This window comes from Hordeum vulgare, chromosome 1H (assembly GCF_904849725.1).
Source record: "Hordeum vulgare subsp. vulgare chromosome 1H, MorexV3_pseudomolecules_assembly, whole genome shotgun sequence".
In the NCBI taxonomy this organism is placed as follows: domain Eukaryota; kingdom Viridiplantae; phylum Streptophyta; class Magnoliopsida; order Poales; family Poaceae; genus Hordeum; species Hordeum vulgare.
Genome location: NC_058518.1, coordinates 42,926,940 through 42,999,028, shown reverse-complemented (window position 1 = coordinate 42,999,028; position 72,089 = coordinate 42,926,940).

The following is a 72,089-nucleotide window of genomic DNA, read 5'->3' as shown; positions in this document are numbered from 1 at the left end:
AAGGACACCTACTAGCACCTCAATTTTATGAGCCCATTACTAGACATACTTGGCGTGCGAAGGTGTAACATCTCAAATGGCAATGTGCTTGATATTAATGAAGGATCTTTCTACCATTTTAACATGCATATGAACAAGAAGCGATATCAATCACATATAAACATAAATATGAGAAATAGTATGGATCCTTCATGGGCGTTCTTTTAGGCCAGCTCCAACTCTAGTGACGAGGGCGGAGCTCCATCTTGTTCGTCACGCTGAGACGTCAAAGCCTTGAACTTGACCTATGTCCTCCAACTAATACAATTTGTAATGAATTTACATAGAAGCACAAGTCAACAAGCACGTCGTTATACATTATAATGACAACACTTCTGGCCCTGTCAGTTGACAATCATGACACGCAGGTCATGTTAAACTACACACATGCATAACATACATATGAACGTACTATTCACATCAAACGTGCAAAACAAAGTTATCACATTCTACCGGTTTGTGTGATCGTGTACTAAATATATGACACCACGTTTTCAGAAATCACAAATCGAATATGTACTCCTATCATGCCGTATTTTATGATCTGACAGATATCATCGATCATCGTTAATCTGATTCAGGTTTGCGTTTCACTGTTAACTACGGTGTCTGAAACCGACTGGTAGGGATAGGTTGTGTCACGACCTCATCAATCCCGATTGACAGAAAACATAGCATCAATGATCCCCATGTGTAGTTGATCTCCTTAACCATGCATGTAGCCAATCTAATAAACGACGAGAGATCTCATCTTCCGCCTCCACATATCAAATATGCATCCGATCTGAAACCAAATCCTATACGAGAGGCTCTAATACGACGGTTAGATTCTACCATAGGTGCATCCCATGCAAAAAAATCCTACATAGAGAAAAACTAGGAACATGCTATGGAGATGGATCAAGGATTGTTACCACTAGAAGCGTAGTGTCGTGCAACGGAAGTAGAGTTGGGGCGGCGCGTCCATGGGTTCGGGCTCCTCCTCGTCCAATCTCCCTCGAATAGTCGGTTGCCGGATCCCATGTACAGTTTCTCCAGAGCGGCGAAAGTGCACCACCTCTAACTGTATCCGAGCGTGCAAGAGGAACACCGTGCGGTGGACTCCTAGGTCCGATCACACAACCGGCAGTGAGTGGAGGTGGCTAGTTGCAACGCATGCAAATCCCTAGTGACGGTGTCGAAGTGATCAACCGAATGAGTGTGTTGCACATCCACTATATATAGCATCTGTCGCGGGCTCAACTCTTGGGCCTCACACGGATCCTTATAGCCCATCAGTTCCTTCCCTTAAGCGCACGACCCCTTAGGTTCTCATTCACTTGGTCATGAGTCACATCACATATGACTTGGCTAGTTGGTGGTGGCCTCTAGCAAAGCGTGCTGACTCCAAGTGTTCGATGAAGTTGGTTATGCGAACATGTACTTCACACTTTTGTTCCCTTTGCCATAGGATATATGTTGTCATGCTCAAGGTGACATGGTCATCCTTGTTGCAGCACGACCTCTTTCTCGTTCTAGTGAATCCGACCAACACTTGGGATTATCTCATAACCCTCATCACATGGCCATCCTTATCCAGGGAGGGCCACCCGAGAGGCCCGGAGTATATATGTCCAAATCAGACGGGCAAATCCCATCTTGCTCGACCATGTCTCGCAGCATGGGTCTCGACAAGCCCAAAACCTACCTTTGTAACTACCCAGTCACGGAGTAACGCTTGGTCAGCCCAAAGCAGGTATGTCACCATCACGAGTACATATGCCATCTCACGTCTTAGGACATAGAACGTATGTTGTACTAGAGACTCACATATGACCTATCGCTGCATCTCATAGTTGGGTGTGTCTAACTCGGACCTTATCTCAATTCAAATTCAACTACACCAAATCCGACAAGATCTTTTCGAGTCCATATTATCTGGCTAGCATCCAATATAATGTTACATGTCTAATGAGACCGGACCATGCACAGTGTCATATGCTAGTCTAATTGGTTGCACGTCCACACAACCCTTTCGACTGAGCACCTTTTAGGATAGTCATCATACAATGCATAGTCTCACAAACAAGTCATGTGCTTGTTAATACACATCATTGATAATGTCCAAGGACTATATTTATTCATAAACATATAGGAAATATCATCATACATGATTGCCTCTAGGGCATATCTCCAACAGTGGTAGCCTACCGATTGGGATGCGATAGCTTGTCAGAGGAGCCTAGCAACTAATGCATGGTGGCATGCTGATTGGCTCCAGTGACTCGCACCATTTGATCTCCATATTTCTCTCTGTGTAGATTTACGGTGGCAAATCGGCCAATCTGACTTGCCGTTTTAGCATTTTAGTTAGATAGTAATCAGTCAACTCGGCTGGTGGTCCATCAACTAGGGAATGGTGGCTACTAAACGAGAACCCGCCAAATGGTGTCCCAACACACCGTAGTTGCCAAGTCAAGCACAATAGTTGGCCTGTCGATTGGAACATGAAGAATGTCGAGTCGATAAGCTACTTGCCGATAGGGACATGGTAACTTGTAGCACCTTGGGAGAGCTATGGGTGGTCCCTACAAGACCCCATGTGTGCTTTTCTCCCAAGGGCCTCCTATACTCCTCTTGGCTGCTTCTCCACGTCTTGGATGCCTTACCTAGTGCACCTCATCGAGGTCGCCTATTGTGGCAAGAATGACTTGTTTGGCAGAAGGTTTGACAAAAAAGAGTACGAAGACTAGTGGTCATAACTCCTCTAGTATGAGGGAGGGGTAAGGGGATCGTTTGACAAGGTATTTCTTTCAGATCGGAATATTATTTTGGTATGATCAATTCTTCAAGATGTATGACATGCCTCTACAAGGGCATTACTTTGCACCATTCAATAAAATTGGAAATTGGTTCCTTTTAATAGAAGCGGTCGCACACCTTGCTCCTACAACTTGCTGTAAGGATTCACTGATAAAAGCAAGTATGACAACGAGACATGTCATTTGGATGATAACACTATTTCCACTATTTTAAATTAACTTTTAGAAACACCAACACAAGAACACATACAAGCATACATTTTTGTAGTGCACGCAGAAAGATAGTCATGGGTTATGTACGACTCTATAAGATCATAAGCGTCCACCTGCTCAGCATTACCATAGAGCTAGAAAAGGAGTATTTCTAGAGGACCAAATCACATATCAAACAACAACTACCAAGCAAGATAGAAGGACATCACGTCATAAAATATGAACACACATATTCATCTATAATATTCCTTATCCTTTTAGCAGTAAGCATGCTTTTAGCATCCCTTTTCATTGTCGTGGACACCACGGTCAAAGGCTCACCACGTATGCTAAAGCACACAAACGGAATGAAGACAACCATGATTTGGGGAAAATTAACTACCATATATATCACAAAAGCAGCACAAACATCTCAAGTAACCCAAGCTCACTTGCATGGTATGTCTTGTCAATGATTATCAGTTATGTCCTTAAAGGAGCGGAACCTCTAAGCATGCAATGGGAAACCATGTGGAACAAGATCTATCCTCCTAACGGTGATCCTTGCCATGAACCTCAACTCAAACCTATGATAGGTAGTTTGAGACAACCTCATGGAGCAACCTTAAGTATTACAACTAATGCACATACCCAGTCGCTAAAACCTTGGTATATGTCCCTTGTGAATAAGACCATGAATAAAATTATTTTAGCATCGATAGCATACAAATAAAAATGTATATTCAATCACAAGCAACCATAAGCAAAGACATATATTCAATGTGAATTCATAACCACTCACTTTAACCCACCATAACCAAATCTTGATGAAGAAGCTCATTACTCTTGCTATCATCATGATTCTTCCACAAGCGACCAACCCTCACATGAATGCACCAATCATGTGAACCATTATTCATGTCCTACAAAAGTGGATAAGCCAATGTAGCAACTGCATAAAAGAAGGTTATTGCCCTTGCTATCATCACAGTAGTGTTATTTGACATTTTCACACCTAAGCATCATAATGTTTTTATCATGTGAATATCACATAGTTGCGCAAATATAATAAATGACCTAGTGCTTAGACATATCGTAAGGTTAACCAAGATGGATAAAAGAAGGCCAAATATATCTCCCTTCTCACAGAGATTCAGAAAAGAACATATAAAAGGGAACCAAGCAGAGATTGATCTCCCTTCTTATAGCTTATGATTTCTACAACAATTAGTTTGTCATAAATAGGAGCACCAATCCATAAAAGCGTGTTGGTAAGTAGTGTTATGCCATGCGTGGCGACTTATCTAATTACTATATGGAGGAGGATTTGTAGCACACACGGGCAAGTGCATGCAAATTGTGGCCCATAGGATTCTCTCAAGATTTGAACACTTATCTGTGCGTTTAGTGCTTAACCCCCTCTGCATGTGGCAAGTTTTACGCAGTCCACCGATCCCACCTCAATGGTTTTACTTTTTACTTTCAAATTTGAATCTATTGGAACTTTTGAACCGAAAGTAAAACTCATATTTTGTTTGCATTATTCATGTTGCTTGCAATAAGGCCTTCAAAACAAGACAACTCTTGAATACACTTTGATGACTTTTTAAAACTTCACCAAGTTTCAATTATAGGAACCAAAGGCGAAGCTTAGCTGAAATAAAATATTGCCATGTTCCATCCAACCCATGAGCAAAACACCGAATAACGAAGGAAAAAAAGTTGGGTCGTAAGATAGGAGTGAATGATAAATTTATCAAGCTTCAGAAACTAAAACTCAAAGCCCAAAACACTAAAAGCAAATGAACTTGGTAAAAGTTGATAGTAACTTAATATTAGAACTATCAAGATTTAATATTTAAAATGCAGTAAAAATTAATAGTTGCCAAATGTATTCAAGAGTAGTCTCGTTTGAAAGTTCTGATTGTAACAAAAATATGCAAAACTAATTTAATTTGGCTGGAAAGTTCAAAAGATATAATAGGTCAAATTTAGAGATGAAATGAATAAGTATGCAATGTATGGGGAGTGAAGCATTCAACTGTGCCCAAAACTATTAAAATTGCATGTATGGAATCAAACAAGTTTAGGAATATTGAAGCAATCATGCACCTTTGCACCTGCAAATTTTCGATTGCAACATTATTATCTTTTACATAGGGTGACATCCGAAAAATAAGTACATAAATAAAACTTCTCACTCAAACCACGCAAGGTGAGAAATTGAATAATTTACCTTACTTTACTTCTAAGAGCATCTACAATCGGACCTTCCAAATCCGGCCGTTCGTGGGCACGTTCGCACACACTCACTGGTCATGCCTCAAATAATTAATTTACAACCACACATCTCATATTAGGATCCTCAAATCCATACAAAAGCATGCAAGATATGAAACCTATGCACTACATAGAATCTATCTACTCCTCATCGGAGATGTCGGCGATCTCTGTGCCCTCCGGCGGATAAATGGCCGCCTGCCGCAGCTCCGCCCCCTCCGGCGCCGTCGACTTCTTCGTTGCGGCCTCCTCGCCTCGATCTCCGCCTCCAGCTCATTAAAGAGGGTGTCAGCCTTCACCTGCCTTTGCCGGATGAGCCGGTGGTTGGCCTCCACCTCGGCCTCATTCCGGATGGAATCCAGGATGGCCTTCTGCTCTGCCATCTCCTCTGGTTGGGCAACGGCGAACTCCACCTCTTCCTTTTAGGCCATGCTCAAGCTGGGAGCCTCCTGCTCCAGGTCGTCCTCCTCCATGGCCTCCGGCTTCTCCTCCTCCTTCTACTGCTCCTCCTCCTTCTACTGCTCTCCATCTCCAGCAAGTCCGGAGGGAGACCCGCAATGATGCGGGCGGCGAGGCGAGCCTGGATCTCCGTCTCGATTTGCACGCACCGCTCCAAATTGAACCGCGCGTAAGTGGTACTGAGCCGTCGGACCATCCTCGCGGAGAGGGAACTGCGAAAGGAGGCGGACAGGCTTGGATGGCGGCGAAGAGAAGGAGGAGGCAGATGAGCTAGGGTTGGGGGCGTCGGTCGGCTTAAATAACCGACCCCGGCCTCGAGCGAGGAGCCGGACCGGTGCCACGTGGCGTTCACACCGCGCAGACGGTCCAGGCGCTCGTCGGACCGTTGGCTTTTCCGGCGAGTCCGCATGGGGCCAAGCCGTTAGGCCGACGTGGCGGGCGTGCCCCACGTGCCCGGGCTCCCCATATCCGTCCCATATTTGGGCTGGAAATGAAGGATGCCGGTCAGCCCGGACGTTTGAGGACAGTTTGAAAGACATGTCTGGCTCGTATTTTCGTGACCGAACACTGATCGGACAGTCTGTCAAGACGTTTAAGACGGGTTTAAGGGGTCCGGTTGTAGATGCTTTAGCTTTGATAATTTGCTTTCCCTGAAATTAACGGGTGAGATCGGGACCACTAACCATTGAGTCGACTCTGAGGCAAATCATCAAACCCCGTATAAAATGGGACAAATTGTCCAAATCCCCGGCCTCTCTCTCATCGCTCTTTTGAGTTCCTACGAGCTATCGCAAACGCAATGCAAAGACTCCTCAGGTGCCGGTCTGGCTTCTAGCTACTACTCCGTCACGTATGTCGCACAGACCACAGTGCGCTCAAAGGGAATAGAAAAAAAAGTAGTGTTGCACAGCATCAAACTGCTGTCCAATCTGAAATTTTTGGAATCAAACTGCTGTCAAATCTCGCCGAAATCCACGGCCTGGGAAGGAAACAAAAAACTCGTGATGATGGCGCGTTTTAGGGGGTGACAAGGACCTGACACACGCATTGACCAATGACCACTGCCGCTGCCGCTGGCGCTGGCTATTTGTTTGGCACGGATCAATGGATTCTTTCTCCACGGGCCTTTTTTATTTCCTCTATGTTTTTGGCGTCTTTTTTCTTTCGCTGTGCAGCCTACATTGCCTGAAATAGGGGCCTCACGACTTTTGCAGGGCTGTCCTGGCCCATGTTGGACATTTCAACACTAGCATTTTTTGTTCTTTTTAAGCCAATATATTGTTGGATTATGTCCTAGAGGCAATAATAAATATAGTTATTATTATAATTCCTGTATCAAGATAATCGTTTATTATCCATGTTATAATTGTATTGAATGAAGACTCATTTACATGTGTGGATACATAGACAAAACACTGTCCCTAACAAGCCTCTAGTTGGCTAGCCAGTTGATCAAAGATAGTTAGTGTCTTCTGATTATGAACAACGTGTTGTTGCTTGATAACTGGATCACGTCATTAGGAGAATCACGTGATGGACTAGACCCAAACTAATAGACGTAGCATGTTGATCGTGTCATTTTGTTGCTACTGTTTTTCTGCGTGTCAAGTATTTGTTCATATGACCATGAGATCATATAACTCACTAACACCGGAGGAATACTTTGTGTGTATCAAACGTCGCAACGTAACTGGGTGACTATAAAGATGCTCTACAGGTATCTCCAAAGGTGTTCGTTGAGTTAGTATGGATCAAGACTGGGATTTTGTCACTCCGTGTGACGGAGAGGTATCTCGGGGCCCACTCGGTAATACAACATCACACACAAGCCTTGCAAGCAATGTGACTTAGTGTAAGTTGCGGGATCTTGTATTACGGAACGAGTAAAGAGACTTGCCGGTAAACGAGATTGAAATAGGTATGCGGATACTAACGATCGAATCTCGGGCAAGTAACATACCGAAGGACAAAGGGAATGACATACGGGATTATATGAATCCTTGGCACTTAGGTTCAAACGATAAGATCTTCGTAGAATATGTAGGATCCAATATGGGCATCCAGGTCCCGCTATTGGATATTGACCGAGGAGTCTCTCGGGTCATGTCTACATAGTTCTCGAACCCGCAGGGTCTGCACACTTAAGGTTCGACGTTGTTTTATGCGTATTTGAGTTATATGGTTGGTTACCGAATGTTGTTCGGAGTCCCGGATGAGATAACGGACGTCACGAGGGTTTCCGGAATGGTCCAGAAACGAATATTGATATATAGGATGACCTCATTTGATTACCGGAAGATTTTCGGAGTTACCGGGAATGTATCGGGAATGACGAATGGGTTCCGGGAGTTCACCGGGGGGGCAACCCACCCCGGGGAAGCCCATAGGCCTTGGGTGTGGCACACCAGCCCTTAGTGGGCTGGTGGGACAGCCCAAGAAGGCCCTATGCGCCATAGCAAGAAAAATCAAAGAGAAAAGAAAAAAAAGAGGAGGTGGGAAAAAGGGGAAGGACTCCTCCTTCCAAACCAAGTTGGATTCGGTTTGGAAGGGGAGACCTTCCCCCCTTGGCTCGGCCGAAACCCTCAGGGGTCCTTGGACCCCAAAGCAAGGCTCCCCCTCTTCCCCCTATATATACGGAGGTTTTAGGGCTGATTTGAGACGACTTTTCCACGGCAGCCCGACCACATACCTCCACGGTTTTTCCTCTAGATCGCGTTTCTGCGGAGCTCGGGCGGAGCCCTGCTGAGACAAGATCATCACCAACCTCCGAAGCGCCGTCACGCTGCCGGAGAACTCTTCTACCTCTCTGTCTCTCTTGCTGGATCAAGAAGGCCGAGATCATCGTTGAGCTGTACGTGTGCTGAACGCGGAGGTGCCGTTCGTTCGGCACTAGATCGTGGGACTGATCGCGGGACGGTTCGCGGGGCGGATCGAGGGACGTGAGGACGTTCCACTACATCAACCGCATTCACTAACGCTTCTGCTGTACGGTCTACAAGGGTACGTTGATCACACATCCCCTCTCGTAGATGGACATCACCATGATAGGTCTTCGTGCGCGTAGGAAATTTTTGTTTCCCATGCGACGTTCCCCAACAGTGGCATCATGAGCTAGGTTCATGCGTAGATGTCTTCTCGAGTAGAACACAAAAGTTTTTGTGGGCGGTGATGTGCGTTTTGCTGCCCTCCTTAGTCTTTTCTTGATTCCGCGGTATTGTTGGATCGAAGCGGCTCGGACCGACATTACTCGTACGCTTACGAGAGACTGGTTTCATCGCTAGGAGTAACTCCGATGCTCAAAGATGACTGGCGGGTGTCAGTTTCTCCAACTTTAGTTGAATTGGATTTGACCGAGGAGCTCCTTGGATGAGGTTAAATAGCAACTCATATATCTCCGTTGTGGTGTTTGCGTAAGTAAGATGCGATCCTACTAGATACCCATGGTCACCACGTAAAACATGCAACAACAATATTAGAGGACGTCTAACTTGTTTTTGCAGGGTATGCTTGTGATGTGATATGGCCAACGATGTGATGTGATATATTGGATGTATGAGATGATCATGTTGTAATAGATAATATCGACTTGCACGTCGATGGTACGGCAACCGGCAGGATCCATAGTGTTGTCTTTATACTAATGTGTGTGCTTGCAGATGCGTTTACTATTTTGCTAGGATGTAGCTTTAGTAGTAATAGCATGAGTAGCATGACAACCCCGATGGCGACACGTTGATGGAGATCATGGTGTGGCGCGCGTGACAAGAAGATCATGCCGGTGCTTTGGTGATGGAGATCAAGGAGCACGTGATGATGGCCATATCATGTCACTTATGAATTGCATGTGATGTTAATCCTTTTATGCACCTTATTTTGCCTAGAACGACGGTAGCATTATGAGGTGATCTCTCACTAAAATTTCAAGACGAACTTGTGTTCTCCCCGACTGTGCACCGTTGCTACAGTTCGTTGTTTCGAGACACCACGTGATGATCGGGTGTGATAGACTCAACGTTCACATACAACGGGTGCAAAACAGTTGCGCACGCGGAACACTCGGGTTAAGCTTGACGAGCCTAGCATGTGCAGACATGGCCTCGGAACACATGAGACCGAAAGGTCGATCATGAATCATATAGATGATATGATTAGCATAGGGATGCTTACCACTGAAACTATACTCAACTCACGTGATGATCGGACTTGGGATAGTGTAAGTGGATCATGAACCACTCAAATGACTAGAGAGATGTACTTTTTGAGTGGGAGTTTAGCGAATAATTTGATTAAGTTAAATTCTAATTATCTTGAACATAGTCTAAGTCCACTTTGAATATATTTGTGTTGTAGATCATGGCTCACGCGATAGTCACCCTGAATTTTAATACGTTCCTAGAGAAATCTAAGTTGAAAGATGATGGAAGCAACTTTGTAGATTGGGCTCGTAATCTTAAGCTAATCTTACAAGCTGGGAAGAAGGATTATGTCCTTAATGCTGCGCTAGGAGATGAACCACCCGCTACGGCTGATCAGGATGTTAAGAACGCTTGGTTAGCACGTAAGGAGGACTACTCAGTAGTTCAATGTGCAGTCTTGTATGGCTTAGAACCGGGACTTCAACGTCGCTTTGAGCGTCATGGAGCATTTCAGATGTTCCAGGAGTTGAAGTTTATCTTTCAGAAGAACGCCCGCATCGAGAGGTATGAGACCTCCGATAAATTCTATGCTTGCAAGATGGAGGAGAACTCGTCTGTCAGTGAACATGTGCTCAAAATGTCTGGGTACTCAAACCGTCTAGCTGAGCTGGGGATTGAACTCCCGCAAGAGGCTATCACTGACAGAATCCTTCAATCACTGCCGCCAAGCTATAAAGGCTTTGTGTTGAACTACGACATGCAAGGGATGAACAAGTCACCCAGCGAGTTGTTTGCGATGCTGAAAGTCGCAGAGTCTGAACTCCGTAAAGAACATCAAGTGTTGATGGTGAATAAGACCACTAGTTTCAAGAGAAACGGCAAAGGCAAGAAGGGTAAATCAAAGAAGAGCGGCAAGCCTGTTGCCAATCCAATGAAGAAACCCAAAGCTGGACCTAAGCCTGAAACAGAGTGTTACTATTGCAAGGGTATGGGTCACTGGAAGCGCAATTGCCCCAAGTATCTGGCTGATAAGAAGGCGGCCAAAGAAAAATTAGGTATATTCGATATACATGTTACTGATGTGTACTTAACCGGCTCTCGTAGTAGTGCCTGGGTATTCGATACCGGTTCTGTTGCTCATATTTGCAACTCGAAACAGGAACTGCGGAATAGACGAAGGCTGGCGAAAGATGAAGTAAAGATGCGCGTAGGAAATGGTTCCAAGGTTGATGCAATCGCCGTCGGCACAGTTTCACTTCAGTTACCATCAGGATTAGTTATGAACTTGAATCATTGTTATTTAGTGCCTGCGTTGAGCATGAACATTATATCTGGATCTTGTTTATTGCGAGACGGTTACTCTTTTAAGTCAGAGAATAATGGTTGTTCTATTTCTATGAGTGACAACTTTTATGGTCATGCACCCAATGTGAGAGGATTGTTCATATTGAACCTTGATAGCGATACACACATACATAACATTGAGACCAAAAGAGTTAGAGTTAACAATGATAGCGCCATATTTTTGTGGCACTGCCGCTTAGGTCATATTGGTGTAAAGCGCATGAAGAAACTCCATGCCGATGGACTTTTGGAGTCACTTGACTTTGATTCACTTGACACATGCGAACCATGCCTCATGGGCAAGATGACTAAAACTCCGTTCTCCGGAACAATGGAGCGTGCAAGTGACTTGTTGGAAATCATACATACCGATGTGTGTGGTCCGATGAGCGTAGAGGCACGCGGCGGATATCGTTATTTTCTCAGCTTCACTGACGATTTGAGTAGATATGGTTATGTCTACTTAATGAAGCACAAGTCTGAAACATTTGAAAAGTTCAAGCAATTTCAGAGTGAAGTTGAAAATCATCGTAACAAGAAGATCAATTTCCTACGGTCTGATCGTGGGGGTGAATATCTGAGTTTCGAGTTTGGTGCTCACTTAAGACAATGTGGAATTGTTTCACAGTTGACACCGCCTGGAACACCACAGCGTAATGGTGTGTTCGAACGTCGTAATCGTACTTTATTAGAGATCGTGCGATCTATGATGTCTCTTACCAATTTGCCGTTATCGTTTTGGGGTTATACATTAGAAATAGCTGCATTCACTTTAAATAGGGCACCATCAAAATCCGTTGAGACGACACCATACGAACGGTGGTATGGCAAAAGGCCAAAGTTGTCGTTTCTTAAAGTTTGGGGATGTGATGCTTATGTCAAAAAGCTTCAGCCTGAAAAGCTGGAACCCAAAGCGGAAAAGTGCATCTTCATAGGTTACCCAAAAGAGACAGTTGGGTACACCTTCTATCTCAAATCCGAGGGCAAAGTGTTTGTTGCTAAAAACGGAGCTTTTCTCGAGAAGGAGTTTCTCTCGAGAGAATTGAGTGGGAGGAAGATAGAACTTGACGAGGTTGTCGAACCTCTCATCCCTCTGGATGGTGGCGCAGGGCAAGGGGAAACCTTTGTCGTTGCGACGCCGGTTGAGGAGGAAGTTAATGATGATGATCATGAAACTCCGGTTTAAGTTTCTGTCGAACCACGCAGGTCGACGAGACCACGTGCTGCTCCAGAGTGGTACAGTAATCCCGTCTTATCAATCATGTTGTTGGACAACAATGAACCTGCAAATTATGAAGAAGCAATGGTGGGCCCAAATTCCAACAAATGGCTAGAAGCCATGAAGTCCGAGATAGGATCCATGTATGAGAACAACGTGTGGACTTTGGAAGTACTACCTGAGGGCCGCAAGGCTATTCAGAACAAATGGACCTTTAAGAGGAAGACGGACGCTGACGGCAATGTAACCGTTTATAAAGCTCGACTTGTGGCAAAGGGTTTTTCACAAGTTCAAGGAGTTGACTACGATGAGACATTCTCACCCGTAGCGATGCTTAAGTCCGTCAGAATCATGTTAGCAATAGCTGCATTTTTCGATTATGAAATCTGGCAGATGGATGCCAAAACGGCGTTCCTTAACGGTTTCCTTAAGGAAGAGTTGTATATGATGCAACCCGAAGGTTTTGTCGATCCTAAGAATGCTAACAAGGTGTGCAAGCTCCAGCGATCCATTTATGGACTGGTGCAAGCATCTCGGAGTTGGAACAAACGCTTTGATGAGGTGATCAAAGCATTTGGGTTTATACAAGTGGTTGGAGAATCTTGTATTTACAAGAAAGTGAGTGGGAGCTCTGTGGCGTTTCTAATATTATATGTGGATGACATATTGCTGATTGGAAACAACGTAGAGTTTTTGGAGAGCATACAGGATTACTTGAATAAAAGTTTCTCTATGAAGGACCTAGGAGAAGCTGCTTACATTCTAGGCATTAAGATCTACAGGGATAGATCAAAAACGCCTGATAGGACTTTCACAAAGCACATACCTTGATAAAGTTTTGAAGAGGTTTAAAATGGAACAGTCCAAGAAAGGGTTCTTGCCAGTTTTACAAGGTACGAGATTGAGTAAGACTCAGTGCCCAGCAACTGATGAGGATAGAGAGCATATACGCACCGTCCCCTATGCTTCAGCCATAGGTTCTATTATGTATGCAATGCTATGCACTAGACCGGACGTTAGCCTGGCCATGAGTATGGCAGGTAGGTTCCAGAGTAATCCAGGAGTGGATCACTGGACGGCGGTCAAGAATATCCTGAAGTACCTGAAAAGGACTAAGGAGATGTTTCTCGTGTATGGAGGTGAGGAAGAGCTCGCCGTAAAAGGTTACGTCGATGCAAGCTTTGACACAAATCCGGACGACTCTAAGTCGCAAACCGGATACGTATTTATTCTTAATGGGGGTGCGGTAAGCTGGTGCAGTTCCAAGCAAAGCGTCGTAGCAGATTCTACATGTGAAGCAGAGTACATGGCTGCCTCGGAGGCGGTTAAAGAGGGTGTCTGGATGAAGCAGTTCATGACGGATCTTGGAGTGGTGCCAAGTGCACTGAATCCAATAACCTTGTTCTGTGACAACGCGGGTGCCATTGCCTTAGCAAAGGAACCACGGTTTCACAAGAAGTCCAGACACATCAAATGACGCTTCAACCTCATTCGCGACTACGTCGAAGGGGAGGACGTAAATATATGCAAAGTGCACACGGATCTGAATGTAGCAGACCCGCTGACTAAACCTCTTCCACGGGCAAAGCATGATCAACACCAGAACTGTATGGGTGTTAGATTTATTACAATGTAATTCGTATGATGATGTGAGGGCTAGATTATTGACTCTAGTGCAAGTGGGAGACTGTTGGAATTATGCCCTAGAGGCAATAATAAATATAGTTATTATTATAATTCTTGTATCAAGATAATCGTTTATTATACATGCTATAATTGTATTGAATGAAGACTCATTTACACGTGTGGATACATAGACAAAACATTGTCCCTAGCAAGCCTCTAGTTGGCTAGCCAGTTGATCAAAGATAGTTAGTGTCTTCTGATTATGAACAAGGTGTTGTTGCTTGATAACTGGATCACGTCATTAGGAGAATCACGTGATGGACTAGACCCAAACTAATAGACATAGCATGTTGATCGTGTCATTTTGTTGCTACTGTTTTTCTGCGTGTCAAGTATTTGTTCCTATGACCACGAGATCATATAACTCACTAACACCGGAGGAATACTTTGTGTGTATCAAACGTCGCAACGTAACTGGGTGACTATAAAGATGCTCTACAGGTATCTCCGAAGGTGTTCATTGAGTTAGTATGGATCAAGACTGGGACTTGTCACTCTGTGTGACGGAGAGGTATCTCGGGGCCCACTCGGTAATACAACATCACATACAAGCCTTGAAAGCAATGTGACTTAGTGTAAGTTGCGGGATCTTGTATTACAGAACGAGTAAAGAGACTTGTCGGTAAACGAGATTGAAATAGGTATGCGGATACTGACGATCGAATCTCGGGCAAGTAACATACCGAAGGACAAAGGGAATGACATACGGGATTATATGAATCCTTGGCACTGAGGATCAAACGATAAGATCTTCGTAGAATATGTAGGATCCAATATGGGCATCCAGGTCCCGCTATTGGTATTGACCGAGAAGTCTCTCGGGTCATGTCTACATAGTTCTCGAACCCGGAGGATCTGCACACTTAAGGTTCGACATTGTTTTATGCGTATTTGAGTTATATGGTTGGTTACCGAATGTTGTTCGGAGTCCCGGATGAGATCACGGACGTCACGAGGGTTTCTGGAATGGTCCGGAAATGAAGATTGATATATAGGATGACCTCATTTGATTACCGGAAGGTTTTCGGAGTTACCGGGAATGTACCGGGAATGACGAATGGGTTCCGGGAGTTCAACGGGGGGGGCAACCCACCCCGGGGAAGCCCATAGGCCTTGGGGTGGCACACCAGCCCTTAGTGGGCTGGTGGGACAGCCCAAGAAGGCCCTATGCGCCATAGGAAGAAAAATCAAAGAGAACAGAAAAAAAAAGAGGAGGTGGGAAAAAGGGGAAGGACTCCTCCTTCCAAACTAAGTTGGATTCGGTTTGGAAGGGGAGACCTTCCCCCCTTGGCTCGGCCGAAACCCTTAGGGGTCCTTGGACCCCAAGGCAAGGCTCCCCCTCTTCCCCCTATATATACGGAGGTTTTAGGGCTGATTTGAGACGACTTTTCCACGGCAGCCCGACCACATACTGTTGGGGAACGTCGCATGGGAAACAAAAAATTTCCTACGCGCACGAAGACCTATCATGGTGATGTCCATCTACGAGAGGGGATGAGTGATCTACGTACCCTTGTAGACCATACAGCAGAAGCGTTAGACAACGCGGTTGATGTAGTGGAACGTCCTCACGTCCCTCGATCCGCCCCGCGAAGAATCCCGCGATCAGTCCCACGATCTAGTACCGAACGGACGGCACCTCCGCGTTCAGCACACGTACAGCTCGACGATGATCTCGGTCTTCTTGATCCAACAAGAGAGACGGAGAGGTAGAAGAGTTCTCCGGCAGCGTGACGGTGCTCCGGAGGTTGGTGATGACCTTGTCTCAGCAGGGCTCCGGCCGAGCTCCGCAGAAACGCGATCTAGAGGAAAAACTGTGGAGGTATGTGGTCGGGCTGCCGTGGAAAAGTCGTCTCAAATCAGCCCTAAAACTTCCGTATATATAGGTGGGAGGGAGGGGACCTTGCCTTGGGGCTCAAGGAGCCCCAAGGGGGTCGTCCAAGTCCAAGGGGGAGGACTCTCCCCCCCCCCCAAACCGAGTTGGACTAGGTTTGGTGGGAGGGAGTCCCCCTTCCTTCCCACCTCCTCCTTTTTTTTTCTCTCTTGATTTTATTCTCCTTGGCGCATAGAGCCTTTTGGGCTGTCCCACCAGCCCACTAAGGGCTGGTGTGCCGCCCTCAAGGCCTATGGGCTTCCCCGGGGTGGGTTCCCCCCCCCCCCCCGGTGAACTCCCGGAACCCATTCGTCATTCCCGGTACATTCCCGGTAACTCCGAAAACCTTCCGGTAATCAAATGAGGTCATCCTATATATCAATCTTCGTTTCCGGACCATTCCGGAAACTCTCGTGACGTCCGTGATCTCATCCGGGACTCCGAACAACATTCGGTAACCAACCATATAACTCAAATACGCATAAAACAACGTCGAACCTTAAGTGTGCAGACCCTGCGGGTTCGAGAAATATGTAGACATGACCCGAGAGACTTCTTGGTCAATATCCAATAGAGGGACCTGGATGCCCATATTGGATCCTACATATTCTACGAAGATCTTATCGTTTGAACCTCAGTGCCAAGGATTCATTTAATCCCGTATGTCATTCCCTTTGTCCTTCGGTATGTTACTTGCCCGAGATTCGATCGTCAGTATCCGTATACCTATTTCAATCTCGTTTACCGGCAAGTCTCTTTACTCGTTCCGTAATACAAGATCCCGCAACTTACACTAAGTCACATTGCTTGCAAGGCTTGTGTGTGATGTTGTATTACCGAGTGGGCCCTGAGATACGTCTCCGTCACACGGAGTGACAAATCCCAGTCTCGATCCATACTAACTCAACGAACACCTTCGGAGATACCTGTAGAGCATATTTATAGTCACCCAGTTACATTGCGACGTTTGATACACACAAAGCACTCCTCCGGTGTCCGTGAGTTATATGATCTCATGGTCATAGGAACAAATACTTGACACGCAGAAAACAGTAGCTACAAAATGACACGATCAACATGCTACGTCTATTAGTTTGGGTCTAGTCCATCACATGATTCTCCTAATGATGTGATCCTGTTATCAAGTGACAACACTTGCCTATGGCCAGGAAACCTTGACCATCTTTGATCAACGAGCTAGTCAACTAGAGGCTTACTAGGGACAGTGTTTTGTCTATGTATCCACACAAGTATTGTGTTTCCAATCAATACAGTTATAGCATGGATAATAAACGATTATCATGAACTAAGAAATATAATAATAACTAATTTATTATTGCCTCTAGGGCATATTTCCAACGTCTCCGACTTGCACTAGAGTCAATAATCTAGTTCACATCACCATGTGATTCCAACGAATCCAACACCCATATAGTTATGGGGTCTGATCACGTCTTGCTCGTGAGAGAGGTTTTAGTCAACGGTTCTGAAACTTTCAGATCCGTGCGTTCTTTACAAATCTTTATGTCATCTTATAGATGCTGCTACTACGTGCTATTCGGAAATGCTCCAAATATCTACTCTACTATATGAATCCGTTTCACTACTCATAGTTATTCGGATTAGTGTTAAAGCTTGCATCGACGTAACCCTTTACGAGGAACTCTTTAACCACCTCCATAATCGAGAAAAATTCCTTAGTCCATTTGTTACTAAGGATAAATTTTGACCGCTGCTAGTGATTCAATCATGAATCACTCTTTGTACCTCTCAACAGACTTTGAGTCAAGGCACTCATCCGGTGCGGTACACAGCATGGCATACTTTAGATTCTACGGCTAAGGCATAGAAGACGACCTTCGTCTATTCTCTTTATTCTGCCGTGGTAGGGTTTTGAGTCTTACTCAAATTCACACCTTACGACGCAACCAAGAACTTCTTCTTTGCTGATCTACTTTGAACTCCTTCAAAAACTTGTCAAGGCATGCATCTTGTTGAAACTTCCATTAAGCGCTTTCGATCTATCTTCATAGATCTTTGATGCTCAACGTTCAAGTAGCTCAATCCAGGTATTCCTTTGAAAAACCCTTTCAAACAACCTTGTATGCTTTACAGAAATTCTACATTACTTCTGATCCACAATATGTCAACCACATATACATATCAGAAATTCTATAGTGCTCCCACTCCCTTCTTTGGAAATACAAGTTTCTCATAAACCTTGTACAAACCCAAAATCTTTGATCAAAGTATATATATTCCAACTCCGAGATGCTTGCACCAGTCCATCGAAGGATCGCTGGAGCTTGCATACTTGCTAGTATCTTTAGGATCGACAAAACCTCCTGGTTGTATCACATACAATGTTTGCTCAAGGAAACCGTCGAGGAAACAATGTTTTGACATCCTACGTGCAATATTTCATAAATAATGCATCAACAACTAACATAATTCTAACAGACCTTTAGCATCGCTACGAGTGAGAAAGTCTCATCATAGTCAACTGTTTGATCTTGTCGAAAACATCTTTGCGACAAGTCGAGCTTTTCTTAATAGTGACTTAACACCATCAACGTCTGTTTTCTTTTAAAGATCCATCTTTACTCAATAGTCCTATGACCATCAAGTAATTCTTACAAAGTCTACACTTTGTTTTCATCCATGGATCCTCTCTCGGATTTCATGGCTTCTAGCCATTTGTCGGAATCTGGGCACACCATCGCTTTCTCCATAACTCGTAGGTTCACTGTTGCTCAACAACATGACCTCCAAGACAGGGTTACCGTACTACTCTGCAGCAGTACGCGACCTTGTCGACCTACGAGGTTTGTAGTAACTTGATTCGAAGCTCAATGATCACCATCATCAGCTTCCACTTCAATTGGTGTAGGCGCCACAGGAACAACTTCCTGCGCCCTGCTACACACTGGTTGAAGTGATGGTTCAATAACCTCATCAAGTTCTACTACCCTCCCACTCAATTCTTTCGAGAGAAACCTTTCCTCGAGAAAGGATCCGTTTCTAGAAACAAACACTTTGCTTTCGGATCTGAGATAGGAGATGTACCCAACTGTTTTGGATACCCTATGAAGAAGCATTTATCCGCTTTGGGTTCGAGCTTATCAGACTGAAACTTTTTCACATAAATGTCGAAGCCCCAAACTTTCAAGAAACGACAGTTTAAATTTCTCTAAACCTCAGTCTATACTGTGTCATCTCAACGGAAATACGCGGTGCCCTATTTAAAATGAGTGCGGTTGTCTCTAATGCATAACCCATAAACGATAGTGGTAATTCGATAAGAGACATCATAGTATGCACCATACCAAATAGTGCGTGGCTATGACATTCAGACACATCATCACACTATGATGTTCCAGGTGGCATGAACCGTGAAACAATTTCCACATTGTCTTAACTGCGTACCAAAACTCGTAACTCAGATATTCATTTCTATGATCATATCGTAGACAGTTTATCCTCTTGTTACGACGAACTTCACTCTGAAACGGATTTGAACTTTTCAACATTTCAGACTTGTGATTCATTAAGTAAATACTCCTGTATCTACTCAAATCGTCGGTGAAGTAAGAACATAATGATATCCACTGCGTGCCTCAGTACCCATTGGACTGCATACATCAAAATGTATCACTTCCAACAAGTTACTATCTTATTTCATCTCAATGAAAACAAGGCCTTGCTCATGTGGTATGGTTTGCATGTCACTAGTGATTCGAAATCAGGTGAGTACAAAGATCCATCAGCATGGAGCCTCTTCATGCAATTTATACTAACATGACTCAAGCGGCAGTGCCATAAGTAAGTGGTACTATCATCATTAACTCGTATCTTTTGGCACCAATATCATGAACATGTGTAATACTACGATCGAGATTCAATAAACCATTGAAGGTGATTATTCAAGCAAATAGAGTAACCATTATTCTCTTTAAATGAATAATCGTATTGCAATAAACACGATCCAATCATGTTCATGCTTAACGCAAGCACCAAATAACGATTATTTAGGTTTAACACCAATCCCGATGGTAGAGGGAGCGTGCGACGTTTGATCATATCAACCTTGGAAATACTTCCAACACGTATCGTCACCTCGCCTTTAGCTAGTCTCCCTTTATGCCGTAGCTTTCATTTCGTGTTACTAATCACTTAGCAACCGAACCGGTATCCAATACCCTTATGCTACTAGGAGTACTAGTAAAGTACACATCAACATCATGTATATCAAATATACTTCTTTCGACTTTTGCCAGCCCACTTATCTACCAAGTATCTAGAGTTGCTCCGCTTTAGTGACTGTTCCCCTCATTACAGAAGCACTTACTCTCGGGTTTGGGTTTAATCTTGGGTCTCTTCATTAGCGCAGCAACTATTTTGCCGTTTTCACGAAGTATCCCTTCTAGCCCTCGCCTTTCTTGAAACTTAGTGGTTTTACTAACCATCAACTATTGATGCTCCTTCTTGATTTCTACTTTCGCAGTGTCAAACATCGCGAATCGCTCAAGGATCATTGTGTCTATCCTTGATATGTTATAGTTCATCACAAAGCTCTCACAGCTTGGTGGCAGTGACTTTGGAGAACCATCATTATCTCATCTGGAAGATTAACTCCCACTCGATTCAAGTGATTGTCGTACTCAAACAATCTGAGCACACGCTCAACGATTGAGCCTTTCTCCTTTACTTTGTGGACAAAGAATCTTGTCGGAGGTCTTGTACCTCTTAACAAGGGCACAAGCATGAAATCACAATTTCATCTCTTTAGAACATTACTTATGTTCCGCGACGTTTCAAAACGTTTTCGGCGCCTTGCTTCTAAGCCATTAAGTTTTTTGCACTGAACTATCGTGTAGTCATCAGAAACGTATATGTCGGATGTTCACAGCATCCACAGATGACGCTCGAGGTGCAGCACACCGAGTGGTGCATTAAGGACATAAGCCTTCTGCGCAGCAACGAGGACAATCCTCGGTTTTACAGACTTAGTCTGCAAAGTTTGCTACTATCAATTTTCAACTAAATTTTCTCTAGGAACATATAAAAATAGTAGAGAAATAGCGCAAGCTACATCGTAATTCGCAAAGACCATTAGACTATGTTCATGATAATTAGTTCAATTAATCATATTACTTAAGAACTCCCACTCAAAAAGTACATCTATCTAGTCATTTGAGTGGTACATGATCCAAATCCACTATCTCAAGTCCGATCATCACGTGAGTCGAGAATAGTTTCAGTGGTAAGCATCTCTATGCTAATCATATCAACTATATGATTCATGCTCGACCTTTCGGTCTCATGTGTTCCGAGGCCATGTCTGCACATGCTAGGCTCGTCAAGCTTAACCCGAGTGTTCCGCGTGCGCAACTGTTTTGCACCCGTTGTATGTGAGCGTTGACTCTATCACACCCGATCATCACGTGGTGTCTCGAAACGACGAACTGTAGCAACGGTGCACAGTCGGGGAGAACACAATTTCGTCTTGAAATTTTAGTGAGAGATCACCTCATAATGCTACCGTCGTTCTAAGCAAAATAAGGTGCATAAAAGGATTAACATCACATGCAATTTCATAAGTGACATGATATGGCCATCATCATGCGCTTCTTGATCTCCATCACCAAAGCACCGGCACGATCTTCTTGTCACCGGCGTCACACCATGATCTCCATCATCATGATCTCCATCAACGTGTCGCCATCGGGGTTGTCGTGCTACTCATGCTATTACTACTAAAGCTACATCCTAGCAAAATAGTAAACGCATCTGCAAGCACAAACGTTAGTATAAAGACAACCCTATGGCTCCTATCGGTTGCCGTACCATCGACGTGCAAGTCGATATTTCTATTACAACATGATCATCTCATACATCCAATATATCACATCACATCGTTGGCCATATCACATCACAAGCATACCCTGCAAAAACAAGTTAGACGTCCTCTAATTTTGTTGTTGCATGTTTTACGTGGTGACCAAGGGTATCTAGTAGGATCGCATCTTACTTACGCAAACACCACAACGGAGATATATGAGTTGCTATTTAACCTCATCCAAGGACCTCCTCGCTCAAATCCGATTCAACTAAAGTTGGAGAAACCGACACTTGCCAGTCATCTTTGAGCAAAGGGGGTTACTCGTAACGATGAAACCAGTCTCTCATAAGCGTACGAGTAATGTCGGTCCAAGCCGCTTCAATCCAACAGTACCGCGGAATCAAGAAAAGACTAAGGAGGGCAGCAAAGCGCACATCACCGCCCACAAAAACTTTTGTGTTCTACTCGAGAAGACATCTACGCATGAACCTAGCTCATGATGCCACTGTTGGGGAACGTCGCATGGGAAACAAAAAATTTCCTACGCGCACGAAGACCTATCATGGTGATGTCCATCTACGAGAGGGGATGAGTGATCTACGTACCCTTGTAGACCGTACAGCAGAAGCGTTAGAGAACGCGGTTGATGTAGTGGAACGTCCTCACGTCCCTCGATCCGCCCCGCGAACAATCCCGCGATCAGTCCCACGATCTAGTACCGAACGGACGGCACCTCCGCGTTCAGCACACGTACAGCTCGACAATGATCTCGGCCTTCTTGATCCAGCAAGAGAGACGGAGAGGTAGAAGAGTTCTCCGGCAGTGTGACGGTGCTCCGGAGGTTCGTGATGACCTTGTCTCAGCAGGGCTCCGGCCGAGCTCCGCAGAAACGCGATCTAGAGGAAAAACTTTGGAGGTATGTGGTCGGGCTGCCGTGGAAAAGTCGTCTCAAATCAGCCCTAAAACCTCCGTATATATAGGTGGGAGGGAGGGGACCTTGCCTTGGGGCTCAAGGAACCCCAAGGGGGTCGGCCGAGTCCAAGGGGGAGGACTCTCCCCCCCCAAACCGAGTTGGACTAGGTTTGGTGGGAGGGAGTCCCCCTTCCTTCCCACCTCCTCCTTTTTTTTTCTTTCTCTCTTGATTTTCTTCTCCTTGGCGCATAGAGCCTTTTGGCCTGTCCCACCAGCCCACTAAGGGCTGGTGTGCCACCCTCAAGGCCTATGGGCTTCCCCGGGGTGGGTTGCCCCCCCCCCCCCCGGTGAACTCCCGGAACCCATTCGTCATTCCCGGTACATTCCCGGTAACTCCGAAAACCTTCCGGTAATCAAATGAGGTCATCCTATATATCAATCTTCGTTTCCGGACCATTCCGGAAACCCTCGTGACGTCCGTGATCTCATCCGGGACTCCGAACAACATTCGGTAACCAACCATATAACTCAAATACGCATAAAACAACGTCGAACCTTAAGTGTGCAGACCCTGCGGGTTCGAGAAATATGTAGACATGACCCGAGAGACTTCTCGGTCAATATCCAATAGCGGGACCTGGATGCCCATATTAGATCCTACATATTCTACGAAGATCTTATCGTTTGAACCTCAGTGCCAAGGATTCATTTAATCCCGTATGTCATTCCCTTTGTCCTTCGGTATGTTACTTGCCCGAGATTCGATCGTCAGTATCCGTATACCTATTTCAATCTCGTTTACCGGCAAGTCTCTTTACTCGTTCCGTAATACAAGATCCCGCAACTTACACTAAGTCACATTGCTTGCAAGGCTTGTGTGTGATGTTGTATTACCGAGTGGGCCCCGAGATACCTCTCCGTCACACGGAGTGACAAATCCCAGTCTCGATCCATACTAACTCAACGAACACCTTCGGAGATACCTGTAGAGCATCATTATAGTCACCCAGTTACGTTGCGACGTTTGATACACACAAAGCACTCCTCCGGTGTCCGTGAGTTATATGATCTCATGGTCATAGGAACAAATACTTGACACGCAGAAAACAGTAGCAACAAAATGACACGATCATCATGCTACGTCTATTAGTTTGGGTCTAGTCCATCACATGGTTCTCCTAATGATGTGATCCCGTTATCAAGTGACAACACTTGCCTATGGCCAGGAAACCTTGACCATCTTTGATCAACGAGCTAGTCAACTAGAGGCTTACTAGGGACAGTGTTTTGTCTATGTATCCACACAAGTATTGTGTTTCCAATCAATACAGTTATAGCATGGATAATAAACGATTATCATGAACTAAGAAATATAATAATAACTAAGTTATTATTGCCTCTAGGGCATATTTCCAACACATACCTCCACGGTTATTCCTCTAGATCGCGTTTCTGCGGAGCTCAGGCGGAGCCCTGCTGAGACAAGATCATCACCAACCTCCGGAGCGCCGTCACGCTGTCGGAGAACTCTTCTACCTCTCTGTCTCTCTTGCTGGATCAAGAAGGCCGAGATCATCGTCGAGTTGTACGTGTGCTGAACGCGGAGGTGCCGTCCGTTCGGCACTAGATCGTGGGACTGATCGCGGGACGGTTCGCGGGGCGGATCGAGGGACGTGAGGACGTTCCACTACATCAACCGCGTTCACTAACGCTTCTGCTGTACGGTCTACAAGGGTACGTAGATCACACATCCCCTCTCGTAGATGGACATCACCATGATAGGTCTTCGTGCGCGTAGGAAAATTTTTGTTTCCCATGCGACGTTCCCCAACATATATAGTGAGTCTTTGGTGGCCATTTTCAAGCATCTACACCCGGACCCCTCAAAACCGTCACAAACGATAGGGCAATCCGTACGATCACTGACCGGTCACAAAAAGTTGATCCAGTCGGACCATTCATATCCATCTCAAACGTTTGGACTGACCGGCACCCCGCATATCCATCTCAAATATGAGGACGATATGAGGGCTCGCGGACGTAACCGGCCACGCTCGGTCAGTCCGTCACGTAGGACGTGGTTCCACCTTGGATCATCTTTTCTCTTTCTTTATTCATTATTTTCTTCCTCTCTCTTCTTCTCACCAATCGCGTGCAAGTGATCGGACATATAAAGAAAAATATAAGAGGTTCGGCTACGCGGATGAAAAAATAAGGATTCACAACGAACATACCCGGTCATTGATCGGTTATGTCCACGAACGTTTGAGGGACCGGATTGATAAATTCCGACCGTAGATGCTCTTATCTAACAGTCAAGTGATGGTCCCTTCGTGTCCCTACGTGGCCGATTTAGGTGTGTCTTGACGTTTTTACAAAAGTTAAGCCATATCTAGTCCTTCAAAAAATGAGATCTAACTCTTTCCCTACCGTCGAGGTATATGACGGTAGAGTAAACCGAAGCAATATGGATGCATGTTCTACAGTAAAGAAAAATTATAAGTATCAAATACATTGTTTGTATGCATCTACTGTGGGGCACCTCAATGATAGTGTTGCGCATGCTACCGTCAACCTGTTTATCGGTAGGGTTGCATTACACTGACATGTATAGATTGCCTACCGATAAGGACATCAACTTAGGCTGGTTTATCCTACCACCATCGATCTCGACGGTAAGAAAAGGCAGATTCCGAAAAAAATAAAAGCAGGATCTGATTCTGCTTATAACTTTTCAAAAAGGATAAAAACACCAAAATCGGCTTCCCCTAGATTCAAAAGGAGTAGCAGCGAAGATAGCACACCTGCCCCATATGCATTGATCAGTCCATGTCACACGTCGATCGACGGTGGCAAAAGCACAAAATCGACGGTCGGAAAACTGAGATTCACCGATCTGCACCTGAGGAGTCTAGCTAGCTAGCTAGTAGCAACCAAAAGACCGTAGAGTTTGGTAACCTTTGTTCTGTTGCTGCAGATAGACATGTGCGCAAAAAGGAAAAGGAAAAAAAGGTGTTTCTTCCGTCTGCGTCCGGCCTCGCATCTTTGAACTTTCCACGATCGAGGCCGAGCGCCCCACGGGCTAGTTTTGCACAGGAGAATCCCTGATCTTGTCGCAAAAGTGGTCTGGTACATGTCGCTGAATTTTCTCCGCCTTGCCGTAGATGGAAATCGACACATCTCCGTGCACGGACGGACGGTGAGGCTGCCGTTTGAGGCGCCGTCTTTACTGCCCCGTCCGGTTGTTGTGTGGGTCTGTTGCGCTGCTGCTGTGGCCCGGTTGCTGATCGACGGTAGAGACGTTCGCTGGCTTTCTGGCGGATGAGTCATTGGCGTGTGACAGTTTTCAGGCCCGAGTTAAATTTGCCTTTCTCGTGTAGAGTATTCTCGCGCTCAATTTCAGGCATGTGTGACGGCCGGCTGTCATCATCGGATGACGACCGGCGACTTTGCTTCGCTTTACTTTGTGAATGATGAGGTCGGTGTCATATTTGCGTGTCCATGCGTGGATGTTCTTTCTAGAAGAAACTACAACCTAGTCGTAATCGATTCTGATAGTGCAAAGAACACCAGAGTTAACAACAATTGCAATCGAGTTCATTGACCAAGTAGCGACAATTACAAGTTCCATAGCAAGGAGAAGGCGCACCGTTGTCATCGTCTATTCCTCATCGGTGTTCGGCAAAATATTTCTGACATCATCGTCCATTCCCGACATCTCACTGATGACGGTGTTGTGAAGATCCTTGTGCCCCAGTTTTTTTGAAAAGACCATCATGGCTAGCTTTATTAAATTCAAACAATAGTTACATCGTTCACCAATTGACTAACTAAGAACTCAGGAGGTTCGTTAGTCCAACTGTCATCATGTTTATTAAAAAAACAAAATTTTGCTAGCTCATGAGCAACTTAATTTGCTTCACGAAAATAATGAGAAAAGATGACATTTCCTATCGACGTAGACAAATCTATGCACTCGGCGAAGACCGCTGCAGCTGCATCCCACCATTGATCTTGTCCTCGACAGCAACTGATGACGCTCAACGAGTCTGATTCCGCTTCTACTCTGTTGAAACCCAAGGAGTTTGCTAGAAATATCCATCTCGCATTGCCATTGCTTCAATAGTCACAACAACTGCTGTCAATGGTATAAATTTACAAAACCTTGCAATGAAATTTCCTCTCTCATCTCGCAGTACACCTGCAACAGAACATGCCCCCTCATCCGCATGGAATGAGGCATTAACATTGAGCTTTATAAATCTTGACTCCGGTCTCTTCCACCTATGCTCCAACGGTGCTCTTTTCTGCATCACAGAATTTGTATAATTTTTCACTATTGCCAGGATAGATGTATGCCACCTGAAGTTAGGAGGAACAGAGTCATGATCAGTGTGTCAACGACGCAGCCACCAGAGATACCTTGTGCCCCAGTTGGTTCCGTCCCTGGTGGCATCTTCATTGGTTCTCCGTTGGTGTCTTGGATCAGGATTGAATTGTGATTTAAGTTTGTCGTTTGGGGTGTTTTTAATAATATGTAGGGTCAGGTTTGTAGTTTTCAATTTTTATTGTGTCCTTGCGGGATGGGTGAATGTACTATTTCTGGATAAATCTAGTGCAATGTGGATCCTTTTGAACCCCTTTCCCAAAAGAAATTACGCACAAATTTCATTGAATTTCACAGGTTGGAGAGAAAGAGTACACATGGAGGGTTTGACCTGTCATTACAATCGTATTTTTGGGCCTCAAGATGTAACCAAAATGTTGGTTTAGTTCTGGGTACGCGGCAGTTTGCATTGCATCCACCGCAAATATATTTATCGCTTTATACACGTCAATACATATTACTTGATAAAATAATATGTAATTGAATGATAAAAAGGACAGTGGTATCTCCATTCTATTAGGATTTAAATCCGGACGCTAGCATTATTATTTATTTTAGCATTTTTTATGATACACGTTCAGTGCGATGAAACGTTTCCGTCCAGTATGAGCATGTGGTCACTTCGTTAATTTTAAGGTGATATGTGGCTTCATAGAGATAGATTTTTTTTTAAATACAGTACAGACGCAAGCGTTTAGATACACGCGCATACACTTACTCCTATAAATGTACATACAAACACTCTATCCTTATGAGCACTTCAAGAGACTGAGCCGACATATCATCTTGAGATTTACGAAGTCATCGTAGGCGCCTCGTCGTTGACATGAACGTCTCCTCCTACTAAAAGCGTATCGCCGGAAATCCATTAATAAATTCAGAATTAATGCAAGCACCAGGACTTAACCCTGGTGGGCTGGGAATACCATTGTTCCTCTGACCATCCAACTAAAGGTTGGTTTGCTCACAAGGATAGAGTCTACGTGTGTCTGTTTTCATTGAGATGAACGTATGCGCACATATACGAGGGTTTGCATTTATATTGTGTTCAAAAAAATACATATTACCTGGACTGCTTACTGCTGTTGGGCCCACCCATTCACTGAAAAAGCGGACCGTTCAAGTGGAGGATACGAAAATTTGGAACCTAGAAAGTTCTTGAACCATTATTATTTTTCATTTTACTCTTTTCAGTTTTCTATTTTTATTTAAAAAAATCAAACAACATTCATAGTTTCAAAAAGTATTTCCTTTTAAAAATTATTCACTTTTTCAAAATTTTGTCGTGTTTGTTAGAAAATGTTAGAATATCGAAATTGGTACAGATTTTAGATATCTTAATCTTTTCAGAATTTGTGAAAACATCAATTGATGAACATTTTTTGAAATTCACAAAGATTTTCTGAATTATTCATGGACGTTTTTTAATCTCAGAACATTTGTCGAATTCGTAAATATTTTTTGTGAATTTTCTAATATTTTAGTAATTCATTGTCATTTTTTGAATTTGTGAACATTTTTTGGTTTCACTAACATTTTTCCCAAATGCACGTACATTTTCAAAATTCATGAGCATTTTCAAATTCATAAGCATTATTAAAATGTACGAACGTTTTAAAAAATTGCTGAATATTTTTCAAAATTCACGAACATTTTTTCAAAGTCATGAACATTGTTTGTATCGACAAACATTTATGTACTTTCATGAACTTATTTCGTAATTTAAAATATGAACACATATTTTTTTAAAGCATTCCTGAAAATAGATAAAGCAAGAAAATTAATGTATGGGAAATCCAAAAAAAATACATCTTTTTTCAGATAAAAAAGAAAGAAAAATATATTTGTGTGAAATCACTAGTTGAGGAGTATTCCTTTAAGAAAGATCACTCCCACCTCCTCATGTTGCGACAAATGGCACACTGCATGTGTGTCACTTGTTGCAACCTGAAAGTTTTTTTTTCGTATATATGTATTTTTTAAATGTTTTATCTCTTAAGCCGTACGTTCAAATCTCAAACCGTTTTTACCGTTGGATATCTCGAGTCGAGATCTTCAAAACTAGATCCCATGTTGATAGGTTTTGACGAGCTTTTTTCACAAAGAACACTCGACGGGAAAATCGTGCCTCTCGCGATAGGAGAAAAAAAAAGTGTGCCTTTTGTTTTCGAGAGGCACAGTCATGCCTCTCAGCAGGGCAAAACCGTGTCTCTCGCGAAAAAACAACAACAGAAAATGTGTTTCTCGTTTTCGAAAGGCACGGTCGTGTGTCTCAAGAAAGCAAAATCATGACTCTAGTGGAAGTCAAACCGTGTCTCTCGCGAAGAAAAACCTTCTTTTTCCATTTCTGCGACGCATGGCCGTGCCTCTCGCGAAAACAAAATCGTGCCTTTCAAGAAAGAAGAACCGTGCATCTCGTAAAAAACACGTTTTCATTTTCGAGAGGCACGACTGTGCCTCTCGCGAAAGCAAAACCGCGTCTCTCGTAAAAAACAAAAAATATGATTTTTTTTATTTTCAAGAGACATGACCGTGCCTCTCACGAAGGCAAAACCGTGTCTCTTACAGAAGCAAAACCGTGCCTCTTAAAAAAACAGAAAAAAAGTTTTTTTCATGCAAAAAAATGATTTTTTTTCACCGAATGCTAAGAAGGACCGATGGAAAACCAAAACACAAAAAAAAAGAAATCTAAAAAACAGAAAACGTGTGCCGAAAAATAAAAAAGAAATTAAAAAAACGCTCATAACGCAACACGTGATGGCGGCTAAGAACACATCAATTAACGACGCATGAGAATGATCGTTGAAAGACTTTTCAAAAGAGATAAATACATTGTGAGTGCCTTAACTTGTCCGACGTGGTCACTTTGGTTTCTAAAGTTGCAAAATACGTAAAATCGGTGCTGTAACTTGTCTCTCCGTTCAAATACAGTGCATCCTCGTGTATTAAGTCGTATGTAGCGCAAATGTGGCAAGTTAGAGTTTCGTGGCCCACATGTCAGTGGCTGGTGGCGCGTCGTGGTGATTTTCTTTTACGGTCCCTTAATCCCATGTCTCTTCTATCTGAGTCGCACCACTTCGTGCCCTCTCCTCTTCTTCCGATCATTGCAAGGTGGCGGCGAAGCTGGTGCGGCACGGCACGGCGACCGGCGGCGCCGCGGAGATGGATGGCCCGCGTCGTCGATGTCCAGGCGAGGGACCTCCTTCCTACTGTTAGTACCTTCATTTCTCTGTTGTTCCTCCCTTTTCAGGCGTAATAGGGCTAGGGTTTTTGGGGGGTTATCAAGGAGGGGACTTTTTATTTGAAAGGGGATGATCTTGGATATGTGGCAGTGATAGTTCTCTTATTTGTGCAGTACAATTTGATGGAATGTTCTGAGTTGAGATCCATCACAAAGGGTTTTTCTATGGAAGTGATAGCAACATGACCTACATGGATCATGAAATCGATTGGTTTGATGGTTGTGACACTGATAGTTGGTCAATTCTGTGGATTGACGATTTCCTTCTCCAATTGGGATATAATAGAGAAATCTCCAAGATTGATGTGTACTGGAGCAAACCTAGGAATTCTATGTGTGATGGCCTACAGTTGATTGCGTCTGATGCAGACATTGTCCTTATGATTGCTGCAACAGTTGATCACAAAAACTTGCTCCTACTGGTAGATCATGCTGACACCCTAGAGTCAGTAAGCACTGATGATGTGTTGGGAGTGGGGATGCATGAGCTCCCAAGGGTTATTACTCGAGTTAAGTCGGCAAAGGGTAAAGAAAATGTACCCAGCTTTGACAAACCAGAAATTTCAAGACATATGAGATGTAACTACAAGAAAGCAAAAAGATTTATGTTATTTGGTGAAGGCAGTAGCTCACATGTTACAAATCAGGAATTTGAGGAAGCAGATGGCAATTGTGAGACTGATGATAGTGGTGCTCAAGATGCAAATGACAGTAGTGAAGAACATGGAGATGATGCCAATGAAGAAGTCGAAACAGATGAGGACTTCTATGAGAGTGATTATGAAGTAGCAGAAGGTGATGATGATCTGTTTGATAACAATGTAGACAAAGATGTTGATGATCATAGAGAGAAGGAGATTGTGCAGGACTTTGAAGGTGGACTTCCTGAAGATGCCTTAGATGACAACCATTTGAACCTGTCGAAAGAAGAAGGAGACAAGCTTAGGCACAAATTTAGCACATTCAATCCATCTACTGACCTGAAAGCACCTGCTTTTAAAGTTGGCATGATTTTTGGTGACATGAAAGAGCTCAGGCTTGCTGTGGTTGCATACAGCCATCTCTACCGGCAAGGAGGAAGGGGGGGGGGAATGACGCTGGCCTTCTGTCCTCCTCGTCTAGATCCACGTCGGCCAAGGACGAATCGAAGAAGATGGCGCCGCCGCCGTGGTCACGTGTATAGAATTAGGGATTTCCTTTTTTGATTTGGGAATTGAGGGAACTGACCATATACATGGAGAACAAGGGCTTTTTTGCGACTTTAAACTAAACTGCAGGGGGTTCCTCATAAAAGAATCAGCATTACATCACCACGGCACGCCACCAGCCACTGACATGTGGGCCACGACAATCTGACATGCCACTTGTGCGCTACATACGGCTGAATACGCGAGGAGGCACTATATTTGAACGGATGGACAAGTTACGACACCGATTTTGCGTATTTTGCAACTTTAGGAACCAAAGTGATCGCGTCAGACAAGTTAAGGCACTCGCAGTGTATTTATCTTTTTTTTTAAATGCTCGCTAACTAATTGCTCTTACATTTATGACGTACGCCCTGCATATGTCGCGCATCTTATGTCGCGATGCTGGGCCAGACCCACGAACTGGTTCGTGTAGCGACACAAGCTCGTGCGATCCCTTAGAGCGATACTATATAGCGTCAGCCCTGTGTGTTCATCTTCATTCTTGCTTGGGCCCCTTTTCTGCAACAGTCATCTATCCTGGGGCTCGTGGGTTGGACAGACTCTGCATGGCTTTGATGGTGTCCCGAAATCTTCTCTCTGTTCTTCTTCAGCATTGCAATGATAAGGACTCAAGATGGGAATGGGCCGGCCCGGACCTGGCCTTGGACCTGGCCCCGTGGCCTCAAAGCCAATTTCAGGGGCCATGGGTCGACCCATTCTAAGAAAATCGTGTGGCCTTGTTGGCCCATTGGGAACACCAGGGCCGACCCAAAAATCAGTAATAGTTCCACAGTTTTTTAGCTAGGTATACACAGAGAACATTTTCTAACTGATATTATAACAAGACAACAAATAATTACCTAAGCAGGCATGATAATACGAAATAAATACAAGTTACCAAGCAAGCATCAGTCCATTTCAACTCTTTTTACAGCCAGTACAAGACAATCACATTTGTTGACGATATTACAGGTTTTATGAGCATCTAGCTACATCTTTCAAGGAGCAGCCATTACATTTCGAAACTTCAGCAAATTATAAAGAAAGTTGACATCTTTTTGCTTCATCATCTACTGGAGGTTAACATCAATTGCGGCAAAAAGCTTCAGTCCTCATTGTCTGTATTTACAAGGAAAAGTTACAAGAGTAATTATGTGCAAATTTATGAGCAGAAATTGAAAACAAAGACTGAAATCAAGCAAATTCATGTCAACTCCTGTAGGTTTTGCTTGTCAGGTATAGTACAATAGAACTTTGCATTATGGCTTCAGTTATTTGAAAGAAAAACACATTCATAATCTGCAACAGCAACAAGCCCAGTTATTACTAGCAGTTCCATATATCCAGCAACAGCAATAATCTGCTTCAGTTATTACTAGCAGTTCCATATATAATCTGCAACATCAACTACAGTTTAGAGTTTATGAGAGGCAGAGCAACTACACAATGTTTCCAGTCCATGATCTTGACAATTTTCAGGCTACTCTACCAAAACAACAAAACAATAATCCATGTACAACAAAACAAAGCACATTGCAACACTAGGATGGAATAATACACCAAAACAATACACTACAATAATCTCAGTACAGATTGCAACACTAGGAATAAGAAGCAGAGCAACAAGCCCAGCGGTAGCAAGCAGAATAAGAAGCAGAGCAGCGAGCAGTGTCCCAGCTCTCTCGCTCGACCATCGCCTCCCCACTTACAATAAGAAGCATAATAAGACAAAGACATGTCAAATACCTTGCAAGTCCAGTATAATGTCATGAACTGAAGCCAAGCTAAGCCGAGTATTAGCTGCAGACAAATAAATATAAAAGATTCATGAATTTGCATTAATAAGAAACAAAGAAAAAAATTGTGTCGTATGGCTGAACCTGTGGCTCTTATCCAATCTTGTAGGCAAACAAGAGCTTCAAGTGTCGTTGGGGTCATTCGACTTCAAAAATCTGAGAGGACTCTCTTCTCTGTGCTGAAGGCGGATTCAGATGCCACCGAAGAGGCAGGGGCCGCCAAGATATCTGCTGCCATGCGACTCAATGTTTGATATTCAGCTGAGTTCGTCTGCCACCATGCAAGGATATTGAATTGATCACTTCGACGGACGGGTACCTTTGACAAGTATGAATCTAGTTCAGTAGAATCCAAATTTGTTGATCTTGTATCCTATGAATTTAGTTTACTGATCTCTCATCATACTAGTATCCTATCTGATCAATACGGTCCAAATTGACTGAAACAGATTGATACTCCATCTAGCTTCTCTGTAAATCACATCCATCTAGCGAACAACACATTTCTGCTAGAAAGCACAACAGCAAGAAAGTTTACCTCCGACAAGTTGGAGAGGACGGCGACCGGGATGGCGTGCTCGACGGCGTCCGGGACGACATACTCGAGGCGAAACGTCGGCGACAACATAGATACTCGGGGGCGTCCGACGGCGACGGCGACGGCGGCACAGGTGGTCGACTGGTCGGGGGCGTCCATCGTCCGGCTGCGGCACAGGTGGTCGAGGGCATCCACCGGCAGAGGGCGGCGGCGGAGATGGTCGAGGGCGGCTGCGGAGATGGTCAGGGGCGGCGGCGGAGATGGTCAGGGGCGGCGACGACACTAGTGGTCGAGGGCGTCCATCGGCCTCGGGGGCAGCTCGACTGCTAGGGTTACCTGGCTGGGTCGACCCGTGTAACCCATTGGGTTGCACGGTGCCGGCTTTACTGGACCATGTATGTTTTGAGGCCGACCCACCTGGCCCATTGGCCTTGATTTTTTGGGTCGGGTCAGTGACCCAGTGGGCCGACCCGGCCCATTCCCATTTTGACCTGTCCGTACCCTACCTATTTCCATACTTAATATCCAACATACCCGTCCGTCGAAGTGATCAATTCAATATCCTTGCCTGGTGGCAGACGAACTCAGCTGAATATCCAACATTGAGTCGCATGGCAGCAGATATCTTGGCGGCCCCTGCCTCTTCGGTGGCATCTGAGTCCGCCTTCAGCACAGGGAAGAGAGTCCTCTCAGATTTTCGAAGTCGAATGACCCCAACGACACTTGAAGCTCTTGTTTGCCTACAAGATTGGATAAGAGCCACAGGTTCAACCATAGGACACAATTTTTTTTCTTTGTTTCTTATTAATGCAAATTCATGAATCTTTTATATTTATTTGTCTGCAGCTAATACTCGGCTTAGCTTGGCTTCAGTTCATGACATTATACTGGACTTGCAAGGTATTTGACATGTCTTTGTCTTATTATGCTTCTTATTGTAAGTGGGGAGGCGATGGTCGAGCGAGAGAGCTGGGACACTGCTCGCTGCTCTGCTTCTTATTTTGCTTGCTACCGCTGGGCTTGTTGCTCTGCTTCTTATTCCTAGTGTTGCAATCTGTACTGAGATTATTGTGGTGTATTGTTTTTGTGTATTATTCCATCCTAGTGTTGCAATGTGCTTTGTTTTGTTGTACATGGATTATTGTTTTGTTGTTTTGGTAGAGTAGCCTGAAAATTGTCAAGATCATGGACTGGAAACATTGTGTAGTTGCTCTACCTCTCATAAACTCTAAACTGTAGTTGCTGTTGCAGATTATATATGGAACTGCTAGTAATAACTGAAGCAGATTATTGCTGTTGCTGGATATATGGAACTGCTAGTAATAACTGGGCTTGTTGCTGTTGCAGATTATGAATGTGTTTTTCTTTCAAATAACTGAAGCCATAATGCAAAGTTCTATTGTACTATACCTGACAAGCAAAACCTACAGGAGTTGACATGAATTTGCTTGGTTTCAATCTTTGTTTTCAATTTCTGCTCATAAATTTGCACATAATTACTCTTGTAACATTTCCTTGTAAATACAGACAATGAGGACTGAAGCTTTTTGCCGCAATTGATGTTAACCTCCAGTAGATGATGAAGCAAAAAGATGTCAACTTTCTTTATAATTTGCTGAAGTTTCGAAATGTAATGGCTGCTCCTTGAAAGATGTAGCTAGATGCTCATAAAACCTATAATATCGTCAACAAATGTGATTGTCTTGTACTGGCTGTAAAAAGAGTTGAAATGGACTGATGCTTGCTTGGTAACTTGTATTTATTTTGTATTATCATGCCTGCTTAGGTAATTATTTGTTGTCTTGTTATAATATCAGTTAGAAAATGTTCTCTATGTATACCTAGCTAAAAAACTGTGGAACTATTACTGATTTTTGGGTCGGCACTGGTGTTCCCAATGGGCCAACAAGGCCACACGATTTTTTTAGAATGGGTCGACCCATGGCCCCTGAAATTGGCTTTGAGGCCACGGGGCCAGGTCCAAGGCCAGGTCCGGGCTGGCCCATTCCCATCTTGACGGACAGGATAGAATAAAACTGTACCCATACCGTATAATCAATGGATATAAAATTTTATCTTTACTCATATTTACGGGTATAAAGCTTTATCCATATCCATGCCTGACAATTACCCGTACCCACTGGATATCCAGCATGTAGAACGAATGGTGCATAAATTGTTCATAATTTTACACGCATTGATAGCATATTTAACAAAAAAATGAATTATCTCAGCTCAATAACAGGTAAATGAATACATGACCAATATCAAAATTTTAAAATCACAACATACTCATAAGTCAATAAGATTAGATGAGTCACATGTGAGATTAACGATTAATTGCCGATAACTTCACATTACTTCACAAATGTATAGGGTATGGGTATATCCACGGATACATGACTATATCCGTATCCTATCCATGACTTAACAGATAGGGTATAGATACTATTTATGGATATAAAAATGTGCCCACACCCTGTTCATGCGGGTACAGTCCCTGCGGCTATCCGTACCGTGAGTAAAATTATCATCCTTATGCAAAGACATTATGTTTTGGCTCAACAGTTAGAACAGACACTGACTGACTAAGATTTAACACCTATGAAAGGGAAAATGGTAATAGTATTCAGAAAACACACAATGGGGGCATTACAAAACGAACGTTTTTCATGGCATTTTTTACAGCAAAATTCTTCATTTGCTAGAATTTGACATATGTTCATGAAGAAATTGCCATGTATGTTCTGAAGGATTTTGCCACAAAAAGTATTCACAAATACCATCTTTGCAAACATTTTGTTGGCTAAATGGGTGAAATGGAAAAGATATCCTAAGATAAATGCATATTTGTATCAAACATGACTGCGGACGGCACACCGGGGATAGTTTGGCCGGTGGCGAATCTAGGGGGTGCTTTGACTGGCTTTGGCTCTCCTTCAAAAACTGGATTTTCTTACTAGTATTCAGCTCAGCCTAGTATCAAAATTTGAACCCTATTTGAACTAAAAAAGTGAAAGTTAATGGGTTTTTTTCACACTGTTAACTTTGAGCGCCCCCTCTCACCCCCCCCCCCCCCCGGTTTCTTTCAAGATTTGCCGCTCAGTTTGATGGTGACAAGGCATGGGCATTTCTTTTGTCCTTCGCTCAGGTCGGCATATCTCTCTAAGAGCAACTCTAGCAGACCTCGCATCCCGCCCCGACCCGGAAAATAACCGCCAAAATGCGGGTCGGGACGGGAAAACCTGCCCGATCAAATCCCGCATCCCGCCCCGGCCCGCAAATATTTTTACGGGACACGGCAAAATCTCGACCCCAACCCGCGTATTCACGGGTTTCCACCTCGCCGTTGCGGTGCCCCGCATATGAGCGAAAGCGGTTGGCGGAGGACATTTCAGCCCGCGCTTTCCCCCACCAAAGCATATTCCGCCAATATGCTCTTTTACGGGTCCGTTATGCCGGGTCTGCATCCGCATCCGTGTGCGCCGACCCGCATAGACGTTTTTTCGCGAACTGCAAACACGTTTTGCGGGCCGGACGAATGCGGGGTCTCCTAGAGTTGCTCTAACGTCGGCCAATATTTTTCTCTTTTGACCTCCATTGGCATTGATGCGAGTAACATTAACCTCCGTTGTCATTGGTTTGCTTCAGCTCTGTGATTCCTATTGAAGATTTATTGGACTTTTCAGGGAGAAAAAAAGTACTCTATTTGCCTTTTCCTTTTGGGTTGCACGGTGTTCATATAGGCATTTCCTATTTGGCGTCACAGGCGCCAGTTGGCAGTTGACATGCATTTTTGTTAACTGACGACTATGGCATTCGAATTAGGCCGGCCCATCAAGGGCTTGTGACGTTTGTTTCTAGAAATTCTATGAACTTTTTTGAATATTAATAAACTATTTTAAAATTTGATGAACATCTTTTCAAAAATGGGTGAACTTTTTTAAGATTTATAAACTTTTTTCAGTTAAATGAATTTTTTAAAAATACATGTTTATTTTTGAATTTTTATGAACTTTTTAGAAATTTAATGAACTTTCCATAAATTGGATGAACTTTTTCATTTTCAATGAGCTTTTAGATTTAAATATGTAAACCTTTTTATTTTATAATTTTTTTGTAACAAAAAAATAAAAATAAAAACTGGAAAGCATTCTAGTGGGCTGGCCCATACTAGCAGCACTGCAGGTGTCGGATCCTAAATGGGCGCCTGCAGCGCTGCACATGAGTTCTCGTTCATATATTGTTCAACACTAGCAAACATGCCCGTACGTTGCAACGGGAGAAAAAAAATCCATCCCTCATACACACGTTCAACGACACCAACAAATCATTTAAAGTCTTTCATCTACGAGAAACAACATGATAAGTGGTGTGTTGTGTACAAACATAATGATGGGCCAATTTTTGAAGTGAACTGAAGTTGTGTCCTATTTATTAGACAACAAAAATATTTACCTAGGTGCTGATATCAATTCGTGTCTACCCTGCGTTCCTCCTGGGTGATACCCAACAAATAATGCATTAGGTTCAAAATAGTAAGGTACACCTTTAGTACTCAATGATAGCATGTGCATAGGCGCATTATTTTTGTCTTCTTCATACATGTGTTCGTAACTGTAATTCAAGTTTGACTCAATTTGATTGCAAAAATATAAAATATCTTTGGCAAAAACAACCAATCTGTACGGATATGTATAACGAATAGGCATTTTGAAAACACCCCATGTAAATAAAATAAAATTAAGGGTGCAACATAAATATAATTTTAGAAATAATTAAGATGCAAGATAATATCATATTTGGAATCTATACATTTTTCTGAGCAATTTTTTCACATTCCTATTTTGAAGTTAGGATTTAAAAGATATGGATATGAGTATTTAAAAAAATACTGAATCTATTAAAAAGAAAAAGGTTAATAGAGAGTAGACGGGCTGAATTGCAACACTGTGCAGCCCATTTGCTAAGATAACACTTGGGCGAGGCAGTTCTATTTTACGCCAACGTGAAATTAGGGAAAATGGAGAACAAAAAATGAGAGAAGGGGGGTTCGAGGGTCTCCTAGGTAAAATGGAATGACTCCATACAATCCAGTTGCCTGCACGCGTATTTGTGGTTTATGTGGGATAGTTAGATAGATGAACCAAACATGACGGCCCGCAACTTATAATAAAAGATGCATTTTTTTGACTTACGGGTGGCATTGGTGAATAATTTTAGTCAACTTTAAAGATAATTTGAATGACGTATGGACAGAAGCGATCCATACTTTAATAGTAGGTATAGATATGGTTGTTGTTGTTCGAGGCCTGAACGGGTCGAATTCCCCCGCCTTCCTCTAACCAGGCCTAGTGTCGCGAAGGCCATCCTTTACGGCAGGCTTTGGTACTAGACTAAGAAAAGCACTATTTTTTCAGCTGCTGGAATCAACACTTTAGCAAGGAGAATCATGTTGGACGGGGAGGTCCTAATCAGCGCTGCAGGCGCCGGGTTTTGCATGCTGGCGCACACTACAGATCCGGCTGGGCCGAGGCCCATTATTTTTTCCTTCCTCGAGCGTTGGCGATGAATGTTGCGCATGTGGTATCGCTCGCCTGTAGCATGGATCCTTTTTCTTAACCACATCGCTCCTTAACATTTCTCAAAGAAAAAAAAGGCTGGCTGGTTCGCTTTGTTCCAGAAAAAATAGTTCTGAAAATAGTTCACAAATTTGAAAAAGGTTCATTTTTATGAAATAAGTACATCCAATTTTGAAAATTTGATCATATCTGAAAAAAGTTCACCGGATTTTTAAAAAGTTCATCTATTTTTACAAAAGTTCAAATTTTTTTTGAAAAGCTTAATCAAATTTTAAATTTAAGTTCATGTATTTTGAAAAAGGCTCGTCAATTTGAAGATTTTATCAAATTTTTCAAAAGTTCATGGGATTTTTCAAAAGTTCACCGGACCTGGAAAAGTTTACCGGATTTAAAAAATGTTCAGAGAATTTGAAAAAAAGTTCACCAGATTCAAAAAAGGTTCATCAAATTTGAAAAAAGTTCAACAAATCTGAAAAACAGTTCATGGATTTTGAAAATATTTCATCATGTTTGAAAAAAAAAGTTCATCAAAATTTAAGAAAAGTTCAGAAAATATCAAAGTAGTTCATCAAATTTGGAAAAAGTTCATCATATTTTAAATAAGTTCATCGAAATTGAAGCCATCAAATTTGAAAAATAGTTCATCAAATTGAGAAAGATTCATGCATTTTGAAAAAGAACAAAAGTTCATCTATTTGAGGATAAAAGTTCGCAAATTAGAAAGAAGGGGGACCGCAAAAAAAGGTTCAGAAACAGAGAAAAATAAAACCAAAAAAGGAAAAAAAAGAACGAGGAACAAAATAGGTAAAACATGTACCTTAAGAACAACGAGTTGAGGTGGGCACGTGGTTTTCGTACGTACTACTTGAAAGCCTGGCCGTGGGTTCGAATCACCAATTCGGCGGTTTTTTCTCGTTTTGAAAAACACAGAAAAAAAAATGAAAACGGGCCGGCCCAAGTCGCGCAGATGGTGTGCGCTGCAGGCGCCGGTTTGCAAAAATTCATGTTAACCGGCGCCTGCAGAGCCAAATAGGTTTTGCCTGTTGGACGCCCGTGTGCGTCCAGTAGCGATGCTTTCGCTGAAGTGTGCGTAGAACGGGCCGGCTCATATCGAACGTTTAAACCAGCGCCAGTCAACCAGATACGTGTATATTTTGAACCAGATACGTCGTATATTTTGAATGTTCCAACTCCGAGATTCTTGCACCAACCCATAGATGGAGCGCTGAAGCGTGCATACCTTGTCAACATTTTTAGGATCGACAAAACCTTCCGGCTGTATCATATACAATTCTTTCTTAAGAAAGCCATTAAGGAATGCCGTTTTGACGTCCATTTGTCAGATCTCATAATCATAAAATGCGGCAACTACTAACATGATTCAGACGGACTTAAGCATCGCTACGGGTGAGAAAGTCTCATCATAGTCAACTCCTTGAACTTGTCGATAACCCTTAGCGATAAGTCGAGCCTTATAGATGGTCACATTACTATCCGCGTCAGCCGTCTTCTTAATGATCCATTTGTTTTCTATGGCTCGCCGATCATCGGGAAAGTCCACAAAAGTCCATACATTGTTCTCGTACATGGATATCTCGGATTTCTTGGCTTCAAGCCATTTGTTGGAATCCGGGCCCGTCGTCGCTTTTTCATAGTTCGAAGGTTCACTGTTGTCTAACAACATGATTTCAAGGACAGGGTTGTCATACCACTCTAGTATTGAACATGTCCTCTGGACCTACGTACTTCAGTAGTAACTTGATCTGAAGTTTCTTGATCATCATCATTAACTTCCTCTCTAGCCGGTGCAGGCACCCCAGAAACATTTACGTGTGTTGCCTACTCTCCGGTTCAAGAGGGGGTACAATTACCTCATCAAGTTCTACTTTCCTTCCACTCACTTCTTTTGAGAGAAACTCTTTCTCTAGAAAGTATCTATTTTTGGCAACAAAGATCTTGCCTTCGGATCTGAGATAGAAGGTATACCCAATAGTTTACTTAGGGTATCCTATGAAGACGCACTTTTCCGATTTAGGTTCGAGCTTTTCAGGTTAAAGTTTCTTGACATAAGCATCGCATCCCCAAACTTTCACAAACGACAGCTTATGGTTCTTCGCAAACCAGAATTCATACGGTATCGTCTCAACGATTTAGGCGGTGCCCTATTTAAAGTGAATGCGGCAGTCTCCAATGCATATCCCCAAAATGATAGCAGTAGATCAGTAAGAGATATCATAGATCACACCATATCCAATAGAGTGCGATTACAATGTTTAGACACACCATTATGCTGAGCTGTGCCAGGCGGCGTGACTTATGAAACAATTCCACATTTCCTTAAGTGTGTGCCAAACTCATGACTCAAATATTCTCCTCCATGATCAGATCGTAAGAACTTTATTTTCTTGTCACGTTGATTCTCTACCTCACTCTGAAATTCCTTGAACCTTTCAAAGGTCTCAGACTTGTGTTTCATTAAGTAGACATACCCATATCTGCTTAAGTCATCAGTGAGGGTGAGAACATAACGATAGCCACCGCGAGCCTCAACACTCATTGGACCGCATACATCGGTATGTATTATTTCCAACAAGTTGGTTGCTCGCTCCATTGTTCCGGAGAACGGAGTCTTGGTCATCTTGCCCATGAGGCACGGTTCACATGTGTCAAATGATTCAAAATCAGGAGACTCCAAAAGTCCATTTGTATGGAGTTTCTTCATGCGTTTGACACTGATATGACCAAGGCGGCAGTGCCACAAGTATGTGTGACTATCATTAACAACCTTACACCTTTTGGTACTCACACTATGAATATGTGTAATATCACGTTCGAGATTCATCAAGAATAAACCATTGACCAGCAGGGCATGACCATAAAACATATCTCACATATAAATAGAACAACCATTATTCTCAGATTTAAATGAGTAGCCATTTCGCATCAAACGAGATCCTGATACAATGTTCATGCTTGAACCCGGTACTAAATAACAATTATTAAGGTTTAAAACTAATCCTGAAGGTAGATGTAGAGGTAGCGTGCCGACGGCGATCACGTTGACCTTGGAACCATTCCCGACACGCATCGTCACCTCATCCTTCGCCAGTCTCCGCTTATTTCGCAGCTCCTGTTTTGATTTACAAATGTGAGAAACTGCGCCGGTATCAAATACCCAGGAGCTACTATGAGCACTGGCAAGGTACACATCAATAACATGTATATCATATATACCTTTGACGTTGTCGGCCTTCTTATCCGCTAAGTACTTGGGGCAGTTCCGCTTCCAGTGATCGTTTCCCTTGCAATAATAGCATTCAGTCTCAGGCTTGGGTCCATTCTTGGACTTCTTCCCAGCAACTGGTTTACCGGGTGCGGCAACTGTTTTGCCGTCCTTCTTGAAGTTCTTCTTACCCTTGCCTTTCTTGAAACTAGTGGTCTTATTCACCATCAACACTTGATGTTCCTTCTTGATTTCCACTTCCGTTAATTTCAACATTGAATACAATTCAGGAATGGTCTTCTCCATCCCTTGCATGTTGTAGTTCATCACAAAGCTCTTGTAGCTAGGTGTAAGTAACTGGAGGATCCTATCAATAACCGAGTTGTCCGGAAGGTTAATTCCCAGCTCAGACAAGCCATTTGTTGGAATCCAGGCCCGCCATCGCTTCTTCATAGTTCGAAGGTTCACTGTTGTCCAACAACATGATTTCCATGACAGTGTTGCCGTACCAATCTGGTGTGGAGCGTGTCCTTGTGGACCTTCGAGGTTCAGTAGCAACTTGATCCGAAGATTCATGATCAACATCGTTAACTTCCTCTCTAGTTGGTACAGGCACCACAAAAATATTTTCCTCCGCTATGCTACTCTTCGGTTCGAGAGGAGGTACGATTACCTCATCAAGTTCTACTTTCCTCCCACGAGAAACTCTTTCTCTAGAAATGATCCGTTCTTGGCAACAAAGATTTTGCCTTCGGATCAAAGATAGAAGGTATACCCAATAGTTTCCTTAGGGTATCCTATGAAGACACATTTTTTCGCTTTGGGTTCGAGCTTCTCAGGTTGAAGTTTCTTCCCATAAGCATCACAACCCAAACTTTCAGAAACGACATCTTAGGTTTCTTTCCAACCATAATTCATACGGTGTCATCTCAACGGATTTAGACGGTGCCCTATTTAAAGTGAATGCGGCAGTTTCCAATGCATATCCCTAAAACGATAGCGGTAAGTCACTAAGAGACATCATAGATTGCACCATATCCAATAGAGTGTGATTACGAGATTCAAACACACTGTTATGCTGAGGTGTGCCAGGTGGCATGAGTTGTGAAACAATTCCATATTTGCTTAAGTGTGTGCTAAACTCGTGACTCAAATATTCTCCTCCATAATTAGATCGTAAGAAATTTATTTTTTTGTCACTTTCATTCTCTACCTGACTTTGAATTTCCTTGATCCTTTCATAGGTTTCAGACTTGTGTTTCATTAAGTAGACATACCCATATATGCTTAAATCATCAGTGAGGGTGAGAACATAAAGATAACCACCGCGAGCCTCAATACTCATTGGACCACACACATCAGTATGTATTATTTCCAACAAGTTGGTTGCTTTCTCCATTGTTCCGGAGAATGGAGTCTTGGTCATCTTGCCCATGAGGCACGATTCACATGTGTCAAATGATTCAAAATCAAGAGACTCCAAAAGTCCATCTGTATGGAGTTTCTTCATGCGTTTGACACCGATATGACCAAGGCGGCAGTGCCATAGGAATGTGGGACTATCATTATCAACCTTACATCTTTTGGTACTCACACTATGAATATGTGTAACATCACGTTCGAGATTCATTAAGAATAAACATTGACCATCGGGGCATGACCATAAAACATATCACTCATATAAATAGAACAACCATTATTCCCAGATTTAAATGAGTAGCCATCTCGCATCAAACGAGATCCTGATACAATGTTCATGCTCAAAGGTGGTACTAAATAACAATTATTAAGGCTTAAAACTAATCCTGAAGTTAGATGTAGAGGTAGCGTGCCGATGACGATCACCTCGACCTTGGAACCATTCCCGACGCGTATCTCACCCCGTCCTTTGCCAATCTCTGCTTATTCCGTAGTTCCCGTTTTGAGTTGCAAATGTGAGCAACAACACTGGTATCAAATACCCAGGAGCTACTACGAGCGTTGGTAAGGCGCACATCAATAACATGTATATCATATATACCTTTGACATTGTCGGCCTTCTTATCCGCTAAGTACTTGGGGCAGTTCCACTTCCAGTGACCGGTTCCCTTGCAGTAATAGCACTCAGTCTAAGGCTTGGGTCCATTCTTGCGCTTCTTCCCGGCAACTGTTTTACCGGGCGCGGCAACTTCTTGGTCGTCCTTCTTGAAGTTCTTTTTACCCTTGCCTTTCTTGAAACTGGTGGTCTTATTCACCATCAACACTTGATGTTCCTTCTTGATTTCCACCTCCGCTGATCTCGTCATTGAATATAAATCGGGAATGGTCTTTTCCATCCCTTGCATGTTATAATTCATCACGGAGCTCTTGTAGCTAGGTGGAAGCGACTGGAGGATTCTGTCAATAATCGCGTCATCCGGAAGATTAACTTCCAGCTCAGACAGACGGCTGTGCAACCCAGACATTCTGAGTATGTGCTCACTGACAGAACTATTTTCTGCCATCTTACAGCTGAAGAACTTGCCGGAGACCTCATATCTCTCAACCTGGGCATGAGCTTGGAAAACCAGTTTCATCTCCTCGAACATCTCATATGCTCCATGATGCTCATAACGCTTTTGGAGCCCCAGTTCTAAACTGTAAAGCATGCCGCACTGAACTAGAGAGTAGTCATCACTTCGCGACTGCCAGGTGTTCTGAATGTCCTGGGCTGCCGCGAGAATGGGAGGGTCACCTAGCGGTGCATCAAGGACATATGCCTTCTTGGAAGAAATGAGGATGAGCTTTATATTACGAGCCTAGACCACATAGTTGCTAACATCGTCTTTCAGCTTGGTTTTCTCTAGGAACGCGTTGAAGCTGAGGTTGGCATGAACGTTGGCCATTGGATCTATAATATAGATTGTAAAGACAATTTTAGACTAAGTTCATGATAATTAAGTTCATCTAATCAAATTATTTAATGAAGTCCCACTCAGACAGACATCCCTCTAGTCATCCAAGTGATACATGATCCACATCGACTAGGCCGTGTACGATCATCATGTGAGACGAACTAGTCATCAATGGTGAACATCTCCATGTTGATCGTATCTCCATATGACTCATGTTCGACCTTTTGGTATCTCATGTTCCAAGGCCATGTCTGTACATGCTAGGCTCGTCAAGTCAACCTAAGTGTTCTGCGTGTGTAAATCTGGCTTACACTCGTTGTATGCGAACGTTACGTGGTGCTTCGAGACAACGATCCTTCGCAACGGTGCACACTTAGGGGGAAAACTTTTCTTGAAATTTTAGTGAAGGGATCATCTTATTTACTACCGTCGTTCTAAGAAAATAAGATATAGAAACATGATAAACATCACATGCAATCATATAGTGACATCATATGACCATTATCATCTTGCGCCTTTGATCTCCATCTTCGGGGCGCGGCATGATCATCATTGTCACCGGCATGACACCATGATCTCCATCATCATGATCTCCATCGTTGTGTATTCGTGAAGTTCTCTCGCCAACTATTACTTCTACTACTACGACTAACGGTTAGCAATAAAGTAAAGTAATCACATGGCGTTGCATCTCATACAATAAATTAAGACAACTCCTATGGCTCCTGCCGGTTGTCATACTCATTGAGATGCAAGTTGTGAATCCTATTACAAGAACATGATCAATCTCATACATCACATATACATCGTCACATCCTTTTGTCTATATCACATCACACGGCATACGTTGGGGATATTACCCGTTGTATGACCCACCCTATTGGGCCAGGTCAGGTACATGGCGATTCAACATTCATGATCAAGATAGGACTTGGCCCAGGATCCGGAAGGCGCGAGAAGATCTTCAACGGAGAGCCGGCTGGGCCCATGAGCCTGGATGGCGGTTCAAGACCCACGGAGAAGATGAGTCGCCGTGGTCGTTTCCTTGCTTGGGAGACACGACGGTTTAGAGATATGGCAGGCCACGATTTGTAATGTGGCCTGGACTCTTGTAAAACCTAGGACCTCGACCTATATATAAAGTTGAGTCCCCAGGGTAGATAGGGTCAAGTTACAATCCATGGAGAGCTAGGTCAGAAGAGTTACGCCCTCCTTGTAATCGATCCCACCATCAATATACACAAAGCAAAACGTAGGCTTTTACCTCCATCGGAGGGGCCGAACCTGGGTAAATCCGAGTCTCGCTTCCGCTCAACCCCTTTGAGTCGCCACCAAGGTGCGATGGCTCCATCACTAAGTCCTTTCACGAGGACATCGACAAAACCACGACAGTTGGCACCGACCGTGGGGCAGACGCACGATGGAGTTGAGTTCTCAAAGGGAGCCCTTCCGGGGTTCGGGAGTTACGCGGTCGGTCTCATGACTAAGAGCTGTCGTGGAAAGTACTACATCGAAAACTCCTAGTGGGGGCCTGATGCTGATTTGATTGAATCTGGATACAGGGTCCTCTTCAGCAAGATTCATGTCTTCATTGGCAATTTTGGGGTTCCCGTACCTGAGCCGGACACCTTCACCGACATTGTTGAGCCAGCCAAGTACGCCCATCCCACCAAACATCAGGTCAGGACACACCACGCCTTCGTTGGTTTTATGCAGGGAATCGACCTGCCGGATGAACCGGTGATCCAAGAGAACACCCCTATCAACTCGGACGATGAGTCATCCATTGGCGACACGAATTCAATCTACCCTCTCCACGAAGGGCGACTTGGGGGATTGCCTGAGGCGACGATCTCCGACGATGTTTAAGGACCCCATCGTCAGGTCGCCATCTACATGGCAGGAGCAGCGACGGCTCAGCCGACCACAGCCGGCGACAACGAAGCTAGAGGACCAGGAAAGGCTTCGGCTCAAGCCATGGCGGATTTGGTAGCAGAGATGGCCAAACTCACGGCAATTACTGTGACGATAGAGAACCAAGAAAAATTCAACGCCGAGTTAGCAAAACTAAGGGAGGAGATGGCCAAGATCCAACGCGACATTGAAGGCAAGGCCGCCAGGATGGCGACCCAACAGGCCCACATCGCTGTGGAGACAGAGCGGCTAAGTGTTCAGGGATGGTGGCTTGAACGACAACAGCGTGCTTCCGATCCGATTCACCAGAGGAGGCATCGCCATCATTTTCCAGTCGATCTGAATCCAACTTGATTCTTCGACAGCCCACATACACCTGGGATGGAGCCTGATACGTCTCCAATGTATCTATAATTTTTTGATGGTTTCATGCTATTATCTTGTCAAACTTTGGATGTTTTGCATGCCTTTTATTTATTTTCTGGGACTAACCTATTAAATCAGTGCCAAGTGCCAGTTCCTGTTTTTTCCATGTTTTGACCCCTTTCAGAGGAGATTTTGAAACGAAGTCCAAACGGAAGAAAATCCCCGAAAAGATTTTTTCTGGAATAGAAGAAGATCGGAGAGCTTGGGGGTCAAGCAGAAGAGCCCCAGGGGCCCCACAAGCCCCCACCCGCTGCCGGGGAGGGGGGGGGGGCGGCGCCATCCAGGCTTGTGGGCCCCCTGGAGGTCCCTTGACCTAGATCTTGCGCCTATAAATTCCCAAATATTCCCAAAAAAATCAGGGGAGCATCGTAATCACTTTTCCGCCGCCGCAAGCTTCTGCCTCCGCAAGATCCCATCTGGGGCACGTCCTGGTGCCCTGCCGGAGGGGGGATTCGGACACGGAAGGCTTCTCCATCAACACCATCACCTCTCCAATGATGCGTGAGTAGTTCACCATAGACCTACGGGTCCATAGCTAGTAACTAGATGGCTTCTTCTCTCTCTTGGATCTTCAATACAAAGTTCTCCATGATCTTCATGGAGATCTATCCGATGTAATCTTCTTTTGTGGTGTGTTTGTCGAGATCCGATGAATTGTGGATTTATGATCAGATTATCTATGAATCTTATTTGAGTTTCTTCTGATCTCTCTTATGCATAATTTCATATCCTTGTAATTCTCTTCGAGTTGTGGGTTTTGTTTGGCCAACTAGATCTATGATTCTTGCAATGGGAGAAGTGCTTGGTTTTGGGTTCATACCGTGCGGTGACCTCACCCAGTGACAGAAGGGGTAGCGAGGCACGTATCGTGTTGTTGCCATCAAGGGTAAAAAGATGGGGTTTTCATCATTGGTTTGAGATTATCCCTCTACATCATGTCATCTTGCTTAAAGCGTTACTATGTTCGTTATGAAATCAATACACTAGATGCATGCTCGATAGCGGTCGATGTGTGGAGTAATAGTAGTAGATGCAGAAAGTATCGGTCTACTTGTCTCGGACGTGATGCCTATATGCTAGATTATTGCCTTAGATATCGTCATGACTTTGCGCGGTTCTATAAATTGCTCGACAGTAATTTGTTCACCCACTACAATACTTGCTATTTTGAGAGAAGCCTCTAGTGAACACTATGACCCCCAGGGTCTACTCCACACCATATTTTCAGCCTTACACTTTTTACTACGTTGCACTTTCCGCCTTCAGATCTCACTTTTGCAAACAATCTTGAAGGGATTGACAACCCCTTTGAAGCGTTGGGTGCAAGTTTGTTTGTGTTTGCGCAGGTACTCTGGACTTGACGAGACCCTCCTTCTGGATCGATACCTTGGTTCTCAAATTGAGGGAAATACTTACTGCTCCTGTGCTTCATCACCCTTTCCTCTTCAAGGGAAAAACCAACGCAAGCCCAATCTCCGTCAACGTGTCAATTTCTGGCGCTGTTGTTTGAGAAGTAGTAGAAGGATTTCTGGCGCCGTTGCCGGGGAGGAAGATCAAGTCAAGAACTCATCCAAGTAGGTGTCGCAAACTCATCTCTTGCATTTACTTTGTTTGCCAGTTGCCTCTCGTTTTCCTCTCCTCCACTTCACCAATTTGCCTTTTTCGTTCGCCTTTTCGTTCGCCTTTTTGTTCGCCCTTTTTCTCGCCTGGTTTTTGTTTGCTCATGTGCTTGCTTGCTTGCTGAAGTCACCATGAACGAAAACACCAAGCTTTGTGACTTCTCGAATACTAATAATAATGATTTTATTAGTACTCCGATTGCTCCCGCCACTAGTGCGGAGTCATACGAAATCAATGTCGCTTTGCTGAATCTTGTTATGAAAGAGCAATTCTCTGGCCTTCCTCGTGAAGATGCCGCATCCCATCTCAATACCTTCATTGAGCTTTGCGATATGCAAAAGAAAAGAGATGTGGATAACGACGTGATATAATTGAAGCGTTTTTCCTTTCTCGTTGCGAGATCGCGCAAAAACTTGGTTTTCTTCTTTGCCCCAAAATAGTATCGATTCTTGGGATAAGTGCAAAGATGCTTAATATCCAAGTATTTTCCGCCGGCTAAGATCATCTCTCTCCGTAATGATATCATGAATTTCAAGCAACTTGATCATGAGCATGTTGCACAAGCTTGGGAGAGAATGAAATTAATGATTAGAAATTGTCCCGCTCATGGCTTGAGCCTTTGGATGATTATTCAAATCTTTCACGCTGGCTTGAATTTCACTTCTAGAAATATCTTGGACTCCGCCTCAGGTGGAACGTTCATGGAAATCACGTTAGGAGAAGCCACAAAGCTCTTAGACAACATCATGACGAACTACTCTCAGTAGCACATTGAAAGGTCACCTACTAGTAAGAAGGTACACGTTATAGAAGAAATTAACTCGTTGAGTGCTAAGATGGATGAGTTAATGAATTTGGTTGCTAGTAGAAGTGCTCCTTTGGATCCCAATGATTTGCCTTTGTCTTCTTTGATTGAGAGTAGCAACGCTAGCTTGGACGTAAATTTTGTTGGTAGGAATAACTTTGGCAACAACAACGCTTTTAGAGGAAACTATGTTCCTAGGCCTTTTCCTAGTAACTCCTCTAATAACTTTGGCAACTCCTACAACAATACCCATGGAAATTACAATTGATTACGCTCTGATCTAGAGAGTAATATCAAAGAGTTCATCAACTCTCAAAAGATTTTCAATGCGTCCATAGAGGAAAAACTACTCAAAATTGACGATTTGGCTAAGAGCGTTGATACGATTTCTTGTGAGGTTGATGCTTTGAAAGTTAGATGTGCTCCTCCCAAAATCAACATGGATGAAACTTTGAAAGCTATGCGTGTTTCCATGATTGAGAGCCAAGAAAGAACCGCCCAAATTCGTTCTAGACATGAATGGCTCAAAAAGGCGTGTTCTCGTGATGAGAATCACGAAGATCTTAAAGTGCTTGGTGTGACTCACATTGAATCTTTGTTTTCTTGTGTCAAACCTAATGATTATGGGGCTGGATATGAATCCACTTTGGTTGAAAAGTGCCCCAATGATTCGGAGTCCATCTATCTTGATGCTAAAAGCATTAAAAGTGGAGTAGAAGACGTTAAAACATTGAGTAGTAATGAAGTTACTACCATGGATTTCAAGGAATTCAATTATGATAGTTGCTCCTTGATTGAATGCATTTCTTTGATGCAATCCATGTTGAACTCTCCACACGCTTATAGCCAAAACAAAGCCTTTATCGATCATATCGTCGAAGCTATGATAAAAACTCTTGAAGAGAAACTTTAATTGGAAGTCTCTATCCCTAGAAAGCTTCATGATGAGTGGGAACCTACCATCAAAATAAAAGTCAAAAACTATGAGTGCAATGCTTTGTGTGATTTGGGTGCTAGTGTTTCTGCGATTCCAAAGTCTTTAGGTGATATTCTGGGTTATAATGAGATTGAAGAGTGTTCTCTTAATTTGCATCTTGCTGATTCTACTATCAAGAAACCCATGGGAAGGATCAATGACGTTCTTATTATTGCAAATAGGAACTATGTACCCGTGGATTTCATTGTGCTTGACATTGATTGTAATCCTACATGCCCTATTATTCTTGGTAGACCTTTCCTAAGGACTATCGGTGCTATCATCGATATGAAGGAAGGGAATATTAGATTTCAATTTCCTTTAAGGAAGGGCATGTAACACTTTCCTAGAAAGAAAATAAGATTGCCTTATGAATCCATGATGAGGGCTACTTATGGTTTGAGCACCAAAGACGACGATACGTGATTCTGTCGCTTCTATGCCTAGCTAAGGGCGTTAAACAATAGCGCTTGTTGGGAGGCAACCCAATGAATTTATCTTTTTTATTTATGTTTTGTTGGGTCCACACTTTCACAATTCTGTTGTGATTGTGATTTCTGTGTTTCTTTTTGTGTTTGAGCCAAGCAAAGCCTTTATGACTAGTCTTGGTAATGGTTGTTTGATCTTGCTGGAAAAAGACAGAAACTTTTCTCTCACGAGATGATTTTTCATTTTTATTCAGAAAGATATTTTGAGTTGATTCTTTTTGCTTCTGATTGATATGCTTTTTCCCTAGAACGTCGTAAGTTTTCAGATTTTTTGAGGTACCAGAAGTATACGAAGTATACAGATTGCTACAGACTGGTCTGTTTTTGACAGATTCTGTTTTTGTTGAGTTGGTTGCTTGTTTTGATGAAACTATGGTTAGTATCGGGGGGGGGGGGGTACTAGCCATGGAAAAGTGAGAATACTGTAGCCCATCATCAATATAGATGGAATTCAAGTTTGCTACAGTACCAAAAGAAGTGGTACTTTGTTTTCTTGTACTAATGTTATCACAAGTTTCTGTTTAAGTTTTGTGTTGTGAAGTTTTCAAGTTTTGGGTGACGTTCTCATGGACAAAGAGATAAGGAGTGGAAATAGCTCAAGCTTGGGTATGCTCAAGGCACCCCAAGCCAAATTCAAGGAAACCGAAAATCCTAAGCTTGGGGATGCCCCGGGAAGGCATCCCCTCTTTTGTCTTCAATCCATCGGTAACATTACTTGGAGCTATATTTTTATTCACAACATGATATGTGTTTTGCTTGGAGCGTCTTGTACCATAGGAGTCTTTTCTTTTTTTGTGTCACAATCATCCTTTCTGCACACCCTTTAGAGAGAGACACATGCACTCATCGTGATTTTGCTACAATGCTCATTGTGCTTCACTTATATCTTTTGAGCTAGATACTTTTGCTCTAGTGCTTCACTTATATCTTTTGAGCTAGATACTTTTGCTCTAGTGCTTCACTTATATCTTTTGAGCTAGATACTTTTGCTCTTGTGCTTCACTTATATCTTTAGAGCACGACGGTGCATGATTTCGTAGTTGGTTTATGCTATGAAAGTAGTCCCGTGTGCTAGGTACCCAAAGAGGATGCAAAAACCTCCATCTTCATGTGCATTGAGTAGAAAGAGAAGTTTTGATTCCTCTCAATTAGTTTTGAGACACGGATTCGGTAATATTGAGAGTTATGTTAGTAGGGTGTTGTGAATCTAGAAATACTTGTGTTGAAGTTAGTGATTCCCGTAGCATGCACGTATGGTGAACCGCTATGTTAGGAACTCAGAGTTAAATTGATCTATTGATTGTCATCCTTTGTGTTGAGGTCGGGATCGCGCGATGGTTTACACCTACCAACCCTTCCCCTCGGAGTATGCGTCTAGCACTTTGTTTCGATTACTAATAAAAACTTTTGCAACAAGTATGTGAGTTCTTTATGACTAATGTTGAGTCCATGGTATAGATGCACTTTCACCTTCCACCATTGCTAGCCTCTTTAGTGCCACGCAATTATCGCCGGTGCACAAACTCACCAAATTCCTTCCTCAAAACATCCACCATACCTACCTACTATGGCATTTTCATAGCCATTCCGAGATATATTGCCATGCAACTACCACCATTCCGTCTATTGACTTGTGCCGTCACTTTCATATTGCCATTGCATGATCATACTAGATCGTTGCACATCCCGGTACACTGCCGGAGGCATTTCCTATGGAGTCATCATCATTGTGATCTTCGAGCTATGAGTAAATAAAAGTGTGATGATCATCATTATTAGAGCATTGTCCCATGTGAGGAAATAAAAAAAAGAGGCCAAGGAGCCCAAAAACAAAAAAAGAGAAAAGAAAAAAGAGGCCTAAGAGCCCAAATAAATAAATAAATAAATATGAGAGAAAAAGAGAGAAGGGACAATGCTACTATCTTTTTCCACATTTGTGCTTCATGTTAGCACCATGTTCTTCATGATTGAGAGCTTCCTGCTTTGTCACTACCATATGCTAGTGGGAATCTTCATTTTATAACTTGGCTTGTATATTCCAATGATGGGCTTCCTCAAAATTGCCCTAGGTCTTCGTGAGCAAGCAAGTTGGATGCACACCCACTAGTTTTTCCTTCGAGCTTTCACATACTTATAGCTCTAGTGCATCTCTTGTATGGCAATCCCTACTCATTCACATTGATATCTATTAATGGGCATCTCCATAGCCTATTGATACGCCGAGTCAATGTGACCATCTCCTCCTTTTTGTCTCACCACCACCACCACACTCTATTCCACCTATAGTGCTATATCCATGGCTCGCGCTCATGTATTGCGTGATAGTTATAAAAAGTTTGAGAAAGTAAGAGTGCGAAAACAATTACTTGGCCAATTCCGGGGTTGTGCATGATTTACATTAGTTGTGTGAGGATGATGGAGCATAGCCAGACTATATGATTATGTAGGGATACCTTTCTTTGGCCTTGTTATTTTGAAAGTTCATGATTACTTTGCTAGTTTGCTTGAAGTATCACTGTTTTCATGTCAATAGCAAACTATTGTTTTGAATCGTACGGATCTGAATATTCATGTCACGTGAAAGAAGTTGCAAAGGACAACTATGCTAGGTAGCATTCCACATCAAAAATTTGTTCTTTATCACTTCCCTACTCGAGGACGAGCAGGAGTTAAGCTTGGGGATGCTTGATACGTCTCCAACGTATCTATAATTTTTGATGGTTTCATGCTATTATCTTGTCAAACTTTGGATGTTTTGCATGCCTTTTATTTATTTTCTGGAACTAACCTATTAACTCAGTGCCAAGTGCTAGTTCCATGTTTTTTCCATGTTTTTGACCCCTTTCAGAGGAGATTTTGAAACGAAGTCCAAATGGAAGAAAATCCCCGAAAAGATTTTTTGTGGAAGGGAAGAAGATCAGAGAGCTTGGGGGCCAAGCCAGAAGAGCCCCAGGGGCCCCACAAGCCCCCACCCACGGCCGGGGGGGGGGGGTGGCGCCATCTAGGCTTGTGGGCCCCCTGGAGGTCCCTTGACCTAGATCTTGCGCCTATAAATTCCCAAATATTCCCAAAAAAATCAGGGGAGCATCGTAATCACTTTTCCGCCGCCGCAAGCTTCTGTCTCCGCAAGATCCCATCTGGGGCACGTCCTGGTGCCCTGCCGGAGGGGGGATTCGGACATGGAAGGCTTCTCCATCAACACCATGACCTCTCTGATGATGCGTGAGTAGTTCACCATAGACCTACGGGTCCATAGCTAGTAACTAGATGGCTTCTTCTCTCTCTTGGATCTTCAATACAAAGTTCTCCATGATCTTCATGGAGATCTATCCGATGTAATCTTCTTTTGCGGTGTGTTTGGCGAGATCCGATGAATTGTGGATTTATGATCAGATTGTCTATGAATCCACCGTAATTTGCACGGTTCTATCAATTGCTCGACAGTAATTTGTTCACCCATCGTAATACTTGCTATTTTGAGAGAAGCCTCTAGTGAACACTATGGCCCCCAGGGTCTACTCCACACCATATTTTCAGCCTTACACTTTTTACTACGTTGCACTTTCCGCCTTCAGATCTCACTTTTGCAAAAAATCTTGAAGGGATTGACAACCCCTTTGAAGCGTTGGGTGCAAGTTTGTTTGTGTTTGCGCAGGTACTCTGGACTTGACGAGACCCTCCTTCTGGATCGATACCTTTGTTCTCAAACTCAGGGAAATACTTACTGCTCCTGTGCTGCATCACCCTTTCCTCTTCAAGGGAAAAACCAACGCAAGCCCAATCTCCGTCAACGCGTCAATTTCTAGCGTTGTTGTTTGAGAAGTAGCAGAGCCTAACCAGCCATGGCAGGTTACCCAGCGCGTCGACCCGGCTCAGCCGCCGCCCAACCCACAGGCGCCTCAGCCAGCACCGAATCAGCCGCCACACTTTCAAACGCTGCGGGGTCACTTTTCTAACCCCGTTAACAAGGTGCTGGCGTTGACCCGCAACCTAGAATCTCTTCCCATCCACGGAAACTCTCTGGCTGAAGTAGAGGCAAGGAACGCCATCGTGATGTTGAAAACAGCGGTGGTCCAACAGGCGCATTATTCATATAGCCGCGAGAGGCTGCACTCCACGCCTCAAGAAAGTCATACCAGGAGCCGTCATGATGACCTGCCCGCGGTTTCCAGCAGTGAACGGCGACAGCCTCCGCAAATCAACCTGCCCGGGATGCTCGACACCCGGGCTCAGGACCTCGTGGATGCAGCACGAGCCGCCCGCCTGACGGAGGTGTCGGTCACGACAGTTCAAGGCTATTCGGTTTACGTGCCGCCTTCCCCCGTGCAGGACGAGTCAGGTGGCAGGAACATAGGGATACCCTGTCTGTCACCCGCCCTCTGCAACAAGCGTATCCCAAAAGATTTTAAAGGTCCGCGCGAGGTTCCCAATTACACGTCGGATCTCGAGCCAGGGGCGTGGGTTGAAAGTTACGAGCTTGCAATGGATATGCTTGATGTTAATGAGGCGGTATGTGCCAAGTACTTTATAGTGATGCTGGAAGGGACGTCATGCACTTGGATGAAGAACCTGCCGCCCAACTCCATCAACACTTGGGCAGAGTTAAAGGAGTGTTTTATCAAAAACTTCCGAGGAACTTGCAAGTGCCCGATGACTATTGTCGACTTGAAGAATTGCATCCAGGACCCAGACGAGCCGACCCATCATTGGACGCGACGGGTTGCTGAGGTAATCCACTCGTCGGATGGTATTTCGGCGGCTCAGGTCATGCTGATCTTGGAGAAAAACTGTCACTACCAACCTCTGGTGTTGAAGCTCGGGCGACTCAAGCGCAAAGTGTAGGATATGGGAGAACTAATGGACACCCTTACTAGGTACGCTGAGTCTGATGACACTAAGGATCCCGGGGAGGACGGCGATAAAATCAGCAGTGCCAGGAGGCGGGAGTCATCCAAAGGCCACTCACAGTCCCAGGGACGAAATAACTACAACCCCCGGGGCCAAGGGAAGAAAAGGCAACAGGAAGGTACGACTGAATTCGTCGCCAATACCAACACGGGGACCGGGAACCAGCGTCCGAAGAAGAGGGGTTTCAGTGGGAAGAAGCCACGCAACTATAACGATATGCTCAAAGGTCCATGCCCACAACATACCACGGCGGAAGGTCCATCCTGTTGGAAATATGCCCTAGAGGCAATAATAAATTAGTTGTTATTATATTTCTTAGTTCATGATAATCGTTTATTATCCATGCTATAATTGTATTGATTGGAAACACAATACTTGTGTGGATACATAGACAAAACACTGTCCCTAGTAAGCCTCTAGTTGACTAGCTCGTTGATCAAAGATGGTCAAGGTTTCCTGGCCATAGGCAAGTGTTGTCACTTGATAACGGGATCACATCATTAGGAGAATCATGTGATGGACTAGACCCAAACTAATAGACGTAGCATGTTGATCGTGTCATTTTGTTGCTACTGTTTTCTGCGTGTCAAGTATTTGTTCCTATAACCATGAGATCATATAACTCACGGACACCGAAGGAATGCTTTGTGTGTATCAAACGTCGCAACGTAACTGGGTGACTATAAAGATGCTCTACAGGTATCTTCGAAGGTGTTCGTTGAGTTAGTATGGATCGAGACTGGGATTTGTCACTCCGTGTGACGGAGAGGTATCTCGGGGCCCACTCGGTAATACAACATCACACACAAGCCTTGCAAGCAATGTGACTTAGTATAAGTTGCGGGATCTTGTATTACGGAACGAGTAAAGAGACTTCCCGGTAAACGAGATTGAAATAGGTATGCGGATACTGACGATCGAATCTCGGGCAAGTAACATACCGAAGGACAAAGGGAATGACATACGGGATTATATGAATCCTTGGCACTGAGGTTCAAACGATAAGATCTTCGTAGAATATGTAGGATCCAATATGGGCATCCAGGTCCCGCTATTGGATATTGACCGAGGAGTCTCTCGGGTCATGTCTACATAGTTCTCGAACCCGCAGGGTCTGCACACTTAAGGTTCGACGTTGTTTTATGCATATTTGAGTTATATGGTTGGTTACCGAATGTTGTTCGGAGTCCCGGATGAGATCATGGACGTCAGGAGGGTTTCCGGAATAGTCCGGAAACGAAGATTGATATATAGGATGACCTCATTTGATTACCGGAAGGTTTTCGGAGTTACCGGGAATGTACCGGGAATGACGAATGGGTTCCGCGAGTTCACCGGGGGGGGGGGGGGGGCAACCCACCCCGGGAAAGCCCATAGGCCTTGAGGGTGGCACACCAGACCTTAGTGGGCTGGTGGGACAGCCCAAAAGGGCCCTATGCGCCAAGAAGAGAAAATCAAGAGAAAAAAAAAGAGGAGGTGAGAAGGAAGGGAAGGACTCCCTCCCACCAAACCAAGTCCAACTCGGTTTGGGGGGGGGGAGTCTTCCCCCCTTGGACTCGGCCGACCCCCAAGGTCCCCTCCCTCCCACCTATATATACGGAGGTTTTAGGGCTGATTTGAGACGACTTTTCCACGGCAGCCCGACCACATACCTCCACGGTTTTTCCTCTAGATCGCGTTTCTGCGGAGCTCGGACGGAGCCCTGCTGAGACAAGGTCATCACCAACCTCCGGAGCGCCGTCACGCTGCCGGAGAACTCTTCTACCTCTCCGTCTCTCTTGCTGGATCAAGAAGGCCGAGATCATCATCGAGTTGTACGTGTGCTGAACGCGGAGGTGCCGTCCGTTCGGTACTAGATCGTGGGACTGATCGCGGGATTGTTCGCGGGGCGGATCGAGGGACGTGAGGACGTTCCACTACATCAACCGCGTTCACTAACGCTTCTGCTGTACAGTCTACAAGGGTACGTAGATCACTCATCCCCTCTCGTAGATGGACATCACCATGATAGGTCTTCGTGCGCGTAGGAAAATTTTTGTTTCCCATGCGACGTTTCCCAACACATCCACCCATTCTTGGGAAGACTGCTACGTGATGCAGGAGTTTCATGCCAAGGCGCTCAAGGGCAACCAAGGAGGGGGTAGTGGTGGACAATCAGACCAATTCGGGTCGGGCGGCTTACACAGGAGTCCGTTCAGCGGTTTCCCCAACCCTGGTCCTCAGGGCGGGTCACATTCCAACCCTAGGCAGTATCCGGTCCAGAATACCCAGCAGTATAATGCGCAGGGCGATTTTCAGCAGCAACTTCAACAAGGCGACTCACAACAGAGAATGATAACAACGGTTTCAAGAACAACCCCAAGCAGTTGAACAGTGGGCAATATCATGTGTTTACCACCATTACTTGCAAAAGGGACAAAAATGTCAAACACATAACCGTCAGCGTCGCTGAGCCGATGCTCCCTAGGTATCTCAATTGGTCCGAGCAGCCTATTATCTGGAGCAGGGATGATCACCAGCCCCGGGTTGACAACCCTGGCGACTTAGCTTTGGTCGTAGCGCCACAGGTAGGGGGCTACACCCTCGCCAAACTCCTCATAGATGGAGGCAGCAACATCAACATCTTATACTACGACACTTTCCGAAGAATGAATTTCTCCGAAGGCGACTTGATGCCATCCTCTACGGTCTTCCACGACATTGTCGCGGGTAAGTCGGCATATCCTATTGGGAGGGTTAAACTCAATGTGGCTTTTGGCACCGAGTCTAATTACAGGAGCGAGTCTCTCATGTTTGAGGTGGTCAAGATCAAAAGCCCTTGCCACGCGCTTTTTGGTTGGTCGGCTTATGCCCGTTTCATGGCCCGCCCATGTTATGTCTACCTCAAGCTCAAGATGCCAGGACCTAAAGGAACCATCGCGGTCAGTGGAGATCGGAAGATAGCTCAAGAGTGCGAGCAGTGAGATGTCGCTTATGCTGAGTCGTCCTGTGCAGCTGAGGAACTCAAGTTTCATCAGGCCAACGTCGACCCGGCGGACATGACCCCGCTCAAGAAGACAACGATCGATTCAAAGCCACCCCTTAAGTTTAAACCGACAGATGACAATAAAGTGGTGGATTTCACTCCCGGTGACTCTTCCAAGCAATTCACCATTGGGACGGGTCTCGATCCCAAATAGGAAAGCGCGCTCATCGAATTCATCCACGAGAATCGTGACATCTTTGCGTGGAAACCTTCTGACATGCCGGGTATACCGAGAGAATTCGTTGAGCACCATCTTAACATAGATCCCAAAATGAAACCGGTTCAGCCATATCTTCGCCAGTTTAACGAGGAAAGGCGTAAAGCAATCAGAGAAGAAGCCGCGCTTCTCTTGGCCGCTGGCTTCATTGTGGAAGTTTTTCACCCAGAGTGGTTGGCCAATCCGGTTTTGGTACTTAAGAAGAGTGGCACCTTTCGCATGTGCATTGACTATACCGACCTTAACAAAGCTTGCCCGAAGGACCCTTTCGCCCTCCCTCACATCGATCAAATCATTGATTCTACGGCGGGTTGCGAGTGGTTGTGTTTTTTGGATGCATACTCAGGTTACCACCAGATCAAGATGGCTTTGGAGGATCAGGAGAAGACGTCCTTCATAACCCCCTTTGGCTCTTTTTGTTATGTATCTATGCCGTTTGGGCTCAAGAGTGCGGGTGCAACTTATCAGTGCTGCATCCAGAATTGCCTACACAGTCAAATTGGGTGCAACGTTCATGCCTATGTTGATGACATAGTAGTGAAATCCCAGAAGAAAGAGCCACTCCTGGAGGATCTTAAGGAGACGTTCGACAATTTGCGCGTGTATCAGATGAAGTTTAACCCGACCAAGTGTGTCTTCGGTGTCCCTGTGGGGAAGTTATTGGGTTTCTTGGTGTCAGAGCGAGGCATTGAGGCTAGCCCGGACAAAATCAAGGCAATTACTTCACTTGGCAAGCCGGCCACTATTAACCAAGTCCAGCGCATGGCGGGTCGTATTGCGGCTCTGAGTCATTTCATAAGTCGCCTTGGGGAGAAGGCCATCCCTCTTTATCAGCTGCTCAAGAAAACAGACTGTTTTGTGTGGACGGATGCGACCAATGAAGCTTTTGAAGCCTTGAATAAGCACCTGGGTGAGCCGCCTGTTTTAGCTGCTCCTGTTGACAAAGAGCCTATGCTCCTGTACATTGCTGCCAACTCTAAGGCAGTAAGTGTGGCAGTGGTTGTCAAACGAAAGGAAGAACGAAAGGAATATCCGGTCCAAAGGCCGATGTACTTTGTTAGGGAAGTCTTAACACTCTCCAAACATCGTTATCCACACTGGTAGAAGCTGGGTTTTGGGATCTTCATGGCGAGTCGGAAGCTGAAGCACTACTTCCAGGAGCACCCGACCACGGTGGTCAGTTCCGCACCACTTGGCGACATTATACAAAACCGTGAAGCAACTGGGCGGATTGCTAAGTGGGCTATCGAGCTTGGTCCTCACCATGTGAAATATACGCCCCGCACGACCATCAAGTCTGAGGCCTTAGTGGATTTCATCAATGATTGGATCGAGCTGTAGGTCCCACAAGACATACCTGATCACACGTATTGGACTATCCATTCTGACGGGTCTAGGCAGCTGGAAGGCTCGGGGGCTGGCGTGGCACTAACTTCGCCATAGGGTGACAAGTTTTGTTACGTCCTCCGGCTCATGTTCCCATGTACTAACAATGCGGCAGAGTATGAAGCTTTGCTCCATGGGCTTAGGATCGCCAAAGAGATGAACCTCAGCCGAGTCAGATGCCTGGGCGACTCAGATCTGGTGGCACAACAAGTCTCTGGAACATGGGATTCCAGGGATCCTTTGATGGCCGCTTATAGATGTGTTGTGTCAGACGTGGCGTGTCACTTTCATGGTTATCAAGTTGATCATATTGATCGCCGGCTCAACAAAGCAGCTGATGCTCTTTCACGACTCGGGTCGCAGCGTAAGCCGGTTCCTCCCAATGTCTTTTTTGGATATTTTGCATAACCCGTCGGTGAAATAGCCTTCTCAAGAGGATATAGCAGTCCCTCACCCTGAGTCTCAACTTGTGGCGGCTCTTCGTGCCACTCCGGATTGGGCGGTCCCCTACATGGCGTATTTAGCATGGGGCGAGTTACCTACCGATAAGTTGTTGGCCTGCCAGATTGTCCGGCGATGCAAATCCATGGTTATACATAACGACGAGTTCAACAAACGAAGCACTTCTGGAGTTTTTCAAAGGTGCGTCTCATCTGAAGAAGGATGTGCAATCCTTAATGAGATCCACACAGGCGATTGTGGTCATCACGTCGGGTCACGCTCTTTGGTGTCCAAGGCCTTTAGACATGGATTCTACTGGTTGACGGCTCACACAGACGCTGAGGATATAGTGCGCAGATATGATGGATGTCAGAAATTTGGGCGTCAGATGCATGTGCCGGCTGAGGAATTGCGGATGATCCCAATTACATGGCCTTTTGCGGTCTGGGGGCTTGACATGGTCGGTCCCTTCAAGATGTCTTCCAACAAAAAGACTCACCTGCTAGTGGCTGTTGACAAATTTACCAAGTGGGTTAAAGCAGAGCCGGTCAGTAGTTGCGATACAGATACGACCATCAAGTTCCTCAAGAAATTGATTTTTTGCTTCGGGTATCCCCATAGTATCATTACTGATAATGGTACTAATCTATCCAAAGGCGCCATGCAAGAATTTTGTGAAAAAGAGCACATCCGGCTTGATGTCTCTGCAGTTGCACACCCCCAATCCAACGAACATGCGGAGAGGGCGAATCAAGATATCTTGTGAGGGATCAAGCCCCGACTTATGATTCCTATGGAACGTACCCCAGGATGTTGGGTTGAAGATCTTCCTTCTGTTCTGTGGAGCATCAGGACTACCCCTAATAGAACCAATGGTTATACGCCTTTCTTCTTGGTTTACGGAGTTGAGGCAGTGTTACCAAGTGCTATCAGGCACGACTCGCCATGAGTCGCCGCTTATGTTGAGGAAGACAACGAGCCGGCGCGTCAAGATTTGTTGGATGCTCTGGAGGAGGAACATGACTTGGCAACATCATGGTCGGCGATTTACCAACAAGACTTCCGATGCTATCATAGCCACCGAGTCAAAAGCCGAGTTTTTCAAGAGGGCGACTTAGTGCTCCGTTTGATTAAGGATCATACTGGTATGCATAAGTTATCCCCCCATGGGAAGGGCTGTTTGTCATCAGCAAGAGCCTTCATAATGGTTCCTACTACCTGGTGGATCTTCGTCCAGATAGGCCAACGACCGAGGTTGAAACAACCCGGCCGTGGAACATTGCCCACTTGCGGCCTTATTACACTAGAGCCACCGGCTCCTTATCATTGTACATAGTTTAGTCATTGTACTCTCTTTATATATATGTGTGTGTGTGTGTGTGTGTGTATATATATATATGTGTGTGTGTGTGTGTGTGTGTATAGCAGTAAATCCGGCGCCCACGAACTTCGGGGTCTCTGCCGTTTCAGCTTCTCGAGAGCATGAGTATTTATTGTTTCATAAGCCGTCCAAGCATGGACGCTATCAGTATCAAAGAGCATAAGTTGCCATGCTGCACTTATTTCAAAACTGGATACTGGTAAGCCAAAGAGGACCAAAGTTTCCATGTTGCATGGTTCAAACATAGGCACTCTATATGGTTTTGAGAATCAAGCCGGCTTACTTGGGGGCTACTAGTTCCTAAGTCGTTTTGCAGTAAGAGCGTAAACACTTCTGCAATCCTATGTCCGACTTTTCCCTAATCATAGGTCACTTGGGGGCTTCTACTCACCGAGTTCACCCTGAATAGCCTCTTGGCTAGCGAAAAATTAACGCATTACAATGGTTATACCGGACTGTGTGTTTGGCGACTCGCCCTATAGTCCCATGTACTCTTGGCGAGTCAATCCACTTCTGGACCCTGAACTTGCCTTGGTTGAAACATGAAGGGTGCTAGCTGGAGCCGACATATGCAAAATAGACAAACCATGGGTTCACTGAACCTGCTTCACCGAAGCTTGACTCGCGCCTGATCAGCCGGTCTAAACAACTCAGGTTGTTGCAAAAGCCTTTCTGGGGTAGCACTAGAGCCTTGCAAGCTCTTCCTACCCTGTCATGACTCATTGAGTCGGCAACTTTTATGACTACAAAGTATCTTTGTGGCATAGTTAAGAGTTTTCTAAAAAAAACTAATTCTAAACCGCCGTGTCTCACTGAGCCGGTTTATTATTTCTTCACTGACAGCAGGGGGAGTAATTAATTGTCAAAGACATGGAAAATATGCCTAGTAAGGTGACTCATATTAACAAAAGGATGAGACTTCAAAGTCAACAAAGGTACACATGTATCACAATATTTTTTCATCTTTAGCCTATTACATGGATCGGAAGGCCATAAAAAGTTGCATAACCCGGCATTGGATTTTCTAAACTGATCTCCGCGGGTGATCTTCAAGCAATTCCTAGATCAAGCCGCCCCTGGATTATCCTGCCTCAAGCTTTCGCCATCTTGGATCTGTAAGTCGCCCAATTTCCAATTGCCATTGGTCAATGCATGGAACTCATCCTCGTCAGTCAAGATGGTGGATAGGTCGGCATCAGAGTCAAAAGGATTCTTACGGCCCCGCGGAGTCGGAACGGTGATTTCATACGAGGGAGCAGTAACCCGCTTGTTGTGCTCAGCATAAGCCGCCTAATACTTGGTTAAGTCTAGACCGGCTTCTAGTTGAGTCGCCGCGAAGCGAGATTCCTTCACATAGCGATGATAATCTTCTTCAATAAATTCTGACCCATCGTCTTTGTACTCTACAAATTCCCCAGTTACTTCCTCCGGCTTAAGCTCTGGTGCATAAGCCAAGCACCAGCTCAGGGTGGTCAATACTCCTTTCCGGGCGGCTGATATTTTTAGCTCTGCTATTTGGGTTGGTGATACATCTCAAACGTATCTATAATTTTTGATGGTTTCACGCTGTTATCTTGTCTTCTTTGGTTGTTTTATGTACCTTTTATATCTTTTTTGGGACTAACTTATTAATTCAGTGCCAAGTGCCAGTTCCTGTTTTTTTCGTGTTTTTTACTCTTTTCAGATCTGATTTTGGAACGGAGTCCAAATGGAAGAAAAACCCCGAAATGATTTTTTCCCGAACGGAAGAAGATCAGGGGGCCTTTGGGCCAGGCCAGGTGGGCTCCAGGGAGCCCACAAGCCCCCACTCCGCCACCAGGGGGAGGCGGCGGTGGGTAGGCTTGTGGCCTCCCTGGCCGCCCCCTAACCTAGATCTTTGGCCTATAAATTCCCAAATATTCTGCAAAAAATCAGGGGAGCCTCAAAAATACTTTTCCGCCGCCGCAAGCTTCCGTTTCCGCGAGATCTCATCTGGAGACCCTTCCCGGCGCCCCACCGGAGGGGACTTTGGAGTTGGAGGGCTTCTTCATCATCATCATCGCCCCTCCAATGACTCGTGAGTAGTTCACTTCAGACCTACGGGTCCGTAGTTAGTAGCTAGATGGCTTCTTCTCTCTCTTGGATCTTCAATACAAAGTTCTCCATGATCTTCATGGAGATCTCTCCGATGTAATCTTCTTTGGCGGTGTGTTTGCCGAGATCCGATGAATTGTTGATTTGTGATCAGATTATCTATGATATATATTTGAGTCTTTGCTGATTTCTTATATGCATGATTTGATATCCTTGTAAGTCTCTCCGAGTCTTGGGTTTTGTTTGGCCAACTAGATCTATGATTCTTGCAAAGGGAGAAGTGCTTGGTTTGGGTTCTACCATGTAGTGACCTTTCCCAGTGACAGTAGGGGCAGCAAGGCACACATCAAGTAGTTGCCATCAAGGGTAAAAAGATGGGGTTTTTATCATTGGTTTTAGATTATCCTTCTACATCATGTCATCTTGCTTAAGGCGTTACTCTGTTCTTATGGACTTAATACACTAGATGCATGCTGGATAGCGGTCGACGTGTGGAGTAATAGTAGTAGATGCAGAAATATCGGTCTACTTGTTTTGGACGTGATTCCTATAGATATAATCATTGCATAGATATCATCACGACTTTGCGCTGTTCTATCAATTGCTCGACAGTAATTTGTTCACCCACCATCTACTTGCTTTCATGAGAGAAGCCACTAGTAAACACTACGGCCCCTAGGTCTATTCACATCCATCGTTTACACCTCCGCTTTTACTTTGCTTTGTTACTTTCAGTTCTCACTTGGCAAACAATCTATAAGGGATTGACAACCCCTTCATAGCGTTGGGAGCAAGCTTTTGTGTTTGTGCAGGATCTTGTGATACTCCTCCACCGGATTGATACCTTGGTTCTCAAACTGAGGGAAATACTTACCGTCACTGTGCTACATCACCCTTTCCGCTTCAAGGGAACACCAACGCAAGGCTCCAAGGCCACGGGGGAAATCCTTTGCATACTTGCCTAGGAAGCCCCTTATGGCGTAGCCGCAGCTGAAGGATTCCTGGTGCCATCGACACACCTGTTTCTGGCGCCATTGGAAGGTCTTTTGTGCATTAGCATAGCAGACATCAGTTGGCAGCATGGACAAACATCCCGGCATATACTTGATTGATTTTATGGGCTCTTGGTCGCCCATAACGGCCTTCATAGTCATCACACCGCCAGTGTACAGTTGTTCTATCAAGGTATATATTGCCTTCAACTTTAGCATGCAATCATCATGAAGATTGGCGGCTCGAGGACCTGTAGTAAAGATACACGATCATAAGTCGCCGGAAGGTCTTACAAACACGACTTTGGAACGAAAGATAGTGGTGGACACTTACCAAACACATCATTGGCGATTTTTGAGATATGACATTTTAACCCGGATAGTTCCTGCACGGCGACCTCCGTATGTTCCTCGGCTTGCTCTGCCCTTTTCAGTAAGGCGGCTCGCTCCGTTTCGGCCTTGATTTAAAGCTCTTTGTGTTCCGCCTTCATCTTCTCCATATCAACCAATGCAAGGCGGAGTTTCTCTTCAAACTTAGCTCGAGCATCTTACTGCTCAGCCAGACTTTGCTTCAGGCCGGCCATGATTGAGTCGGCCTGAGTCAATGATTCCTACGAACACCAGGGCAAAACAAGTTTCATCCACATTACAAGCAATATCCCTCACACTTCGGGGCTAATGTATGATTCATTTTTTCTAAGGTAATGCCTTCAAGCAAGACCCAGTTCATCTTTAAAAAGATGACCCGGCCCTTGGTGGCTACAGGTTAATGCTTTCTTCAATTATATGCTAAAGACCCGGCTCATGTTTAAAAAGATGACCCGGCCCTTAGGGGCTACAGGTTGAAGCTTTATTCAAATAAATGCTCAAGACCCCGCTCATCTTTAAAAAGATGAACCGGCCCATAGGGGCTACAGGTTGAAGCTTTCTTCAATTATATGCTAAAGACCCGGCTCATCTTTAAAAAGATGACCCGGCCCGTGGGGGCTACAGGTTGAAGCTTTCTTCAAATAAATGCTCAAGACCCGACTAATCTTTAAAAAGATGACCCGGCCCTTGGGGGCTACAGGTTGAAGCTTTCTTCAATTATATGCTAAAGACCCGACTCATATTTAAAAAGATGACCCGACCCTTGGGAGCTACAGGTTGCAGCTTCCTTCAAAATGTAAACTAAAGACCCGGCTCATCTTTAAAAAGATGACCCGACCCTTAGGGGCTACGGGATGAAAATTTATACAAAGCTCGATTCATCAAAGATGACTCGCCCTTTGGAGGGCTAATGGGAAGACATGTCAAGGAGGTTAACAGGTATCATACCTCATGTTTTCTTCTCATCATGTTAACCAAGCTTTTTTCCATTTCATGGCTCGTCTCCACGCGACTCACAAAGCCAGAATATAGTTCATCAAACTCCAACTTCTCAAAATTGGGAAGCTTCAATTTGGTCATGTCCTTCTCTACAAAGAATGGGGCATCTTTGGGCGCATGCTTGGTCAATACTGCGGATGCAGGTTAGGAAAAACATGTACCAATGACGACGACTGGATCTGGGTCATGCATCACTTCTTCAGCCGCCTTTTGAGGACTTGGCAGATTGAGGTTTTCGGTTGTTTCCTTCTCAGGGCTTGGAAGCTCATCTCGGATATCGGGGAAATCATCAAAGGCTTCGGCGTGAGTCTCATCCGGCTCATCTTGAGCTTCCGGGATGGAAGTACTCATTCCAAATATTTCAGCCGCCTTGGGAATGGATGACGTCTCGCCGGTTTTCCTCTTCTTCGCTTGAGCCCTAAAAAAGATGGTAATTATGTTAAAATAGAAACATTGGCACCAAAAAGAGCATGTTGGCAAACGAACTTACCCCTGAAGGCAGATTAGGGAAGAGCTGAGGCAGCTGAATCGCCAAATGAAGGAGGTGAAACCTGTCGGATGTAAGACTCAAAGATTGAGTAAATTGTGAGAATAATTTGCACAGGAAGGAAGGGCATTTAATATAAAAATGTAACTCCCTCTTTCATTTACGACCGACCGTTTTCTTAGGCAAGCCGGACAGGAGGTCCCCGGAGCAGCTTCGAGTATGACATTTTGGCGTAAAACTCGCCTTCTTCAAAAGGAAATCGGGATCTATATGAGCATCTGGGTGAGACAGGGGAACTTTCCTACACATTCGCCTTGCCGGCATGGGAGGAGAATAATTTTAGTCGGAAGAAATGGAAATTACCTCGACGTCTTCATCTTGGCTCTCTATGTCATCATCCTAGAAATAGAAGCGGCAATGCAAGATGACAAGTCGGGTTAGAATAATGAAGACAAGAGCATTTACCTCTGACTGTTCCTCGGCGACCCGAGATTTGCCCACAACGGATGACTCCTTTGTGGCGGCTTTGCCCCTGGTTTTCTTATTCTTTGGGGAGGGTTTTGGCACTTTCTTGACGACGGTTTTGGGTCTTCGTTTCCAGAAAGACAAGTCCTTCTGATTGACATAATCAGATCCCGGATCAGAGACAAGCCTGAGTATATAAAAAGCTAGATAGGAAAGTTGAGATGGTTCACCTCTGGAGCCGGGTTGGAAACGCGGAACGGTTTTAACCCAATCTTGGAGCAGTTATCAACAGGCTCGCCGCTTAATTTCTTCACAATATCAACAATGTCTCCTTCTTCAAGACTAACATTGTAGAAGCATTGTGGATGGTTTAAGTCGCCGTTGTACTGACACATTAAGCCGTCCCGGTGGCTCAAAGGCATAATCCTCCACTCCACTCAACAGCGAATCAGATCAATGCATGTAAGGCCGTTGGCGGTTAAATCCCTGAGCTTTGCAAAGACAGGGGTGAGTGAAGCTTCTTCTTCATGAGTTAGCTTTTCAGGCAGCTTAAAATCTATGGGTAGACGTTCCTGCCTAAAACCTGGTAAGGGGTTCTCATTGGGTGGAGAGGTGTCACGGCAGTAAAACCAAGTCTTTGCCCAACATTTGGGGTGACTGGGCAGTGCAGCAGCCGGGAACCCGCATTCTCGTCGCCTCTGGATATTGACTCCTCCAAGCTCTAGGCAGGGCCCGTCAGCAAACTCCGTTTGGCGGTTCAAATAGAAGAACTTCTTGAACAAGAGGATGGTGGTGTAATGCCCCAAGTGTAAAACCTTCCCTATTTGGAACCTACTTCATGTGGGACCACCTTGTCATTGATATGAGAGAGTCCTATGCATGTATGATTTCATGTGTCCCTTATTTTCTTCCTTGCATGCATGCATACCATATTGTTTCATGCACATCTTGTCCTTGTGGTTGCATTGTGTTCATGTGTAGCCATTGTGATTTCATGTGGAGTGTGTATGTGGTGATGTGGCTAGTAGACTTAGCATAGGTGGTGGCTTATCTTTTTCTAAACCCCTTTCCCTCCTTGTTTCAAACCCAAATTTCCTCTTACTCCTAACCTAATTTAAAGATGTCCTATGTTTGAGATATATTGTGGGAATATTGGAGTGATATGTTTGATGTTTTGTTAAGTTGAAATAAGGGTGCAAATAAATCCAAAACAGATACTAAATTGTTGTTTTGTATTTATTCAAGTTGCTCCAAAAATTCCCTTTGTATTTTATTCAAATAGGTTAAATGTTTTCCTGACCAGGGACATTTTTGTTTTGATTTTATCTTCAACAGATTGCCGTGTGGGCCTTTTCTTTTCTCTAGGTTTTATTTAAATAGGAAATAGCCAGAGTGGTCTTTTCTTTCTATCTAGCGCACTAGTGGGCTCCCTCCTACCTAGTCGGACCATCTCTCTGTCTCAAGAGCCCACGGCGCGTCCGTCGTCGTCCTCCTCGCTTTCCAGCATGGCACTGGGTCCCGCTTTTTATCCTCTCTAATCGATCCCCTCTGCTTTCCACCAAAGAGCGTCACGCACATGGCTTCCGTCGCATCCCTCGCTCCCCCATCGCCCTATAAAAGGCCCCTTGGCGTTCGTGCCTTGCTAGGGTTCCTCCTCCGCCGCCGCTCCATCCAAATCGCATCTCCCTCCTCTCTCTGTCGTCGCCGCAACGTAAGAGATCGGCTCCGCCATGGCCGAGCCATGAAGGTCGTCGTCGCCGTTGCTGTGGGACTGCTTCCTCCTTGTCGAAGGGTCCCGAAGCTCGCAGGCCTCTCTAGGAGTCCGTTCCCGCCGCTGGATCGTCGTCTGCACCCCTGCTTCCTCTTCCTCCTGGAGGCGCATCTTCTCCGACGAGCTCCTCCTCTCCGCGGGCTTCTTCCACTACTTCCTCTACGGGCGTATTCCTCCTCGACCCGTACGTGAGGTAGTGCTCCTACTCCTTCCTCCCTGTCCCAGATCAAGCGCCATAGCAGTAGAACCGATGCGTGCGTCGCCTCTGTCGACGGAGCTGCCGCTCGCCGTGGATCCGTCGTCGTAGGGCCCCTCGGGCCGTAGTAACGCTAGAAATGGAACCCTGGTTTCCCTAGCAACCTTCCATCTAGGCCCCGTAGCTTGATTTGTAGCACAACGCCGGCGAGCACCTCCCCTGTTCCGGCTGATCGTCGGACAACAGAGATGCAGAAGGGGTACCTCTTCAGAGTTACTACCCCTTATCTGTTAAGTTCAGTGTCGTAACCTAGTGGTAGTGCGGTGTTGTTGCCTGTCAGGAGGGCGTGGGTTCGATCCCCCTCGGCACCCTTTTTCATTTCGTTTTGCTTCGGCACAATAGCCACAAGGGATACATTACCCTGTTAGATCTCCTCACCCTGTCGAAAACAGTGATAGTGGTGTGGTGGTTGGGCTTTGTGGTTGTTAAACAGAGGCCCTCGGTTCGAATCCCAGGCATGTCTCTTTTAGTTTCCTTCTTCCTTTTATTTTTTTTCTTTTGCTATTATCTTGCTACACTTGTGCCTAAAAAATAGGCATGAAAGTGGTGCACTTTATTTTTCTTTTCCTTCTAGCATTGTAGTGGCAGAGTTGTGAATGTGTTGTAGGTGTGTGTGTTGTGCACATGCATGGTGATATGCATGTGTATGTGTGTATGTGTGCACATGGTGATGTGCATGTGTATGTGTGGTGGTGGTGCTAGCATAGTGCAAGTTTGTAGATGCAACTAGTGTGTGCATATGTGGAGTAGTGAGATATGTAATTGTGCATGTATATTGTGGTGTGTGTATGTGAGTACCACACAAACATGAGTTTGACTCATGTGGCACAAATATATGTGTATTTGTAGGTGGTATGATTCTCCCATGATGTGTTACATGTTTAGATGCCTTACTTGTTTGTGTTTTGATCATGGGCATGTTTTGATGTGTGTAGTGGAGTGTATGTGTGTGTGTGGGACACCCTGTTGGGGAACGTCGCAAGGGAAACAAAAATTTTCCTACGCGCACGAAGACCTATCATGGTGATGTCCATCTACGAGAGGGGATGAGTGATCTACGTACCCTTGTAGATCGTACAGCAGAAGTGATTAGAGATCGCGGTTGATGTAGTGGAACGTCCTCACGTCCCTCGATCCGCCCCGCGAACAATCCCGCGATCAGTCCCACGATCTAGTACCGAACGGACGGCACCTCCGCGTTCAGCACACGTACAGCTCGACGATGATCTCGGCCTTCTTGATCCAGCAAGAGAGACGGAGAGGTAGAAGAGTTCTCCGGCAGCGTGACGGCGCTCCGGAGGTTGGTGATGATCTCGTCTCAGCAGGGCTCCGCCCGAGCTCCGCAGAAACGCGATCTAGAGGAAAAACTATGGAGGTATGTGGTCGGGCAGCCGTGAGAAAGTCGTCTCAAATCTGCCCTAAAAGCCCCATATATATAGGAGGAGGGAGGGGGACCTTGCCTTGGGGTCCAAGGGAA